This window comes from Diabrotica virgifera, chromosome 4 (genome assembly GCF_917563875.1).
Source record: "Diabrotica virgifera virgifera chromosome 4, PGI_DIABVI_V3a".
NCBI lineage: Eukaryota > Metazoa > Arthropoda > Insecta > Coleoptera > Chrysomelidae > Diabrotica > Diabrotica virgifera.
This window is the reverse complement of record NC_065446.1, coordinates 62411974-62484062: the sequence shown is the minus strand read 5'-3', so window position 1 is coordinate 62484062 and position 72089 is coordinate 62411974. Positions and strand designations below refer to the sequence as shown.

General features: G+C 32.2%; 1 protein-coding gene across 1 annotated transcript; it reads left to right on the top strand.

Moving 5' to 3' along the window:
- Positions 1-11803: 11803 nt before the first annotated feature.
- LOC114338070 (cathepsin L-like proteinase) lies at positions 11804-63765 on the top strand. The gene is made up of 5 exons (XM_028288658.2): positions 11804-11973; positions 33986-34273; positions 49879-50016; positions 54641-54887; positions 63300-63765. Exons 1-5 carry the CDS (start codon positions 11896-11898, stop codon positions 63617-63619), a joined length of 1071 nt encoding a protein of 356 aa, XP_028144459.1. The 5' UTR covers positions 11804-11895; the 3' UTR covers positions 63620-63765.
- The last annotated feature ends 8324 nt before the right edge of the window (positions 63766-72089 follow it).

The following is a 72089-nucleotide window of genomic DNA, read 5'->3' as shown; positions in this document are numbered from 1 at the left end:
TGTGTTTAACAGCGTCAGTCCTCTGTAGTTATTACACATCTGTTGATCTCCTTTTTTATGAAACGTGATAATTTGTCCTTTGTACCATTCTTCCGGCATTTTTTCTTCGTTCCATATGTCTTTTATTAAATTGTATAATTTATCTTTTAATTCTTCACCACCATATTTTATAAGCTCCATATTGATACAGTCCGATCCTGAGGCTTTACCATTACGGCTGCTATTAATAATTTCCTCAACTTCCTCTTTTGTTGGTATTTCTAGCTGGTTTCCTAACACCTTTGTCTCTTCTTCTATGTTTTCATTTAGGTCTTGATCTTCTTGTTCTGTTAATAATTCTTTAAAATAATTAGTCCAAATTTCTTTATACTCTTCATCGTTTTCTAATACTTTTCCATTTTTATCTTTTATGCCTTTTATCTTTCCTTTAAAGGTTTTGTTCTGCTCACCAATTTTCTTATATAATTGATTAAAACTGACGACAATGGACACCAAGAATTTACGAATGGTGAGATTGTAGACTTGAAGATGAAGAAAGCGAAGAGGAAGTTTCCCTGCCAGGTAGATTGTCACACGCAGATGTCACTTAAGCTCTGGATGTGGCTCTACATTACGTGGAGCAGAGCTGTGCTACGTTCCCGGTCAACGTAATGCGTAAATGGTTCAACATCGCTGCGTCAAGTCGCTACACCTCCATGCATCAGAAGAAAGTCACCGACTTTTGTAAGAATACGCTTTAGGGCTGCAAACGTTCTCGCAAGCTTATGGTCGATATTTTTGAACTCAAGTTGACTACAAGAGAGCCGACGTAAGTTTCTGTTTAACCGTTATAAGCACTACATATAAAGGACGTATTAAATTTTAAGAAATTTTAAATGTTAAAGTCCTATTATTCCCATATTATTCAATATTCTGAATTTACTCTGTATAGTAAACAGGTTTTTAAGTTTTTGTCTTGAATTTTTAAATTTTTTTCACTTTCCGTTGGTTCGGATTTGCCGAAAATTCGGATTATCAGGGTTCTACTGTATTTTCCAAAACCCTGTTACCACATAATCGTGTAGGGTGAGAATAGATTATAATACAAAAACAATTTAATATCATTGTCAAACCAAATCTTACTTGTAAACTTAACTATGTATTTGTAAACTAAACTTAAACATTTTCAAATATGGCGGAAAGAAAACATTATAAGCGCGCCAAAATTGTTTTGTTAGCATTCCGTAACCGTGTTTGTTTAATTTTGACCAGTAATTTAGCTCATAGTAATATGATAAGCGAAACAATTTCCAATTTCAAATGCGATATGTCGCGGTTTGAATATTTTTGGTTTAGCAGTTTAGCCGTTTATTGTAAAACACAAACATTATGTCACGCGTGAACGTGTGCAAAACATTTTCTTGTGGTTTGTATGAGTTTAAAATGAATTACAAAATTCTTTCATGACATAGAAATTGAAACAACAAATTAGTTTATAATTTTATATTGTGCCCTATAGATAATAAAATCGTGGTATTATAAAAAGTAAAAAGTTCATTTAATAAAAGTGTAATAATTTATTAATATTATCTAATCAAAAAGCTACTTGTTTGATTCGTTACAATATTGTGGATTTATTATCAACAACATATTATATCATTTAAGAAGGTAGGCGCAAACTCTTGGTTCAATGCTATTTAAATGCATTCATTTTTTCGAATCGTGAGAAAACTAATAAATATTGTTGAAAAATGTAAAGGCAGAATGAATGATTACATTATTCCATTAGTCCGAGGACCGAAAGTCCATTAAAATAAACAAAAAGATTCTTTAAAAAAAAATTATGAAATATTTGAAATTAAAAATCACACTAAATTTTCTCTTTTTCCCCTGTAACTTATTAATATTAATATTATAGAATTTTTCAGGGACTCTCGGCCCTCGGTAATAATGTAATCTTTCATTCTGCGTTTAAATTTTTCAAAAATACTTATTAGTTTTCTCAGTTTTTGAAAAAAATTATTGAATTTAAATATCATTGGATCAAGATTTTGCGCCTACCCCCTTAACAATATAATATGTGGTGTATCAACATTACGCATTATTCATATATTAACATTACGCACAGACGTAAAAATGCTTGCTCATTAAAATCAGATTTTCTAATTTAAAAATGTTTATGAACAAAATAGCTATTTGTATAACAAAGGAGGAAAGTGCTACTTTTCCTCCCGAGAATGAAGTTTATTGCCCGACGCGTAGCGGAGGGCAGTAGTCATTCAAGGGAGGAAAAGGCACTTTACTCCCATGTTATACAAATGGTTTTTCCACCTTCCTCAAATAACAAGTAAATTTTTCATTTTCACTTAATTTATTTAGGTATATGTAACTAACCAACAAAATTTATTAAAACTAAAACTAACAAGTAGGTACAATATAACTGTCAACTGTCAAATATAAGTCAAATTATTAATGTAAACATTGTTAAATTAAAATAACAATTTACTGTTTTTTACCATTCTGCAAAATACAGGGTATTTTATAGATAAACGTTAAAATGTATAGATACTTACGTAATAGAAAATAGATATTTTACAGGGCGTGAATAAGTTATATTTCATGAATGAAATACCATGACGTCACTTTTACTTTTCCTCCCTAGGGAGGAAAAGTACAATTTTGCTCCTTACAATCAGGTCCGGGAAAGTATACTTTCGGTAGAGGTAGGAGGAAAAAGTTATTACTATACCAATTAAACCCGAAAGTAAGCCTTTTTCAATTGTTTATAATTAATAAAATAAACAACAAAAATATACCGAACTTACGAACGCTCCAAATACATTGATTATTTCCTACCCATGAATTAAATCTTGTTTTAATCGAAAGAATATGATGGCACAACCAATAGAGCAAAATGTTTATCCACAGTTTACCACGGGGATGTGGTTATTTGTAACAAATAATCAACAAAGAACATATTTCTTTTATATAAATATGTTAAATAAATAATAATTTTCGTTGTAAAACGAAACAAGAGCCGTCTTATATTTCAGTTTGTTCAGAGAGCTCCAAAAGCACCCTAACCGGATTTAAGCTTTACTCTATCATCATAGAGTGCATATTTAATTATCTCTGAACAAACTAACTGCTTTCGAACTGCTGAACAAACTAACTTCGGGCTGCCAGTGTCGATTTATAACCAAATAAAATGATGGGATTGGTATCGTGGCGACATCTGCTAAAAGACAAGCGAAAGTTTTGCCTTAATAAAATTATTAAATAATCTTAAAAACAAAACTTTATGTGGACCAATTTTTTGGTAATACCTTCGTGGTCTCTAAAATTTGCAAACCAACGAATTGCAGGAGCAAATCAGGCTAATGGAGATCTAAGAGTTGCATCTCACTTCTCTCCTGTACATCGCGGTAAAATTCCAACGAAAAATGGTCCCGCATACTCAGATATGAATAAAACTAATATAAATAAATACCGCGCTGGATATTCAAGAAGTGAGATGCAACTCTTAGATCACCCTCGGCCTTCTTTGATCAACTTTTCAGCAGATGTCGCCACGACATCTATACCATCATGATATTTCGTTGTGAATCGATACTGTCAGCCCGAATTTTAGTTTGTTCAGAGATAATGAAATATGAACTATCTGATGATAACCTAATAAGGTTTGAAACCGGTTAGGGTGCTTTTGGTGCTATCTGATCAGGAAGGATCTGTTTTTAGGTGGATGTGAGAGGTGGCATTCGGATTTTTGCGAATAAAGTTAGGTGATAACTTCTTTAATAATAATTGACTTATGATCCTTCTCAAATATGCCCGAAACATTAATAAAAAAAAATAAAATATTTAAAAATTTCAAAAAATTTCGTTTTTTTTCTATTTTCTTTGCTTATAACTTTAAAATGATTCATTTTGGAAAAAAGTCGTATATAAATAGAACAAATATAATTAAATTTTCTATCAGATACGATTGATTGAAATGTCTTAATTTAACAAATATAAAATAAGGGAGCAAAACAAGTCTGTCATTATTCAATGTTTTTCCATCACTTAGGTTACAATTGGAACCTTCCTAATTCGCTTAGAAAATTTTTGTAATGTGCTAAAACCGTCCATTAAATTTCATTAAAATTGACTTACTAGATTTTGCATAATAATTTTGCAATCTAAACTTTTTTTAAAAAAATTAAAATTTTTTAAAATCTTGCACAACAAAAACTAGAACATACAAAGATTTGTCAATTTTTTTACATATAAAGAAGCACTTCACCTATCAATGCACTTTACAGAATTGAAATTGGATTATTTAAGCAGCCTCAGCAATGTTTTAAAATTATAAACAATTTTTTGGCTTATAAACAAATTAGTGCTCTGTCCAGGAGGGGGTGCTACGGGCTCCTTTATTTAGATGGGCTTACCCAAGTTTTTTTTATGTATTTTGACCCGTAGAACACGAATGTTTTGGGTAACAGTTGATCCGGATGTCGATAAGATTGTTATAACAAAGAACTTGAGGAATTACATAACATCGATTTTTCGCAAAATAAAACATTTTTTTTGTATTTCTTGGGTAATTCTAAGCAAAAAATGTTCTTACAAGTTTTTTCGTAGGATGCATAGTTTTCGAGATAAACGCGGTGGAACATTCAAAAAATCGAAAAATTGCAATTTTTGAACGAGAATAACTTTTGATTAAAAAATAAAATAGCAATTCTGTAGAGAGCGTTTGAAAGTTTAAGTCAAATTATACCGGCTTTAATTATTTGCATTGCTAAAAATTAATTTTTTTATTAATAAACGAAGCTATTTTTTTATATGCCAAAAAATTGTTTATAATTTTAAAACATTGCTGAGGCCACTTCAGTAATCCGATTTTAATTCTGTAAAGTGTATTAAATAGGTAGAGCACCTTTTTATATGTAAAAAATTAGCCAACTCCTGAATGGTCTACTTTTTGTTCAGAAAGATTAAAAAAAAATGTGTGTGTAATTTGTACGCACGTAAGAAGTTATACTTCTATTATATAATTTCAACGAAATAAATAATATATTTAACAGGTTAGTTGTATATTATTTAAATATTAAAATAACTTCTTGCCTACCACTTTCCAAAAATTTGTATTAAAACAACCAAAAATTAAAAAAAAAAATGAATCATCCGGGATTGGAGCCCGGGACCGCTCGATCTCTGGTCCAATGCTCTACTAACCAAGCTATCGAGCTCCCTGTAAGTGAAGTATGAAAATGTTACCTAGACTTTTTATTATCTTACTACCGAGGAAGACAAATCCAAAGACACAACAATTATAATAAATAATACATTTACTAAAAACACTAATATATTCTTTTAATGACTTATTTGCGCTGATATATACATACCTATCTTGAAAGATCAGCAACGAACTACATACTGTCTGTGTGTGCATGCGCCAGGGAATTATAAAATTTCACTCTCGATCGTAAAGAAGAATAACTTCAAAAATTTGAAATTTTTTAAAAACATTTATATTGCAAATTTATTATGTAAAATCTATTAGGTCGATTTTAATGAAATTTGGTAGACCATTTAAGTAAGTTATAAGAATTCTCTAAGCCAATTACTAAGGTTCTAAGTGCCACGCGGTTAAGAAACATTGAATATCAACAGGAGTATTTTGCCCCCTTATTTTGTATTTATTTCTATATTGCAGATAGTGTTAGGTAATACCTTAAGACATTTTTGACCAGTCGTATATCCTACAAAATTCAATTATCTTTATTTTATTTTTGTACGACTTTGTTTCAAAACGAACCGTTTTAAAGTTATAAGTCAAAAAAGCAGCAGAACAAATCGATATTTTTCGAAATTTTTAAATATTTTAATTTTTTTATTAATGTTCAGGGCATATTTGAGAAGGAGCATAAGTCATTTATTATTACTGAAGGTGTCACCTAACTTTATCTGCAAAAATCCGAATGCCACCTCTCACATCCAAAAATACACGTTTTTTTACAGATTAGTCCTGGTCTAAAACTGAAATATAAGACGGCTCTTGTTCCGTTCTACAACGAAATGATTATTTGTTTATATTAGTTTTACTCCTATATGAGTATGCGGGACCATTTTTTGTTGGAATTTTACTGCACTGGACAGGCGAGAAGTGAGATGCCACTTTTAGATCTCCCTCAACATTTTTTGTTCCAGCAATTCGTTGGTTGGCAAATTTTAGAAACCATGAAGGTGTTTTTAATATTATTTAATAATTTTATTAAAGCAAAACTTTCGCTTATTTATAATTATTTGAAACCAAATTATTTTTCGTTTAAGCAGGTTCCCGTGGTAAACTTTGGGTAACCTAAAATTATTTAATTATCTAATTAATACGTTAATTCTCTAAATTATTCCCAAATGAAAAGTCCCAATTAAGACAAACAAAAAGAGCATTAAAGGTCACAGCCCAAAGAAATCTAGAAACGAAAAATGTCACTAAAGTAGAAACGATCTCACCTCTACGTATACAGAAATAACAAGACAAACTCAGAAATATCGTAAACAAGTATTAGGGCGGGAATGAAGTCGCTTTCTTTGCTGTGCCTTGGGAATTTTCACTTAGGTAATTTTCATTAGAGGGATTTTAGTTTAGGTAATTTGATTGCGTGAGTGAAGTTGAAATTGCGATGGAGGATGGAAAACTCGAGATAAGTAGCAGAGAGTTTGTCCATTTCAGGAAAAAATAAAAAGGGACATTTCCAAACAGGAATTTCTTCATCGGATTGCCTCTGAGAAGATGTTGAATAAAATTTAAACAAACTCGATTAGAAATTTTATATTTAACCTTAGTTGTATCTCAAACAACACTTTTCTGAAAAAAAAACAAATAAGAAAAATATAAGATCTAAAACTACACTCACCGGCACAAAATTCCGTCACCCAAAATTTTTGACCAAGTTTGACAATCTATAACTTTATTATTTGTATTCCGATTTTCAATATTCTTGCATCAGTTTGTAGGTACATGTATTGATGTCGTTGTTATTATTTCGGTAACAAAAATTTTTTACTTAGATATTATTATTCGGGGGTGAATGAAAGCGTTGTTTGTTCTCCTAACTTTAAAAAAACTTAAAAAACAAAAAACAAAAGATGTAAAATATTTGAACACAATCAGTGATCAAAAGATCCAAAGTTGGTTTACCGACCAATCGTAACAAAATCAAACAAATGAAATAGAGAATGTGGAAAAATCCCCTTACGAATAACTCACACACCCACTATTTCGGGCTGCGAAATTTTTTTTGAATAGAATCAAAGATCCAAACACCAGTTCTTAGAAATGTGTTTCGCCCTCTTCAACCTCTCTGGGCTCATCAGTAAAGATGAGAGGTTGAATATCTTCAGACTCATTCTATTCCATCAAAAAACAACATTCGATTTTTTTGAAGTTATACTCCTTTAGGCGCGATTAAGATTGAAGGTGAATTTATATTGATCTGCGCGCATGCGCACACCGACAGTATGGTATTAGTCGTTATACATACGGGCTCTGATTGGGTGTTGAAATGATCTGTCAATAATAAATAATTGTTCAATATGAAGGTAAACAAATGTATAATATATTAGTTTTATTGTTGTGAGGACAGAAACAAAAAGTTTATCATTGTAGTGACATTTAAATAGTTTTTAAAAGCAACAGGTACGTAATAATAATTGTAAATGTATCATAGGTACCTACCTATTTAAACCTACCAAAATACATAGTATGTAATAATTTTATTTATATAATTTGATTACCATCAAAAGTTCTATCAATGTTCACCTAATATATTGTTTTCTTACTCTATGTTTTGTTGTATTTTTCAATTCTAAATCATTTCAATTCAAAATCAAAATAATTTAATTTAATTCAAAAATGTCAAAAGCTTAATCCGTTTAGTTAGTCGATCTTCGCACATAATGACACATTGCTTCCGTGGCGAAGCGTTTAAGGCGAATGAACCCCAATATACCAACCGCGCTGATAGATGGTTCGAATCCCAATAAAAACTTTTATTTTTTTATACATTTTATGATGGTAAGTATATTTATTATATAATTTTATTTTTAGAAAATACGTATTTAGTTGAAAAATTCTCCGACAATTAATGTTCAGAAATCATTTGTGGCATTTTTAATGTGTTTGTGTGTGTTTTATTCTTTTATTATTTTAATTTTTGGCACTGTTTTAATAAAAATGTTTGAGAAGTAGTAAGTATAAATTAGTTTAATATATAAATAAAATATAAATAAAAAGTATATTAATTTCATTTAAATCATATAATAGAAGTATAACTTCTTAAATGCGTACAAAATACACACATTCTTTTTTTTTGTTTTTTAAACATATATTTTACTTTAAGTAATTAGGGAACTAAAACTTGAGATTGTCATTGTCAGATTAGGCGTAGATTTACGCTCCTGCTATGTCTATGTCTCGAATGTTGTTTTTTGATGGAATGTGTCTGAAGATATTCAACCTCTCATCTTTACTGATGAGCCCAGAGAGGTTGAAGAGGGCGAAACACATTTCTAAGAACTGGTGTTTGGATCTTTGATTCTATTCAAAAAATTTTTCCCAGCCCGAAATAGTGGATGTGTGAGTTATTCGTAATAGTATAGTATAGTTGATCCAAAAGATGGCATAACCCAGACATCCAAAGTGAAAGTTATCCTTCAACACCAAATTATTCTATATGGTCCACACAATGTCCAGAAAAAAGTCACACCATTTTGAGCGTCTGGTTTGGGGGGGGGGAGAGGGGGGAGAAATAGGTAAATTCGTAGTTTTTTAAGTTTTTTGGCAATATTTCTAAAACTATGCTGTTTAGCATGAACAACCTTCTATACAAAATTGTTCTACATTAAATTTGAAATAAAAAAGGTCCTATGCAGAATCTTTCTAAAATGAATGGTTCCAAAGTTACGGAGGTAGTATAGTATAACTGGTCCAAAAAAAGGCCTAACCCAAACATCCAAAGTAAAAGTTTTCCTCCAACACCAAAATGTTCTATATGGTCCACATATTATTCAGTAAAAAGTTACACCATTTTGAGCGTCCGGTTTGGGAGGGAGATGGGAGAGAAGCCGGTAAATTAGTAGTTTTTTAGGTTTTTCGTCAATATTTCAAAAACTATGCTTTAGCGTAAACAATGTTATACAAAAAAATGTTCTGCATGAAAATTAAAACAAAAAATGTTCTACACATAATTGTTATAAAATCAATAGTTCCAGAGTTACGGAGGGTGAAAAGTCGAGGTTTTCGTTACTTTTTATATTTTTTGGCAATATTTATGATATAACTATACCAAAAACCCAGACATCCAAAGTGAAAGTTATCCTCCCACACCAAATTGTTCTATATGGTCCACATAATGTTCAGAAAAAAGTCACACCATTTTGAGCGTCGGGTTTGGGGGGGAGAGGGGGGAGAAATCGGTAAATATAAAAAGTATCGAAAATCTCCACTTTTCACCCTCCGTAACTCTGGAACTGTTGATTTTATAACAATTATGTATAGAACCTTTTTTGTTTTAAATTTTATGTAGAATATTTCTATATATAACATTACTTACGCTAAAGCATAGTTTTAGAAATATTGACGAAAAACGTAAAAAAACTAATAATTTACCGATTTCTCCCCCATCTCCCCCCCAAACCAGACGCTCAAAATGGTGTAACTTTTTACTGAACAATATGTGGACCATATAGAACAATTTGGTGTTAAAGAAAAACTTTTACTTTGGATGTCTGGGTTAGGCCTTTTTTTGGACCAATTATACTATACTACCTCCGTAACTTTGGAACCGTTCATTTTAGAAGGGTTATGCATAGGGCCTTTTTTATTTCAAATTTAATGTGGAACAATTTTGTGTGGAAGGTTGTTCATGCTAAGCCGCTTAGTTTTAGAAATATTGACGCAAAACCTAAAAAACTACGAATTTGCAGATTTCTCCCCCCTCTCCCACCCCAAACCCGACGCTCAAAATGGTGTGACTTTTTTCTGAACATTATGTGGACCATATAGAACAATTTGGTGTTGGAGGATAACTTTCACTTTGGATGTCGGGGTTTGGGTCTAACTATACCATACTATAAGGGGATTTTTCCACATTATCTATTTCATTTGTTTGATTTTTAAAAAAAAAAATTGTGGAAAAATTGGAGAGCTGATTTTGTTTCATACTTCCTTTGTATTTTCCTGGAGGTATCACTAAGCTTTTTTTTGAATTATCCGAATATCTTGTTTCTTGTAAGAGCTGTAAAAAAACACTGATTTGAAGGTTTATTTAATCAAAAATGTCAAACGCACTAAAATTAACAAAACGAAACAAAATTAACAGCAAAATAAAATAATTAAATAGCGGGTATGTCCACCTCTTGCAGCAATCTATTTACCATCGAATAAAGATGCGTTATCATTGCCTGGAGAAGAGCCTGATATTCCTCTACCAGGGTCATAACTGTATCAAATTTGCTGGAGGCCTAGGATGATGGCGAATAGTTTTTTCAATTCATCCCATAAATGCTCAATAGGATTGAGATCTGGGCTGCATGCGGGCCTTTCTAATCTAATCAATCCAACCTCTAATTTATGAGTCAATCAGTGTTTTTATTTACAAAAAATTGTACAGCTCTTACAAGAAAAAAGATATTCGGATAATTCAGAAAACAAAATTTTAGTGATGGCTGAGGGATAATATGACAGGACTATGAAACAAAATCAGCTATTCTATTTTTTCCACAGAAGTTTATAAAGTTTGGAGAAAATACAACGCTGCTATTCACCCCTGTATAATGCCATGCAAGCAAAATTTTGTGTTACCGGAATAACACCAAAACGATATCAATATATGTACCTACAAACTGGTGCAAGAATCTTGAAAATCGGAGCACCAATAATAAAGCTATAAATTGTCAAACTTAATCAAAAATTTTGGGTGGCGAAATATAGTGCCGGTGAGTGTATATACATTTTCAAAACCTAGTTTATCCATCCAAAACCTTTTCCAGTTTATCCATCCTGCTCTAACTCTATTACATATATCTCTATCTATTCCAATTTGAAGACGGCTTCTTCTGGAGGCCACTGTATTAGATATAAAAAATACTACTTTTACTCTTTCACATTATGCCGACATAATCTGTAAACTGCGTAACTCCATTTATCGAACTTTACAGGAGATGCAAAAAACTATCTGTCCAAAAACTAATGCGAATACTACGTATTTTCCATTTTAAAAGATAGGGTGGTAAAACGGAAATATTTTATAGATACACATATTACTAACATTTTGTATATTGTTTAATAAGTATTTAATATTACTTAACACCAATTTTTATTGTCGTGTGGGATGACAAACTAGGGAGTTAAGATTTTTTTGAACTAAATTTGGCGATAAAAGAGATACGGTGTATACGAAGAGGTCGCTATTTACTCATTCATCTGGTAAAAATATTCATGTGCTACCTTTTTTAGACGATAAGTAGGGACATTTTGAAATAGATGGCAGTGATAACCAATTTTCAGAAAATTATGGAGTTACGCAGTTTACAGATTAGGACGACGATTAGTAGAATAATTTTATTATAAGTTATAATTTTCTATATACATATTTGTATTTATATAACATATTTTCATTATGTACTTAATTTTACCTGTATTGTCTCTTCGTTCAAAATAATTAAAAAGTGGAATTAATCATTTTATTTTTTGTAATGATATTGATAAAATAAATTTATTTATAATATCAATCAGATACGATAATTTAGAGAGTACTCGTAATATCTGAATAGATACCACGAGTAATCTAAAGTGGATAATAAAAAAAAATAAAAATTTTCTAATTTAGTAGACTTAGAAAGAGGTTAAAAAGACATTGTTTAAATATGAAAAGAATAGTTGTAATCTTGATTTTATTCTTTGTTGCAGCAAATTGTGAGTATCAAGAATGGGAAAAATTTAAGGTTAGTTTTTTATTTACACCTCGTATAACTCGACATTATGAAACATTTATTTCGCTATTTTTGGATATTAAGACAGAATGTGTTTGAAAGACTGGGCAACGGGAATATTATTTTAGTATCATCTTTACAACGGGCAACGGTCGATTTGAATATTATTTATTTTAACAAAACCATATTGGTTTATTAATGCAATTAGCTTGTTATATTGGTAAATGTTTAGTAATTTATTAAATGTTTAGTAATTTATAATAAAACTAGTGATGTGACCCATAGATGTTGTCATCTAGAGTCACCCCACTAATTTTTTTTCAAAATTTCATATAAACAAACTTTAAAAATAATTAAAAATTAAATTTTTAAAATAATAAACGTCTAACATGTAAACTAATAGGCCTGGATCCTGCGTTTGAAAAAAAGTTGATTAATAGCAAGCTCAAAATTTGTTAATAGCTTTAGTGTGTCTAGTCGGATAAACTTTGGGAACATTGCAACAGGGGCAGTTTTAATTGTGGAACAGGTTAAAAATTTGAATCGGTCAGACCACGAAAACGGCACATTTATTTTGTCCGACAGAACAGACTTAAACTCTCCGAACAGAGAATAAACTCTCATGCAAAAATCAGACTGCCATTTATCACCTGTCATAAGTCCTGTCACTTGACATATTCTACATGTTCCACTCATTAAAACGCCCATTTAGTGATACATAGCAGTCTGATTTTTGCATGAGAGTTTAATCTCTGTTCGGAGAGTTTAAGTCTGTTCTGTCGGACAAAATACATGTGCCGCTTTCGTGGTCTGACCGTTACAAATTTTTAACCTGTTCCACAATTTTAAAACTGTCCCTGTTCCAGTGTTCCCATAAATCAAAGTTTTTCCGACTAGACACCCTTAAGCTATTAACAAATTGTCAACTTGCTATTAATCAACTTTTTTTCATACGCGGGATCCAGACCTATAAGTAAATAACAAGTTACAAAACGTTTTCAATTATTTTTCTTAATAAAGTAACGAATATTTTTTTTTAATTTGGCTAAAAAATTAATGATGAATTATAGTAAATATTTCGGGTAAGGATATTTGAATCATCAGCAATGTGTTATTACACGTGTAAAACAATGTAAGTATTATTATGTAGTGCATGAAAAAGTTTATTTATTATTACTCCCGTTAAAGGGGAGGCCGTTATACAAAAATGTAAACATAACCTTTTTAAAGTTGTTAATAAATCTGTTTCGAACTATACTCAAATTGTATTTTTAAACATCTTATTTATTTTATATAACAATTAAATTTACTATGAAATGGCATTTATATTTTATTAATAGGTACCTAATTTAAAATTTACCTTGACTTTAAAGGATCTGTCAAACTCAAACGTAAACAACGTATGCTTTGTTCATGCAAATATAAACATTATTATTATTTGAATATAACTTAACTAATTGGTTTAAACAATTTAATTCCATTATTCAATTTTAAAAATATTATTTTAATATAACGTATCTACCTGTATAATTTATTTAAGTACCTATATAGGTTTAAGTATTGTACCGATATCATAAGTGTATAGATATGTATATTACGGTATACCGCAAGGTTACCACTCGCATCACGATTTTCGAATGACGCCAAATACAATTTTAGTCCCATCAAAGTTACATACTGAGCGATAGGAAGTAGGGATGGCCGTTGTTGAACAAAAAACCGGTTTTCGGTTAAACCGGTTTTTTTACCCACGGTTTAACCTGGCGGTTATAACCGGCCAAGAAAAACCGGTTGTTCCAAAAACCGGTTTTAGGTTTTTTAATCAAAAGCAAATACTCAATAGATTACAATGTTACATTTATATTGCACTTTAGTTTGCTCAATTTTCCTCCCGAAAAATTCCGCAACCAATAATTCAACCTATAAAAATTTTCCCAGGCGCTTTCAAATTACTCTAAAAATGGGCGAAAGTACCCCAATCTCTGATTCGTCGCTTGTTGTAGACGGCGTCGGCGTTTATTGCGTTGTCAATAATTGGGATATTCCCAAAAGTGATAATCCTACCGATCTACCGAAATGTCTCTTGGATCTATCGACTTTAAAAAAATATCCAAAAATGACTTATATTTTACTTAAAAATAAATTCGATAAACCAATTCATTATTTAGTTCTCTATTGCCATCAAAAAATTTCAGTAGGTAATATTTTTTAATACGTTTGTATAATACCTAGCTTTTATTTCCTAAGAATTATTTATTGCTTAAAAAATACATAATGGAGATTCCTAATCGTATTTCGGTATTCACATTTCATACAAGAGTCTCAAGTCTCAAGTACTCAAGTATAAACAATTTTTTAGATGATGGTTGGAATATCGATTTCAAGCAGATCACTTACTTTTTTATGTAAATATTATCATATAAATCTAGTAAATAACTATTCCCAAAATTGTTTCTTAAAAGCTGATGTGACACTTTCGTCCAGTTATCTATTAGTAAATAAAAGTTGAATTATGCTTGTTTGGGTTAATTACTTCGCATATTATTTATAATACATATGATTGAGATCGAAAATAGATAGAAATTTCTTCATTTTTCTCAAATTATTTTTTTTCTACAGGTAACTTATTCGGTTTTTCACCGGTTATTACTTTAAAAAGAAAAAACTGGTTATAACCGGGACAAAAAAACAACCGGTAAAACCGGTTGTGTCGAATTAAAAAAACCGGTTTTAGGTTATAACCGGTAGGTTCTTCCCATCCCTAATAGGAAGCATTCCCCTCAAAAATTGTTTATTACGTCATTGCGCCAACACTGATGACGTAATCTCCAACACATACAGTCTGTTCCAACGAAAATTTGACCCTCCGAGAAACTCAGAAACAAAGAGCTTCTTTAAAATTAAAAATAAAACACGTAAATTTTTATTGGTAAAGGGACGAATTTAATTGCTAAATTGTTTTATTAATTTTTATTGGTAAAGGGACGAATTTTCATGCAAAATTCATGCTCTCAAATATAATCCCTACTGCCCCGTATCAACCCGCAGTTTTTTTTTAAGGAGCAAGTGTGGTCAAGTGGCACATCATTTGAGAGGTATTTTTTTTTATTACACGACACTCTATTTTTTTTAATTCACGTAATACGTTTGAAGATAATTTTGAACTTAACAAATTTATTATAAATTAGTTAAATCCCAAATTATCTTTAAAGTTATTCCGCAAATAAAAAAAATAGAGGGTCATGTAAAGCAAAAAAAAAAAAATTTTTGATGCGGCACTAGACTACACTTGCGATTTAAAAAACTCGTGGTTGATGCGGGGCAGTAGGGGTTATTTTTGAGGGCATGCATTTTGCATGAAAATATTAATTGATCCCCCTTTCAATACAAATGGATGTGTGTCTTTTTAAGTTGTGAGGGTTTGTGGGGGGCATTTTCGTTGGAACACACTGTATATAGTAATTGATGGTAATTTAAAGACTAGGATTGACGGGTTTTTAAATATTTTTAAATTCATCTGCAAAAATGTTTAAATATATTAATTAGCAAAGCTTATTCAGTTTTTCTGTTCTCAATTTAATTGTGTGTTGAAATATGCACTGATAAATGAAATAATATTAATTCATATGCGGCGTACTAATAATTATCATATATGTAATGAACAAAACCGATAATCGAAATTACCAAAATTAATTCTTCAAATAAAGAACAATGGCAAATTATTGGAAATAATATAGGCACATACATTTTATTGAATATTGAAACTGAATGTTTACCAAAAAAAATTTTAGTAGTAAAATTACTACATATACTGGGTATTTCACCACGAGCTGACATTATCTATATATCGGAAAGTACTTACACGCTATTTATGAAAATTGGGGTTTGAAAATTATGAGTTATGTCGAAATTAAGGAAAATCTTTTGGCAAACATGTTGTAATTTCCGGGTATTTCGGAAGTGAAAAACTTTGGTATTTTAAATTAAATACCCCTATATTTTAGCATTTTTTTAACGCTTTTCTTTACTTCAATAGTTTGCATAAAATCTTCAGACGTTAATTTGACTGACTTTTCTTCAATACAAATTAATGAAAATTTGCAGACATATGCATTCGCGAGAACAATACACGAATAGTAAATAAAACATTTTTTATGTTTGTTAATTGTTTAAATAAAATTGCAATTTAATAATTGTTAATTGTTAGTTGTTTAAATAAATTTTACTAAAATTGCAAAATCTTAAATTATCTTGTTTTTTACAATGTAGAAACTTGAAACTTTTACGGATTGTAGATAATGATATGAACTATACATAATTTTATTTTCTACGTTAATTTTTTACGTTATGCTTCATAAATAAACAGTAATGTTTTAAATTTTGAACGCTCATATATTTGTTTACCTATATATAAATCGGCGTTTATTCCTGTCAAATTTCAATACCAAACTTCAACAAAAACTCGAATTTAAAAAATTCGTGTTTTTTAGTGTTTTTATCGTGATGTTTAGTGCTACAATTAACATTAGAATTCGTTTTGTAGTATTAATTAATTAAACGCTTTTTTTAGTTCAATCGTTAGGATCAAAAATTTTTGGACGTCAATTTGACTGCCTTTTCTTCAATGCAAATGACTAAAAATTTGCAGACATATGCATTCGCGGGAACAATACACGAATAGTCAATAAAAAAATTTTTTGTTTATTAATTGTTTAAATAAAAACAATTTTAACGGAAAATTCTTAAATTCTCTTGTTTTTTTACAAGGAAGAAACTTGAAACTTTTAAAAGATTGTAGCTAATTATATGAACTATACATAATTTCACTTTATACGTTATTTATTTACGTTATGCTTCATAAATAAACAATAAAGTTTCAATTTTTTTGCCGATTCCGACTACTTTTCATGTTTGCACATCATAATAATATGTTTTATATATATATATATATATATATATATATATATATATATATATATATATATATATGTTACAGTTCAAGTTGATTCTCAGTTAGAGTTGACTCCAACTAGTTGGAGTCAACTCCAACTGAAACGAGCAGTAAAAGTTGATTTTAAAAATTTAAATCAACTTTTACTAGTTGGAGTTGACTCTTCCTGGATCGATTCAGTAAATGTTGATTATACGAGAATCTCAAGTGCATTTTTGATGAGTGTGCGTTTCTTTGTTTTGACCGTTTCAACTACTTATTAGTATAGCCTGTAACGTCGCCCCCGTTAGGTAAATTATTCTGATTCGATATTTTTCACAAACTTACTCAAAGAAATACATCCGTATAACAATCCTTATAACAAATACACAGGGTGTCACGCGGTACCGCGGTCGAAAAATTGTTTAACCAATTTTTGTTAACCAAATTTACAAAAATAATTTTTATCTACTCTATCTCATATTATGTAAAGTAGCGGTTCTCAATCTGTGGTACATGTACCACTGGTGGTACATATCATTATTTGCGGTCCTGCCAAAGACAAACCATTTTCATTTCCAATAATGACACGAGCCGTCTCACCGTGCCTCGGAGAGCACGTTCAGCCGTCGGTCCCCCTGGGCTAGTGCACATCGACACTAGTTGCTTGAAACAGGGTTGAAGATGTAATTGGCGCCGGAACTGTCCGAAAGGCAAAAATGCCATACGATATTATAATATATTATGAAAGTCAGAAACTAAAAAAAAATCAAAAATTAAAGCTACTTCTATAAGACCCTGAAGAAATTTTTGTCATTATTTCATTAATAAGATATTATTTTTAATTATCAACAATGAGCGCTAAGCGTGTATTGAGGCGGCCGTCAATGTGAGTGCGAGTGAGATTCACCATTGGACGACCGGAATGGTGCATCTCTTTAGCACTCACCATTGACGGCCGCCTGATACGCACTTAGCGCTCATTGTTCATAATTAAAGATAAAGCTTAGTAATAAAATATGTAGTGACAAAAATTTCTGCTGAATCTTGTAGAGGGGGCTATAAACTTTGATTTGGTCACTTTCTGACTTTCATAATAATGGGTTTTAACCGAGTTATTAAGCCTTGAAAATGGCTATTTTCGCATTTTTCAAATTTTAAATCGCGTATAACTCGACAACAATCAATTTTAGAGAAAAATCACAAAATACCTTTTTTTGCTAAAACTAACCCAAATGATCTAAAAAAAATTGTTCGAAGTGAAAAAATTATTTTTGTGAATTTGTCTAAAAAAATTGTTTAAACAATTTATCGATCAAGGTACTGCCTGGCACCCAGTAGATTTGTTATAAGGACCTCTTTTTGAGTCAGTTTGTGCAAAAAATTCGAATCGGAGTAATTTACCTAACGGGGGCGACGATACAGCCTAGACTAATTTGAACATATTCAGTAACATTTAATTCCTAGAATCGGCTGTTTGTGTGAATCAGAATCAACTTTTACTAAATGGCAATGGGAGGAGTATACTTTCCTAGTTGGAGTCTACTTTTACTAGTAAATGTTGAATATAAATCTTCATTTTATATTTATAATCAACTTTTACTGAAACCAGCCGTTAGAGTCGACTCCAACTAGTTGGAGTCAACTCCAACTGGATAATCAACTTGAACTGTAACATATACACTCGGAAAAATGAAAGAATACCCATGAACGATCACATCAATCACTTATTTTGTATTTGCTGTCTTTTTCTATAAATAACAAACGTTTGTGCTTTCATTTTTCCGACTGTATTTTAATAAACATGACGATATATTTTAATGTTTAAAAAGTGTAAGACTAAAAAGAAAAAATAAAAAAATATGAAAAAAATGTTTGAAAGAAACGCTTTTCTTTAGTTAAGAATGACTAAAATTAAACATGTTATAAAAAATCAACTAAAAAGCAAAAAATAAAAAATCTAACACATTTGTTAAAGAAAAGCGTGGTGCGAAAACCGTTTATTCGATGAATGTGTTAGATTTTTTAAATTTTTTTGCTTTTTAGTTGATTTTTTTTATAATATGTTTAATTTTAGTCCCTCGTAACTAAAGAAAAGCATTTCTTAAAAATATTTTTTTTCATATTTTTTTTCATATTTTTTTTTATTAGGTCTAGGTATGTAAAATCTTAGACAAAATTTGTATAAGATACCATACACTCTTTATTAATTTCTCAACAACCAGACATTAATAGTAGCCTAATAAAATAAAAAAAAATCAATATGTAATTTCGTACAGGTTAAAACAAATATTATATCAAAATTTAGGTGGGTACAAATAATATTTTCAAGAAAGTATCCAAATCATACAAGGGGATCATTGTTTAAATAATTAAAAAGGGGTCATTTTTGCAAAAAAATTACTTTTTTAACTGCTGAGGTCATTCAATTACCAACGAAGGTCTATAGGATTTTTTTCTGCAAAGTTGAAGAGTAAATATTTCTCATAAGACTTACTAAATTAAATTTCACCCCCTATTTATTTAAATAATTATATATAAAACTTTAAAAACAAATTTGCAAAAAATTATTTTAAGCGTTTTAAATAAGCACTATAAAATATCTTATTTTACAGACTAAGTTGCGCTATGTTACCAGTATTAAGTAAAAAAGAAATGGTCAAAAAATATTTGACATTTTTTGAGATATCGAATTTGTTTATTAAATTTTACTATATTTTTAATTGCAAAAACGCGGTTGTTGCCAAAGAAATATTCACCTGCTTAAGATCTCAATATTTTTACTTTTATGTATATTTTCGATAAATGTATTGATAAATTCAAATTTCAGTTAAACTCCCACCTAAAATGGCATTTGAAAATTATTCAAATTTGTTTATAATTTTTTTTTAATAACGTCGCGGGGATTAAGTATTTTGAAATGCCGTTTCGACCATTGGGTTCGTGGGATTTTTTTACTAATTAAAAAATTTTTTTTGTCGTTTTTTCTTCTTCTTTTTCTTCTTGGAGTTATATTACTACTACTACTTTTAGGGTTAATTTTATTAAGAATGTCGAATCTCTGAGTTGTAGATTCTAGACCTAAAAATATTAAGATTTAACTAAAATCTTTTAAATAAAATGTGGCTACTTACTGAGTTACAGGGTGTTTTATTTAAAAATTTAAAACTTATTGTTACCAAGTACTTTAAAATTATTTGACGTATCCTTATCATACTTGGCAGAAAGTGTGGCTATTATACACCCTATTAAATTGTGATTAATAAACGTTTCTAGCTAGTGCCAGAGACGTACGACAGGGGATAGTGAATGATTGACCCTTCCCAAATTCTACGCCACTGAGTGAATTACTATTGTAGCGAAATTTTTCGATTTTCCAATACTTTGTATGTAAATAACTTTATTGGTATTCATAAAGTCATCAGTTTGAGAGATATTGGAAGTTTACAATGAATGAATGGATCAAAATAAATATGCCGTTTCATTTTTAACGTCCAATATCTCGAAAACTAATGACTGAATCATTACCAGTAGAGAGTATATTATTTACATAGAAAGTATTGGAGAATCGAAAAATTTCGCTAAAATAGTAATTCCCTCAGTGGCGTAGAATTTGGGAAGGGTCAACCATTAACTGGCCCCTGTCGTACGCCTCTGGTGGTAGCTAGAAACTTCTATTTATCACAATTTAGTAGACTGTATAGTACCCACACTTTCTGTAAAGTATGATAAGGATACGTCAAATAGTTTGAAAGTATTTGGTGAAAATAATTTTTAAATTTTTAAATAAAACACCCTGTAACTGATTTTAGACCAATCTTGATATTTTTAGGTCTAGAATCTACAACTTAGAGATTCGATATTCTTAATGAAACTTAACCCAAAAAGGGCCCGTAGTAATACAATGCCAAGAAAAAAAAAGAAGAGGAAAAAAAGATAAAAAATTTGTTAATTAGTGAAAAATTCCCAGGAACCCAATTATCGGAACGGCATTTTAAAATATTTAATCACCGCGACGTTATTAAAACAACAAATTATAAACAAATTTGAATTATTTTCAAATGCAATTTTAGGGGGCAGTTTAATTGACATTTAAATTTATCAATACATTTATCGAAAATATACATAAAAATAAAAATAATAAGATTTAACACAGGTGAATATTTCTTTGGCAACAACCGCGTTTTTGCAATTGAAAATATAGTAACATTTAATAAACAAATTCAATATCTCAAAAAATATTAAATATTTTTCGACCAATTTTTTTTGCTTAATACTGATAACATAGCACAACTTATCCTGTAAAATAAGATATCTTATATTGCTTATTTAAAACGCTAAAAATAATTTTTTGCAAATTTGTTTTTAAAGTTTTATGTATAATTATTTAAATAAATAGGGGGTCAAATTTATTTAGTAAGACTTATGTGAAATATTTACCCTTCAGCTTTACAGAAAACAGTCCCATAGACCTTCATTAGTAATTGAATGACCTCAGTAGTTAAAAAAGTAATTTTATTGCAAAAATGACCACTTTTTAATTATTTAAACAATGATCCCCTTGTATGATTTGGATACTTTCTTGAAAATATCTTTTGTACCCACCTAAACTTTGATATAAAATTTGTTTCAACCTGTACGAATTTACATTTTGATTTACATGTAGTGTAATTTTATTTTACTACACTATAGTAGTATGCCACTGAAATTCTCCTTCGGTCTATCGTCTTTTTCTAGTCATTTCGACCCTAGACTAAATATTATCTTTAGGCTCCTGATACCTCGTTTAACTGTGTAGATAAGACTATTATTATCTTCTTCCTCTTTTGGTGTCATAATAATGGATAGTTCTTTGCGTGTCTGGCTATGTCCCTCCATTCAGATCTCTTTTGTGCCCTTCTCCTCCATTCTCTTATATTCATCCTTTTCAAGTCATCTTCCATCTCGTTCTGGGTCTTTCTTTTTGGAATTTCTACCAGTTTTGATTATAATATTTTCTTTGTTGTTTTCGCCCATTTTTGCCCCAGCCAAGACAATCTTTTTCATCTCGTCGTTTGCCCTGATCCTCCATGTACCGTATTTCTCTTGCACCGGGCCATATACTTTTCTCATTAGCATTCTCTCAAATCTCCTTCATCTTTTTTGTCATTACTCTGATTTCACAATTGAAGGGTCCGGTTGTAAAACTTGTTAAGTGACAAAATAAAAAAACTGATTTATCACATTTTGAATCTAAAAACTAACAAAATAATTTTGTTTGAAATCAGCCGTCAAATAAAAAATTAAAAAATATAATGCTCTCATATTAAAATAAAAAGACATTTTTTTTATCAAATTTATTTTTTTTTCAAATTTTAACAAGAAGAAATTTAGAAAAAAATGCTACTTAACAAGTTTTTTATGCGTCTTAGTTAAGGAAATAAAAATCTGTTAAGAAACTATAAAGACACTTAACAGGTTATTAATCACTGGGTCAAGTTAGCATAAAATTGTTTAGTTGATAACTTTATTTGAGCAAACTTTATAAGAAAACAAGAGATGAACAGAACTTAAACAACAAATAAACATAAAAAATAATTTTAAACTGTTAAATCTTGGGTAGAATAGTAGAAAGAATGATGTACTGGTGGAATCCATTGGAGGCATGACATCACATGGCCTAGTTTAGACTCTTCTATGGGCAACGTTTCTGGATACTTTTGAGTCAAGTTTGTATTAAAATCTCCTTCCAGTGAGAGACTAGGTCTACCCCTTTTTTTTTAAGACTAATGGATTGTGGAATTCCATTGTATGTGTCATAAGAAATCATGACATAAGGATTATTAATATTAAACTCCAGCTTCACGGAGTTGCTTATTCCAAAATTCGATTTGCTGAAATTTTCTCTTAATTCAGAAAAATTTAAAAAATCTTCTCGCTTTAGAGGCGTTACAATAAATGGCCTTTTCTTTTTGGCTCCTTTCAGAACTGCTTTCCATTCACTAGAAGAGTACACGGCATTCTTAGTTTTTGCGAATTTTTCTACTAACACAAAATCCCTATCACTAGGTAGCATAGTGTGCCCTACTTGTGGAAAAACGTGAATTATTTTTTTAAACCTTTTAGATGCCAGGAGTTGTAGCCAAAATCCTACGATAGTCTAATTCTTGTTTTGACCAGAGCAGTTATCAGATACAGCACAAAGTGTGTCACCACGAACATCAAACTTATTAAAATCTTTCTTTAAGCAACTAGCAATTTCATCGGATCCTCGTTTAGCAATGGATTCGTCCCAAAGGAAAAAGTAGCCATCTTCTGGCTTGTTGCAGCAATGGACACTAAAATTATAACACCAAAGTTTTTTTTTTATAAAAACATGGACCGGTGGTTAATTTACGTGTAGGAAGAGCTTGTTGCAGATCAAAAGTTATCACATGTACGTCATTTTCCTTAGACTCTTCCACTGCTTTTTCAAGAACGTCTCTTGCAGCTTTTGTTTTTCTTAAGTGTAACTCTTTAGAAGTTTCTAGTTCCTTAAGTTGTTCATTATCACTAATTTCTTTAGAATGGTTTATATTAATTTGGAACTCATCGCACTTTGCACAAGTGTCAGATTTAGGAGTTTTAAAAGAAATATTATAGTCCTGTGTAAAAATTCTTCTGAACTTGTCTGAAGAAACAAATTCAAGTTTTTGTGCTTGACGACTTTCTATGTACTTTTCATATAATTAGTCCTGTCGCCAGGGGGGGTACAACGGCCTTCTTAATTCAGATGGGCTTACCCAAGTTTTTTTTATGTATTTTGGCCCGTAGAATACGAATTTTTTGGGTAACAGTTGATCCGGATGTCGATAAGATTGTTATAAACAAAGAAGTTGAGGAATTACATAACAGCGATTTCTCGCAAAACAAAACATTTTTTTGTATTTTTTGGGTCATTCTAACCAAAAAATGTTCCTACAAGTTTTTTCGTAGGATGCATAGTTTTCGAGATAAACGCGGCTGAACTTTCAAAAAATCGAAAAATTGCAATTTTTGAACCCGAATAACCTTTGAATAAAAAATAAAATAGCAATTCTGCTTACCGGCTTTAAAAGTTTGAGTCAAATTATATCTGTTTTGAATATTTGCATTGCTAAAAATTTATTTTTGATTGTTAAAAAAAGCTGTAAACACATAGTGTTTTCCGTGCCTAATACATGCGTTTTAATGCATGCTACGTAGAAATAGCCCCGCTTGCACTCTTATCTCCTCTACCTACTCGTTTGATTTTAAATGAGAAATCATTGAAAACATCACTCAAGCACTAGGTGTTTATAGCTTTGTTTTAACAATAAAATAATAAATTTTTAGCAATACAAATAACTAAAACCGATATAATTTGACTTGAACTTTCAAATGCGGTAAGCAGAATTGCTATTTTATTTTTTAATCAAAAGTTATTCGGGTTCAAAAATTGCAATTTTTCGATTTTTTGAAAGTTCAACAGCGTTTATCTCGAAAACTATGCATCCTACGAAAAAAATTGTAGGAACATTTTTTGGTTAGAATGGCCCAAAATATACAAAAAAATGTTTTGTTTTGCGAGAAATCGCTGTTATGTGATTCCTCAACTTCTTGGTTTATAACAATCTTATCGACATCCAGATCAACTGTTACCCAAAAAATTCGTGTTCTACAAGTCAAAATACATAAAAAAAACTTGGGTAAGTCCATCTGAATTAAGGAGGCCGTTGTACCCCCCCTGGCGACAGGACTAAATATTTCAATATTGTAATCAAGGCTAATATACTCTTTATCCGTGTTATCAGGTCGGCTGTAATGGCTTTCATATCGAGGTAAAGAGTCTATGAAACGATGAACTACGTCAATGTCGTTTTGCAAATACTTTCTTTTTTGGTTTCCGTGTCTACCTCTGCGGTCTTTTTCAGGAACAATAACACCCTTCTTAAACTTACTCACAATATATTCCACTCGACCTCTACCGATTCCGTGCAAAGAAATAAATGCATTTTTGCAAATTTTTAAACTTTTGTTGTTTGATTGAATAGAGTAGTCAAAAGTAGAAATCCTCCTCGTATCCCTTTTTCTGGTCTTTCGTTTTATATTGTTTCTACGCATACATCCGAATAGATAAGTATTTTGTATATCATAGCTTGAGAGCTGCCAGAAGTTAGAAAATATTTTGGAGCGCTCATCTGCTGATATTATCTCAAAACATTTTCTTTTACATGTACATGGAGGCCCAACAGCTTTCTTGCTTACTTTACCACCACTTCCTCTGTATTTTTTATATTTCTCTCCAGAATCTTTTAATAGTTTTGTTTTATTTTGTCTGTTTATCTGTCTCTTTCGTTTTCTTCCCTTCTTTACATTAATATTCTAAAAAAATGTAAATTTAGTATGTTAAATAATGTCAAGTACTAAGTAATATGACTAGCTATTTCTGCAAGTAAAACATGTTATATGCATCATATCACTTAACAGATTTTACTAATATAATAAATAAATATCACTAATAGCAAGTAAAACGTGGTATCTGCCATCACTTAACATATCTTACATGCAGTGTTGGAATCTTAACCTAAAAACTTACTTGTTCTAAATGGGAACTTTCGATTGAACTTTCTTCGTCACTATAGTTTGGATCCGAATCTGAGCCCTCAAAGGGCTCTTCTGCTGAAGAAACATCACTACTTTTCGACATTTTTAAGCATAAAATAAAATAAAACAGGCAACTTGTTAAGTACACTTATAGCGTGCTCACTGCAGTTCACAGGTTTTTTATGCAAAAAACATAATATTAGACAATTAACAGATTTTGACGATGTGAAGTAGTGACATCTGAGTCAAATTTTGAAATTTTGAAAATTGAAATCTGTAATATGGTTACTTAACAAATTGTTCATGCAAAAACATTTAAATCTTAGGCAATGTTACTTAACATGTTTTACGACCGGACCCTTCAATTATAGTTTACTACGGGTCTAATCAATGTTCTGTAGATAGTCATTTTAGTTATTTTGTCTAACAATTTCGATGTCATCAATCTTTTTTTAGCGCAGTATGTACGATTCCCACTGGAAATACGTGCATTAATTTTGCTATTTACGGAATTCTTCTGATTGATTTCTTGCCCAGATATGTGAAGGCATCCACACGTTCAATATAGTTGTCCATTGGGATATTATTTTCATTGTCAGGTTTCCTTTTGACGGTTATGTACAGGGTGTCCCAAATTGGTATGTTTTGCAGTGTATACCGAAAACTAGGGAAGATAGAAAAAAGTAGTTAAGATTTCATGACTTGTTTTCTCGTTAAAGTTACGATTGCCCAATCAAATCATCAATAGCTCCTCACATTATCGAGATACTGGGCGATTATTGAAAAATGTCGAAAACGACAGGGTTACAGATCTTCTTTATTAAGAAAAATTTTAAAAAAACTTTATAGGATTCAGTGGCGTACAAAAAACTTTTTTAGGGGGTCTCGCTAAGAAAATATAAACCATAAGTATGTTTTTTTAAATAGGACACCCTGTATATTTTGACATTTTTCGTATACCTTTTTAATTCTCTTTCATCTGATATGACATATCATATATCTATTTTCAGTTGTTGGAGCTACCGTGCAAATAAATTGTTTATAGTTGACGTCAGGTTAAACGCACTTAAAAATAAAACACTCGGTAACGTATTTTAACATTCTAATATTAGGGAAATTTATTTATTAAAATAAAATCAGTACCTACCTAACTTGAAAATAAGGTAAATACTTATTATTAACTTTTTTTTTAATTGTTAATTCCATGTTTTATAAATAAAATTATCACGAAATAGAATACACTGTATTTTATTCCCTTTTTCGTTTCCATTTATAATTTTTTTACCCAATATATTATTATTGTCTTTTATACTTTCTATCTAAAATGACATAATATTGTTATATCTTGTAAGAATGTTCATTTTATCGAGTTGGCTTTGGTAATGTTGGCATGGAAAATAAAACAAAACATGTGTCATCTGTGTTATCTGTCAGAACTAATATTGCCACCTAAAGCATTGTTCACAAAAACATGAATTTTGAAAATTATGAAAAATACGATATGCATTTGGCATAATATATTGAATGTCAAAAGAATGTGATTGCTGCATCTGAATTATATTTTCAACGATATCCCGAAAAAAGGCAACCAGACAAGAGAATTTTTAAAAAGCTTGATTCTAGTTTACTACAGTATGGATGTTTCGTAAAACCACGGCGTCGGTATGAAAAAAATAATGAAGAGAGGGCTTTAAATACGTTGGGTTATATACACGCATACCATAAAACTTCTTTACGTCAAATTGAGAAGAAAATAGGTATTCCAAAGAAAAGTGCTGGGAGAATTTTAAAGAAACATAAATTTAAGCCTTATAATACATCTGTCCGACAAAAATTATATCCTAACGATTATTTGAGAAGGATACAATTTGCAGAATGGTATATAGATAAATGTAATGAAAATCCAAATTTTTATTCAAAGTTAATATTTAGCTATGAAGCTCGCATATCCATTGCAGGAATATTTAACCGACACAATGAACTATATTTGAATGACTCAAATTCCCACTTAGTTCAAGGGATCAGGAGGCAAGGCAGATTCGGTTTTAACGTTAGTTGTTTTGTCAAGCATAATAAATTAGTTTATCACGTATTTGACGATAAACTAACTGCTGCCGGATATGTAGATATCTTAGAAACGAATTTAAATGACATTTTTGATGAGATATATTTGGCTGATCGGAATACATTTTAGTTTCAACAAGATGGAGCATCTGCCCATAATTCAGAATTCGTTGGAAATTATTTAAATGAAAAATTTCATAATCGGTGGATTGGAACTTATCTTCCTGTTAGGTGGCCCCCTCGTTCACCAGAACTAAATACCTCTGATTTTTTTATTTGGGGATTTTTAAAAAACAATATATATATATAAAACTGAATTTAACACCAAGGAAGAAGTATTACAAAGCATTCATCAAGCATTTTTAGAAAAATAAAACCAGTGCATATACTCAATTTTGTAAGATTTGTAAGAAAAAGGTGTCAATTATTATTACAACAAAACGGGGAGTAATCTGAACATTTATTATAATTTTCATATTTTTGTAAAATTAATTATAGTTGTTACGTTGTTTATTATTGTTGTTTGTTGGTTTATATTAATGTTATTATTTTTGTAAAATTAATTCTTGTAGTTAAATAGTTTTTTGTTGTTGGCAAATTCGTTATTCCTATTTTTTAAGTTGATTGATTTAATTTTTGCTAAATAAAAATATCAAGGATTGGTACCCTAGTATTAAAATGTTAAGATACGTTACCGAGTAATTTATTTTTAAGTGCCTTTAACCTGACGTAAACTATAAACAATTTATTTGCACGGTAGCTCCAACAACTGAAAATAGATATATGATATGTCATATTAGATTAAAAAGAATTTAAAAGGTAAACGAGAAATGTCAAAATATACAGGGTGTCCCATTTAAAAAACATAAGTATGGTTTAAATTTCCTTAGCGAGACCCCATAAAAAAGTTTTTGTACGCCACTGAATCTGTCCATAATATATCTATCAAAAGTTCCCATAAAGTTTTTTAAAATTTTTCTTAATAAAGAAGATCTGTAACACTGTCGTTTTCGACATTTTTCAATAATCGCCCAGTATCTCGATAATGTGAGGTGCTATTGATGATTTGATTGAGCAATCGTTACTTTAACGAAAAAAGAAGTCATGACATCTTAACTCCTTTTTCCTTTCTCCTCTAGTTTTCGGTATACACTGCAAAATATACCAATCTGGGACACACTATGGGACACAATTTGGGACACACTGTACATACATTATGTAGTTTGCTCTTGTTTCGTTTATTTAAAGCCCTCTTTTTCGTGCTCCAGGAACAGGATCTATTCCACGGTATTAATCAAAGTGTTTTTTTGAGAATGCAAAAAGAAAAAGTGCTGTTGACCACAATAAAAACAGCCAAAATCGAATACTTCGGTTACATCATGAGGAACAGCGAGAAATATGGACTGCTGCCACTAAACTTGCAGGGGAAATTAGAAGGAAAACGGGGACCAGGAAGGCGAAGGATTTCCTGGCTGACAAATCTACATATTTGGTTCAGCATGATCGTTAACATCCAAAAGGGATAGGCACTACCAGAAAAAGAGGGTTTCAGTTTTCAGTTTTCTTATGCGCTTCCACTAGCCGTTCCCTGCTACTACTAATGATAGTTAGATCGTCTGCATATGCAGTAATTTGTACTGGTTTGGTATTTATATGACCGGTTTCATTGATTTATTCGTATGACTGCCTCAAACATTAGCTGAAGAGCATGATTGATAGTGCGTCTCACTGTCTCACTCCCACGTCGATGTCAAATAGAGGAGTCAGTTCTCCATCTACTCTAATTGCATTTTTTCAACCCTGCAATGTCGTTTTTATGAGCCTGATATGTGTTTTATGTTTACCTAGATTAGGAAGGTCTTCCAGAATTTTGTCTCTTTTCGCACTATCAAATGCTTGTTTACAACATACAAAATTATATCCATAATACTGTTTAGAAGACTAACTCCATACACAGAGAAAATAATTCAGATTCACGGATTCAGACCGGGAAGGTCGACCATAGACCAGATCTTAACATCCGAAAATAGTTTTAGAATATCCAACTATTTAACGTACAATGCTGCTCATCCAGACGCAGCAAGAAGAGCCAGTACTGGAGCAGCTATAATCATAATCATGGAACAACCAGATCTACAAGCAGTCTCCATTGAAATAGAAGATTGGATCGGACCAATCTCGATAGCTGCTGTATACTGCCCACCAAATTATAGAGCTAACAAAAATTCTTTAAGTAATCTCTTTAACCAACTTGGTAACCGTTTCCTGGCAGGTGGAGACTATAACGCCAAACATACTAGTTGGGGTTCAAGACTGTGCGCTCCTGGAAGAGGCAGGGTACTACATCAAATCATATCAGAACAACACTTGGACCATTTGTCTATGTATCAGCCCACATACTGGCCATCCTACCCGCAGAAAAATCCCGACTGTTTAGATTTCTTTGTTACAAAAGGGTTCTAAAGGCGATATCTAAGTATCGAATCAAATCTTGATATAGAGTCTGATCATACAGTTGCTCCTATAGTAGCAACTGTACATTCAGGAATTAAAGAAAAAGAGCCTCTGCCCAAGTTGCACAATTACAAAACCAACTGGCAAGCTTTCAGAGAAAGGGTTGAAGTAAATATTGAACTAAACGTATCCCTAAAGTCACCAGAAGAACTAGAAAAAGAAATCCAAAATTACACAACAATGATTCAGGAAGCTGCATGGAAATCAACACCTCCACCAACAAAAGCAAAAAAAAAATTAGTTGTCCAATAAATATCCGAGAAAAAATAATTGAAAAAAGGTATCTGAGTAGAACTTGGAAGCAAACTAGATATCCAGATGACAAGTTAAGGCTCAATAGTGCAGCACGACAATTGAAGGAACTACTAAAACAACCAAAAAATAACAGCGTTCAAGAATATCTAGAAAATTTAACGCCGTCAGATGCCAGCGATTATGCGCTATGGAATGCTACAAAAAAATTAAAACAGCAACATCGTCATATCCCACCAATTAGAAAATCCAACGGAACATGGGCCAGAAAAAACAATGAAAAGGCAGAAACTTTCGGCGAATACCTAGAAGAAGTTTTCAAATCTATACCAGCTGCTGCAACAAATAACGATCAAGAAATTTACAATTTCCTACAGAACCAAACCCCGACAGGAGAAAATACACTACACGTTTCACCGAAAGAAGTTAAAAACATAATCAATAATAATCTAATAAAAAAGAAAGCACCTGGCTACGACTTACTCACAGGTGAGATAATGAAAAATCTACCTACCCAAGCAATTAAAATGCTAACTCAATTGTGTAATGCGGTACTAAGGCTAAAACACTTCCCAATCCAATGGAAAATTGCGGAAATTATCCTTATACAAAAATTAGGAAAACCTCCAAATGAGCCCACTTCATATCGACCAATTAGTTTAATGCCAGTAATGTCTAAGATCATGGAAAAAATAATAGAAAAAAGACTTATACAAATACTAACAGACAGAAATATGATACCCGACCACCAATTTGGTTTTAGGAAAGAGCATGGTACCGTCGAACAAGTTCACAGAGTGGTCAACGTTATAAATAAAACATTTGAAGAAAAAAGTTACTGTTCAGCGGAATTCCTCGATGTTAGTTAGCCAGGCTTTTGATAAAGTTTGGCATCAAGGACTGTTGTATAAACTGAAAAAGAACTTACCAGAGGAACTATATACATTCCTTAAGTCGTATTTATCAGAAAGATACTTTCGAGTGAAGTTTTAGTCAGCCTTTACAAAACTATATCCCATCAGATCAGGGGTACCGCAAAGAAGCGTTCTGGGACCACAACTGTATCTGATTTATACAGCAGACTTACTAACAAATCGTGATACAACGACCACCACCTTTGCAGACGATACTGCAATCCTAACAGTACACAGAAATCCCGTCGAAGCTGCTGCAAAACTCCAGAGAGTATTAACTCAAATAGATACATGGGCACAAAATTGGAGAATTAAACTGAATGAACAAAAATCAAACCATATTGTTTTTACAAAATGTCACGGTGAATCACCTAAAGTAACAATAAATAATAAGGTAATTCCCTCAGTTACCTCTTTAAAATATCTGGGCATGCACTTGGACAGGGGATTAATCTGGAAAACCCATATATGGAACAAACGGAAACAACTGGGCATAAAATTTAGTAAGCATAATTGGCTTCTAGGGCGTAAGTCTAAGCTCACGACAAGAAATAAACTGCTAGTCTACAACACAATATTCAAATCAGTCTGGGCATATGGTCTGCAGCTCTGGGGAACCGCATCCAAGTCGAATGTATCCATAATTGAGAGATTCCAGTCCAAGGTGTTACGTTCAATAATCGATGCTCCGTGGTTTGTTACTAACAGGGATATTTACAATGATCTGGAAACGAAAACCGTCAGTGGAGTGATAGTGGAGTTAAGTGCAAAATACATCGTACGTCTTGAAAGCCACGCGAATGTGCTTGCAATTAATTTGTTAGACAACAGTCAGGAAACAAAACGGTTAAAGAGACAGACACCATTAGATTTACCGCACAGACATTAATATTGTTACAGTAGCTAAGTTAATATATGTAATACAGTAATTTAATATTATCTCTATAGAGATGTGTGGCGCTGGTCACAATCTCTTCATGTCATTATTTTTCAGATAAAATGTGCCTATTTTTATATGTTATAACAGATTGCCTAATAAAAAAAAAGTAATTTGTACTGGTTTGGTATTTATATGACCGGTTTCATTGATTTATTCTTATGACTGCCTCAAACATTAGCTGAAGAGCATGATTGATAGTGCGTCTCACTGTCTCACTCCCACGTTGATGTCAAATAGAGGAGTCAGTTCTCCATCTACTCTAATTGCATTTTTTCAACCCTGCAACGTCGTTTTTATGAGCCTGATATGTGTTTTATAAATACTTAGATTAGGAAGGTCTTCCAGAATTTTGTCTCTTTTCGCACTATCAAATGCTTGTTTACAACATACAAAATTATATCCATAATACTGTTTAGAAGAATAACTCCATACACAGAGAAAATAATATGCGACTACCAAAGCGGATTCAGACCGGGAAGGTCGACCATAGACCAGATCTTCGTCCTACGCCAGGGGTTGAAAAAAAAACTGGGAATTCAACCGCGATGTACACCAAATCTTCGTGGACTTTGAACAAGCTTACGATTCTGTTAGCAGAGAAGCATTGTGGGAGACTATGGTAGAAATGGGAACACCTGTAAAGCTGGTACGATTAGCACAGATGAGCACGGAGAACGCTTACGCACGAATCAGAATTGGCAGCACCACGTCGGAGGAATTCCTCATTGACACCTGGCTTAGACAAGGAGATCCTCGCCCCCTGCTGTTTAACTTCGCACTAGAACATGCAATAAGAAAAGCTCAGTCACAACTAACAAACTGATTTGCCGCCCAAGGATCAAAAATTCTCTTGGCCTTTGCGGATGACGTGGACACAATTGCACAATCCACCAGAGATGCAAAAGAAGTTTTCACCCTATTCGAGAATGGAGCCAAGGAAGTTGGTTTTACGGTCAACTAGGACAAGACCAAGTACATGGTGGTTACGAAGAACCTAAGATCAAGGGTTAGATAAAACGTAACAATTAATGGATACAACTTTGAATTCGTCAAAAATTTAAGTATCTGGAAGCAATCATAACATCTGAAAATAAATACGAAAAGGACGTTGCAGCCAGGATCATTGAAGGAATCAGGGCATATTACTCATTAATGACCCCACTTTAATCAAAAATACTCAAGACCAGCAAAAATAAGAGTATATAGACAATAAATCGTCCCACAATAACGTATGGAAGCGAAACATGGACTCTGAACCAGCGGGAAACGACAAAATTACTAGTACTTGAAAGAAAGATACTGCGGACTATCTATGGGCCTTGCAGAGAAGAGACAACAGGAGAATGGAGAAGAAGACTCAATGATTAACTCCAGATAATATATGGAGGTGAAAACATAGTAGGCTACATTAAAGCAAACCGAATACGATGGGCGGGTCACGTAAAACGGGAGTACAGAAATGGGAATTAGCTGCTCAGAACCGACAACAATGGAGGGAAATAGTAAAACGCGGCCAAGACTCACATAGAGTTGTAGAGCCAAATAATGATGATGATGATGATGAAATGCCTGTTTAAAGTATAATATAACACATGTTATATAATTTATGTCATAAGCTTTTTCTCGTATGGTTCTTAGTATGAATATATTGTCTGTAGTATTTCTATTTGGTCTGAATCCATATTGGAACCCTTATTACTACTGCGGTCCTTATTCCATTTATTATTAACGTTTTAGTTGTCCCTATTATTGTCATTGTCATTTGTCATATCACAAAATACAAAAAAATATTAAACAAATATACACTAAACTGTATATTATTTTTAGACGAAATACTCCAAAGTTTACGCGACACTAGAAGAAGAAAGCCAAAGGTTTGCAATATTTCAGGAAAATTTAAAGTTAATCCAGGAACATAATGTTAAATACGAAAAACATGAAACATCGTTTACCATGGAAATTACTAGATTTTCAGACAAATCATATAAGGAGCTTACAAGAAGGTTCGAAGAATTTAACATTGACAATTTTGATGACGCTGAAACCACAACTTCTAACGATGTACTTGAATCAACAACTTCTAGATCTCCTATTCCTCATTACTGCAATAACGAAGTAAGTTTTTTATATTATACATAATTGTGTTGAATCTGTGTCATATCACCCTCCCGTATATCTATTTTTTATTTAGCTTAAATACCAAGACAAATAAGGCCATTTGGGCATGGTACAGTTGATTTTGCAATGAGATTACCTATAGTGTCTGTGTTGAGTAAATGTCTTGTTACTTAGTAAAGTCGACTTAATTGTCTTTACAAAGAGACGTTAATTGTATCCGAACGTCTGCGTTTTCGGATTTATTAATGTCGATTTACTAATTTGTTTCTCCGAAACCTGTATAAACAACCTAAGAATAGGCAACTTGCACATTTTTTTATTACATAATAATGTTAGTTTTGTTTAAAAATGAGATTTCCAAAATTTCACGCTTCAAAAACTCGTAATAATTTAGAAATACAAATTAAGTCTTCTGCGGTATAAAATAGTTCAAACGACTCGTGACGTTACATAGTTCTTCTTCTTCTTCTTCTTCTTCCTTTATTGGGTTATATCCCTCGGGATAATTCGCCCAGCTTACACCAGGGAAATACTCTTGTCTTGCTCTGGGCAATCGAATATTTCCAAATATATAATATGTTAAAGCCTCAATTTTTTTAAATATATATTAGCAGGAACATCTTCTTATAGGGCCAGACAGTCCCTAGAGGAAAGGCAATATTATAACATAAGGATTAAGACTTTTATCATTTGGAGGTCTAATACCTTTTTATATCTTTATCTTCTTAATTTTTTTAATTCAAATTTGGGAATTGATTAATTTATAAATTAAGTTTGGCTAAGTTAAGGAATTTAAGGATCAGGTTAATCCTACGTGGATTAAGGTGAAACAGTAGCGATCAACAGGTAGCCAAAACGCGTTCCAAGATTGCGGCCGTAATTTTGAATATTTTTTCGAGATATTTGGCACACGTATTCGTAATATAATAAAGAATGGCGGTACAGAGCCCAATTTGAAAAATATATTAATATGTGGAAATTACTCTGTAATTAAATACAATATTAAAAAAACGAGCCTGTACCGCCATTAAGAAGAACAAAAAAATACACTTTCTTTAAATAAACTTTTTTATCCGATGCCTTGATTTTGTGTCATTTTGGAACTACTAATGAAATAAAAAATTTTAGTAGTTCCAAAATGACACAAAATCTATGCATCGGATAAAAAAGTTTATTTGAAGAAAGTGTATTTTTTTGTTCTTCTTAATGGCGGTACAGGCTTGTTTTTTTAATATTTTATTTAATTACAGAGTAATTTCCACATATTAATATATTTTTCAAATTCGGCTCTGTACCGCCATTCTTTATTATATTACGAATACGTGTGCCAAATATCTCGAAAAAATATTCAAAATTACAGCCGCAATCTTGGAACGCGTTTTCTCCACCTGTTGATCGCTACTGTTTCCTCTTAAGGTTGGACATAAGTAGGCAAATTTCAATGGGAGTAGGGATATTTGTTTTGGCTAATTCTTTGTATAGGTCAAAATTGGGTGACATATTTATAGGGCACTCAAAAATCAGATGATTTAAGGACCCAACTCGGCCACAGTCACAATATGGGTCGTCTTTTACTCCTATCCTGAATAGGTGAACTGGAGTAGCACAATGACCTGTCCTCATTCTAATAATGGTGGTTATATGTCTTCTGTCTTGGTATGCAAAATTGTGGTACCAGGGGAGTTTATCTATCTGACCTACAATTTTAGAGTAAAATGAATTATTTCGATTTTTCCCCTGCCATTCTTGCTTCCACCGATTCCAGATGGAATGCTTGATGTCTGGTAGAAAGTTAGAATAGTGAAGAGTGATACCAGCAGCTACATTTAAGGTTCTACCTATATTAGCTAGTTTATCAGCCACCATGTTCCCTTTAATATTCGAGTGTCCTGGAATCCATGTCAGACTAATATTAACGTTATTTTCTTTCGCTTGAATGATGCCTCTCTTGGTCATGAACGATGAATGTTCTGTTTCCATAGAATAGGTTGATCTGCCTATTTTCTGTAAGGCACTTTTAGAGTCCGAGCAGATGATTGCTTGTTTAATCCCATTTTTCAAAATAATTTGGAGGGCATGATTAATTGCGACAATCTCAGCCGTACATATTTGGGTATACTTAGGTAGTTTACTGGTATAAGAATAGTTGATCTCTCGGCTAAAGACACCAAAGCCTGCTGATCCTTCATCATCAACCGAGCCGTCCGTGAAGAATTTGGTGTGACTAGGTTTATTTAGAATTATTTTTTGGAGTTGAACTGAGGCAAGTTCATCTGAACGATTAGATTGGATATTTATGATTGGAATTGTTGATAATTGATGGTCTAGTTCAAAGTTATGGCATGGGTATAAGTCACTTAAATATAAGTTGGGATAAGTACTTTTAAATTTGTTTTTTAAAAGCACTAGAAATGGAATATTTCTGTTTTTCCAATTATTTTGGTTCCTTTGAATTGCCAAGTCTAACATGTCGAGAGCGGAAATAATTGGGTTGCCAATTAACATTAAATTTTTTAATATAAATTTAGAGCTAAGCCATTCCCATCTAGATTTAAGCGAGATCTGACCACTTTCACTTAAGAGAGCATGAATTGGGGTAGATTTTATGCATCCAGTTATAATTCGGATACTTTTGTATTTTATTTTCTCCAATCTTTTAATTAAGGAAGTTGGACAATCGAAAATTACCTGGCAGCCATAGTCCAGATGGCTCTGAATCAGACCATTGTGTACAATTTGTAAGGTTTTTGGATCACTTCCCCAATAAGTCCCACAAAGAGCTCTCATCACATTCAGGCCACGATTTACTTTTAGTTCTATTGAGTTTACATATGAATTCCACTTTATAGTGTAGGAAACAGAGGTTGAACCTTGCAAAATGGACACAAGTCCGGTTTTATTTTTTTTCTGGCATATCAAGGGGTGCTTATTATCAGACTAACTTTTTCTGAAAAAATTTCGCCCCGGAACCCCCCTTTTCACCCCTTTAAAGGGGGTAATTTATGGTTTTTGCAGAACGTAGCCCTTCCTGTACCTTTTACAAAAAATTTCTTTTATAGAAATATGAAGAGGACTATATTTTCTACGATTTATTTCCGACAGCATCTCTCTATCATCCACAGTTTAGCAAGGGTGGCGCCCCAAATTTGACAAGTTTTTAAAAAAGATGTTTTTAGAAAAAATATATTTTTCGCTAACTGTAACGGAAATTAAAAAGAAATGCTACGGAGATTATTCACAAATATATGATTGATTTTTTCGTATAGGTTTGACTTAAGGGTAATTGCCCTTTTTTTAATTACAGGGTGTTACATTTTAAAAAACCCCTTTTTATACCATCTGAACCGTTTATGCTAGAGTAAAAAGACTTTCAGCGATTACCCATGTACTGGAGTTATTTACAAATTTGTATAATGCACCCCCATTTTTCCCAGGAACCACCCAAAAAAGAAGAAGAATTAATAAATAAAGTGATTTTCTTGGAATCCTTCACACACAATGCCCTTCATTAATATGCTTCATATATCATTTTGTGCAAGTTATTATTACCCATGCATGGACACTAAACGCGATTTCCTAGTGCAACCCTTGTAGCCAAAAACAATAAATAAAATGGGGGGTTAAATTTTTTTTTTTGTTTTTTGCTTTTTGATCCATATGGGCATATGCTTGATCAATAGTGCTTTTCAAAAATATATATGGTTATTGCAACATCCCTGCGCAAACCACCCCTATCCTTGAAAATATACTGCAGAAACTACCCCTATACCTTATCCAGCATGTTTTTACGATTTTTTCATTACCTGTTCATTTTTTTTAAACAAAACTTATACAAGGTTAAAGACCACTATTTACTCTAAAAATTAGGTCCTATTCATTTTTTTCGTTTAAGCAACCGTTACGGCACAGTGGCGCCGTAAACCTCATATATGCTTTGACGGGCTCCAGTTTTTGTTTATTTTTTCGTCATCTGTTTGTTTTATTGATAAAGTACTTATGTAAAATAAAACAACACAGTGTAACCTACAAATCATGACCTATGCACATTTTACATTTTTTGCTCCCCAAAGCTACAGTGGTGGCCCAAAATAAATTTTTTCATATTTTCGCCACCTACACGCATTTTATTGCGTTAATGCTACCTTAATAGCACAATATTCACCCCTAAGTGGTCGCTAAGCAGTGGCGGATCCAGGGAGGGGTGATGGGGGCGATCACCCCCACCCCTCTCAAACAAGTGATATTATATTTGAAGATTATAAAAATATTCATTTTTTTTTATAGAAATACTTATATAATATTAATATTATTTTTATAAGAACGACTTTTTATGCTTTAGCGACAGTAGCGGATCCAGCATCGTTAAGAGGGGGGTGCCAATTGGTTAAATTTCTATAAAAATAAATGAATATTTTTATAATCTTTGAATATAATATGACTTGGTTTGAGAGGGGGGGAGGTGTTCACCCCCATCACCCCTCCCTGGATCCGCCACTGCGTAGCGACCACCTAAGGGTAAATATTGTGCTGTTAAGGTAGCATTAATGCAATAAAATGCATGTAGGTGGCGAAAATATGCAAAAATTTATTTTGGGCCACCACTGTGGCTTTGGGGAGCAAAGAATGTAAAATGTGCATAAGTCATAATTTGTAGGTTACACTGTGTTGTTTTATTTTGCATAAGTACTTTATCAATAAAATGAACAGATGACGAAAAAAAAAACAAAAACTGGAGCCCGCCAAAGCATATATGAGGTTTACGGCGCCACTGTGCGGTAACCGTTGCTTATACGAAAAAATGAATAGGGCATAATTTTTAGAGTAAATAGTGGTCTTTAACCTTGTATAAGTTTTGTTTAAAAATAATACATAGGTAATGAGAAAATCGTAAAAACATGCTCGCCAAGGGATAGGGGTAGTTTCTGCAGTACATTTTCAAGGATAGGGGTGGTTTTCGCAGAGATGTTGCAATAACCGTATATATTTTTGAAAAGCACTATTGATGAAGCATATGCCCACATAAATCAAAAAGCAAAAAACAAAAAAAAATTTTCAACCCCCCATTTTATTTATTTTTTTTTGCTTAAGGTGTTGCACTAGGATATTGCTTTTGGTGTCCATGTATGGGTAATAATAACGTCCACAAAATGATGTATGAAGCATATTAATAAAAGGCATTGTGTGTGAAGGATTCCAAGAAAATCAATTTATTTATTAATTCTTCTTTTTTTGGGGTGGTTCCGGGGAAAAAATGGGGGTGCATTATACAAATTTGTAAATAGCACCAGTACATGGGTAATCGCTGAAAGTCTTTTTACTCTAGCATAAACGGTTCAGATGGTATAAAAAGAGGTTTTTTAAAATGTAACACCCTGTAATTAAAAAAAGAGCAATTATCCTTAAGTAAGACCTATACCAAAAAATCAGTCAATTATTTGTGAATAATTGCCGCAGGATCTCTTCTTAATTTCCGTTACAGTTAGAGAAAAATATATTTTTTTTTAAAACATCTTTTTTAAAAACTTGTCAAATTTAGGGCGCCACCCCCGCTAAACGGTGGGTGATAGAGAGATGCTGTTGGAAAGAAATCGTAGAAAATATAGTCCCCTTCATATTTCTAAAAAAGAAATTTTTTGTAAAAGTTACAGGAAGAGCTACGTTCCGCAAAAACCACAAATTACCCCCTTTAAAGGGGTGAAAAGGGAGGTTCCGGGGCGAAATTTTTTCAGAAAAAGTTAGTCTTATAATAAGCACCCCTTTATATACCAGAAAAAAAATAAAACCGGACTTGTGTCCACTTTGCAAGGTTCAACCTTTGTTTCCTACACTATTAAGTTTTTTTGAATATTCACCCCCAGGTATTTGACTGAATCCACCCAACCAATATTCTGGTTACAAAATATTACGTTAGGGGGAGAGATTTTCGTGTTTCCTTTTGTAAATAATATTGCGGAAGATTTGTTCTTAGATAGATTTAAATTGTGGTCTAGCAACCATGATTTCATCTGAATCAAGAATTTATTTACCTTAATTACCAATTCATTAATATCACTCCCTCTAATCAGAAGAACCAAATCGTCTGCATACTGAATTAGTTTGCATGAAGAGGGGATTAAATCATACAGGGAAAGACAATATAGGTTGAAGAGGATAGGGCTTAATGGGGAACCTTGGGGTAGTCCCAGACTTGATTTTCTTGGGCCATGGGTTTGTCCCAGTTTGTCTTTGACAAATTAGCCAGTTGGGTTGGAATGTTATACTTTAATAATTTGGAATACAGGAGTGATATATTGACATTATCATGAGCAGAAGAGATATCTAGAAAGATGCCAATAGTGTATTGGTTTTGAGCAAAGCCTATTTGAGTTGTTGAGGTGAGGTATGTAAGGCATTCCGTACAACCTCTACCCCTTCTAAATCCTAGTTGTAGTGGATTAAAAATCTTATTATGTTCCACAGTCCACTCTATTCTATTCTTTATAAGAGTTTCGAGCATTTTGCCTACACATGAAGAAAGAGCTCTTGGTCTAAAGTTTAACGGATTATTACAATCTTTATCTTTTTTGATTATAGGTAAAATTACTGATTGTTTCCACTGAACAAGAACTATACCGTTCTAAGACTTTCATTGAAAAGTTGAATTAATAACAAAGATCCAACAACGGGAAGATTTTTTAACATTGAGTAGGAAATCTGATCCAAACCAGGAGCCGAGTCAGATTTAATTGAGAGGGAGTTCTGATACTCGTCGAGAGCAAATGGCGGTTCTAGGGCTTGAGGAGATCTAACCAATACTTTATTGACAGCGGAAAGGGGGGTTAAGCAACATAGAATTTCGTGGGATATAGGAGTAGAGGGCAATTGTGTATATATTGAAGGTTTCGAAGCCGATACCTTATTAATTTTCTCCCACACAACTTTTAGAGGAGTGTTTCTATTTAATTTACTGCAAAATAGCCTGAAACTAGTTTTACGTTTTGATTTTAGGAATTTTCTTGATTTGGCTATATTCTTTTTAGCCTTGATATAGTTTTCCATTGAGGGGATATTTTTAAATTTTTTTAAGGCAGACACTCTCGCAGAGACGACTTCAGCACATGAGTCATCCCACCATGGAATGTGGTATTTGGAATTATTAGGAGGGTGAAGCCAAGGTATTGTTTCATCAGCTACCGATGATATGGAGTTATTAAAAAATTCGTAATCTTCCCTGGGAGAAGCTGAGAAAATGCTGTTTATATTGTTATGATAACTAGACCAATCAGCTTTTTTTAGATTTCTTCTTTTACATGAACGCGGGGGAGATAGAGGACATACACCTATCTGACATATTATGGGGAAGTGGTCACTAGTTCCAGTATCTGAAATAGTGGACCACTTGCCCACACTGGCTGCCACTTCGACTGATGCCATTGTTAGATCTACTACCGACTTACTGCCTCCTGGGGCCACCAGTCTAGTTGGGGACCCATCATTGAGAAATACTAGCTCAAGTTCCTCCAAAGGATCAAAAATAATCCTACCATTGTGACTGTCTCTAGAACTACCCCATGCCTTATGATTACAATTTAGATCACCCATGATTAAAAATGGCTTATTAAGTGATTTAACAAGGGAAAACCAGTTGGATTTGGAGATAGAGTTTTCTTGTGGACAGTATATATTAAGAATATTCAAATTAAAGTTAGGGAGAAATGTGAGTTGGAATTGGACACCATGATTGAAGCCTGGATGGGCAATTTGAATTTCCCTATAATCAATATTGTTTTTGATAAGAGTAATTAATCCGCCATAGCCATCCTCTCGATCTTTTCTGATTATTTGATACCCTCTACATCTTATAACATGTTGGTTTGAGAGCCAAAATTCGCTAATAAGGATTATATCTGGGTTAAGGTTTTTTATAAGGATTTTTAGATTGTCAGAATTAGTGTTATATGAACGTATATTCCACTGAATAATAGTTATCGGAGTGTTAGGATTCATTATATAGAGTATGTTTGCTAGACCAAGAAGTCAAAAGATCTCGAATCCTCAGGCTCGAGATCCTCTATTCCCCTCTGACCCTGGTTTACATTTGTATTGAAAGGTGATACACTTTTGTTTATGCTAGTCTTTAGATCTGCCATGTTGTAAGGAATGGAGTATAATTTTGAGTTTATTAAGTCCCCAATGAAGGTCATGACGAGCTCCCTGTGAGATTGATTCAGCATAGACATGGCCTGATTGAAATCCATATGAAGTTGGGATAAAGATTGTGAGTTAGTGATTTGAGAATCAGAGTGAGCAGGATTGAATTTTGAAGTCGAGGGCTCATTTATTCTTCTACCTGATGGATTAATAAGTAGTCTTTGGTGGGATATTTTATCATAACCTGTATTTTCTTGTATTGAAGGTCTTCTTCTTTTTGATGGAGATTGAGTGATTTGACTAAAAGGTTTGGAATATTGAGCTGAGGCTGCAGACCTCCTCTCCTGCGGTAAGATGCCATTAGAATTATTCTGATCGCTATGTAAGGGGGGGAAATCGTTTATGTTTAAAGATGAAATATTATGTATCCTAGGAACCTGCTGAATTGCCTCATAGAAAGATAGATTAGAAAAGGACATTAGATTCTTAATATCTTTTTGTCTGACTCTCTCTCTACAATTACGACTACTTGATTCATGGTCAGAAGATTTGCAGAAAATGCAATATTTTGTACACGTATTAGATGAAGAATCCTCATGAGAAGTTCCGCATCTAGCACATTTATTTTTTCTCTACATTGGTTCGTAGAATGGCCATAAAGTAAGCAATTCCCACATTGAAGAACAGGGCTGATGAATGGTGTGACCCTCATTGGTAGTTGATATATGGAAATTTCTTTAGGAATAGTTTTTCCTGAAAAAGTTATGCTAATAGTTCCCGTGGAGACAAATGCAACCTTTGAATCCACTTGTACTCTTCGGTTCATTCGCTTAACACTTAATATCTTACATAAAGCCAAGTTGGTTTCTGATGCCTCCTTTATTTCTTTCTCTGTGAATCTTTTATTAACTCCCCTTACTATACCCCTACAAGAAATCTGATGAAATGGAATGAACACGTCATACCCTAGGGCTTCCCAATCTTTCCTCACAACGAAATCGTTGGCTGCTTTTCTAGTGGCAAATAATACACCTATCCTGTTTTTACTTTTTCTACTGATTTTCGTGATGTCTTTAATTTTTAAAACGGAAATAGATTTAGCTATACTTAACACGTGGTAATCTCCAATATTTTTATCCTGACCCTGGACAAATACTTCATAAGGACCTATGTCGGTCTCCGAATATAGTATTTGTTTTTTTCCTTTAAGACTTTTCTGAATAATTGGAGGTTGAGATTGACATTCATGTTGGTTGATTTTATTAGGAGGGTCAGGTGGTGGAGGAGGATCGGAAGGAACTTCTTCCTCCATCTTATGCGGCAAATTGACGAATTTAAAATCTATGCCAGTCGATGCAAATTAGAAATTAACAGGAAAATATAGATAGTTTTGGCCCTTACCCTTTGGATGAGTTTCAAAAGTGGTCCGTTCACCTCGAACGATAATCACAGATTTGTCTATTTTATGTTTTCTTCCAAAAAATTAAATATCAAACACAACAAAATTCACAACAGATATTCACTGCGAAAAGAAGCCGAGGCTGTTCATCCCAGCGGACCTCGACTTCTTATCAACGACAAATAAAAAATTAACAAGAGCTAACAACTGTTTTCAAATTAAATTAGGTTTGATGAGGTTTTTTTAGCAAAAATTAAAAACTGTCAACTCTGACGTTTTTTTCGTTCGCAATTTTCGACGTTACATAGTTTTATTATATAGTTATGATTATGGTTATATTTAGGTATATTCTTCTTCTCCTTCTTTAGTTTATTGGCCTTCACCTACTTGGGTATTTGACCAGCTCATCGTCGCGGAACAATGGAAAATATTTATATTCTAATGACATTTATCGTATGTCATTGTAATAATATATACCAGTTTGTTGAGATTGGAGTTTGATACAGTTTTTGAAGGAAAGGAAAGAAGGTTTACTATGAAAAATAAAACCATTTTGTAAAACTACAAGTTTTCTGTGAATAGTTCAAACGATCAAAAACACTTGTGACGTCACGTAACTGAATTTTCTACTGACGTTTATAATGTCTAATTTAAAATTATATAAAATTTTGTTTACTTTGTTGGTGTAGAATGTAAACGTATAACCGGATGACGTCACGACGCGTTTTGGGCTGGCTGGTATAATTTGAATTTTTAATCGTCTTTAGGGGCCAAACGAAAGACAAAAAAACTTTTTTATCTTTTATACACGTTTTAAATTATGTTCTGTTTTGATTTATAACATTTTTTTCGAATCTAAAATTTTATGCAAGTTCCCTATTATGGATTTTTAATAAATGTTTATAACTATTGTAAAAATGAATCAACAACCTTGATATCTCGTGGAAAGTTGGGTCTTATATTACTAAACGTGTGGATAAAATTTGTGAAATGGAAAAGTCATTCACCAATTAGTTGAAAAGGTATTCAATTTGTTTATTCCAAGCAACTTCTTTTTGCAATAACATAAGTCAGAAAAAAATTACCTTACAATGAAATAAAGAGAGAGAGAAAGAAAGTTATTTTGTCAAAAGACTATAAAATGATTTACTGTAAAGAGGCCGAAATCATTAGACCGAAAGCAGTAGACCGAACTCATTAGACCGAAAAGCACTTTACCGAAACCTCACTAGACCGAACAGTAGGCGACCGAAAAGTAGGAGACCGAAAAGCATTAGGTACATGATACAGGGTGCTCAAACAGGATTGTAATCTGAGCAAGGGTAATAACATCAACCTCCCTTCACCCTTTATCCAGGCTTAGGACTGGCAGCACAAAGTAAGAGGTTGTTTTTTTGTTTTGTTTTTTGTTTATTTTTTTGTTTTTATTTGTTTTTGGTTTATTATTTTATTTACTATGTAGAATACTAAAAACTAAATAAGTGAAAATTAAAGGTATATGCAATCACCCTTAAGTAATTAAGTATATTACCATGAATATCAAAGTTACCGAGGCGTTTTAATTTGTCAGCAGACTCTGTTTACTTTTTCTGGCTTGTGGATGGTTTGTTCGCCAGCTAAATATTGTTATATTCTTAGTTCGTTCAAACTCTCTTCTTTCTGCACAGCTTCAAAAAATTTCCAAATACTTGGATGATTTGCAAAAATTTGGTTCTGAAAACCTCTATGCCATCTTTCCAAGAAGTTATTTGTTTTCGGTAAACCTTCATTCACACCTTCAAAACAATTCCACATACCTTTGCTGCAATCTTTTTTAATTTATGTACCATTTCGGTCTAATGCTATTCGGTCTAGGGAGATTTGAGTAAAGTGCTTTTCGGTCCAATGAGTTCGGTCTAATTGTCGTGTACCGTTTAAAATAGTTAGAACAAACCATTTTCAGTTTAGTATAACTTTCGCTATTGCCCGGGAGGAATTATTTTTTTATATTCGAAAAACTCAAATTTCTCACTAATGAAAAAGTTTTAATACACAATTAGTAGACCAGTAACGATCTGCGAAAAAACGTCTATTTTTGGATGTGAGGGGTGGCATTCGGATTTTTGCAGATAAAGTTAGGTGACACCTTCAGTAATAATAATTGACTTATGCTCCTTCTCAAATATGCCCGGAACAATAATAAAAAAATTATAATATTAAAAAATTTCGAAAAACATCGATTTTTTTCTGCTTTTTTGCTTATAACTTTAAAACGATTCGTTTTGGGATAAAGTGGTACAAAAATAAAATAAAGATAATTGAATTTTGTATGGTATACGACTGGTAAAAAATATCTGAAGGTATTATCTTTTCTGCAATATAGCAATAAATACAAAATAAGGGGGCGAAATAAGTCTGTTGTTATTCAATATTTTTTAACAACTTTGGTGGCACTTAGAACCTTCGTAATTCGCTTAGGAAATTCTTTGTAATATACTGAAATCGTGTACCAAATTTCATTAAAATCGACCAAATAAATTTCGCATAATAAATTTGCAATCTAAATGTTTTTAAAAAAGTTCAAATTTTTTAAAATCTTTCTGAACAAAAAGTAGACCATTTAGAAGTTGGCTAATTTTTTTACATATAAAGAGGTGCTCTACCTATCTAATACACTTTACAGAATTAAAATCGGATTATTTAAGGGACGTCAGCAATGTTTTAAATTTATAAACAATTTTTTGGCTTATAAAAAAATAGCTTTGTTTTATAATAAAAAAATTATTTTTCAGCAATGCAAATAATTAAAACCGGTATAATTTGCCTTAAACTTTCAAATGCTGTCAGCAGAATATTTTTTAATCAAACGTTATTCGCGTTCAAAAATTGCAATTTCTCGATTTTTTGAAGGTTCCACCGCGTTTATCTCAAAAACTATGCATCCTACGAAAAAACTTGTAAGAACATTTTTTGCTTAGAATTACCCAGCAAATACAAAAAAAAATTATTTTGCGAAAAATCGATGTTATGTAATTCCTCAAGTTCTTTGTTTATAATTATAACAATCTTATCGACAGCCAGATCAACTGTCACCCAAAAAATTCGTGTTCTACGGGTCAAAATACATAAAAAACTTGGGTAAGTCCGTCCAAATAAAGGAGCCCGTAGCACCCCTCCTGGCCACAGCACTAATTTGTTTATAAGCCAAAAAATTGTTTATAACTTTAAAACATTGCTGAGGCTGCTTAAATAATCCGATTTCAATTCTGTAAAGTGCATTAGATAGGTGTAGTACTTTTTTATATGTAAAAAAATTGACAAATCTTTGTATGTTCCAGTTTTTGGTGTGCAAGATTTTAAAAAATTTTAATTTTTTAAAAAAAGTTTAGATTGCAAAATTATTATGCAAAATCTAGTAAGTCAATTTTAAGAGGAAACAGTAGCGATCAACAGGTAGCGAAAACACGTTCCAAGATTGCCGTTGTAATTTTGAATATTTTTTCGAGATATTTGGCACACGTATTCGTAATATAATAAAGCATGGCGGTACAGAGCCCAATTTGAAAAATATAATAATATATAGAAATTACTCCGTAATTAAATACAATATTAAAAAAACGAGCCTGTACCGCCATTAAGAAGAACAAAAAAATACACTTTCTTCAAATAAACTTTTTTAACCGATGCCTAGATTTTGTGTCATTTTGGAACTACTAAAATTTTTTATTTCATTAGTAGTTCCAAAATGACACAAAATCTAGGCATCGGATAAAAAAGCTTATTTGAAGAAAGTGTATTTTTTTATTCTTCTTACTGGCGGTTCAGGCTCGTTTTTTTAATATTGTATTTAATTGCAGAGTAATTTCCACATATTAATATATTTTTCAAATTGGGCTCTGTAACGCAATTGTTTATTATATTACGAATACGTGTGCCAAATATCTCGAAAAAATATTCAAAATTATAGCTGCAATCTTGGAACGCGTTTTGGCTACCTGTTGATCGCTACTGTATCACCTTAATGAAATTTGGTGTACGGTTTTATCACATTACAAAAATTTTCTAAGCGAATTAGGAAGGTTCCAAGTGTAACCTAAGTGATGGAAAATCATTGAATAAAGACAGGCTTGTTTTGCCCCTTATTTTATATTGATTGCTATTTTGAAGCAAGGGTGATAAATTAAGACATTTTTAATTAATCGCATCTGATGGTATATTTAATTATCTTTGTTTTATTCCTATACGACTTTGTTCTAAAATGAATAGTTTTTAAGTTATAAGCATAAAAATATAGAAAAAAAAAACGAAATTTTTTTGAAATTTTTAAATATTTTATTTTTTTTTATTAATGTTCCGGGCATATTTGAGAAGGAGCATAAATCAATTATTATTAACGAAGTTATCACCTAACTTTATCCGCAAAAATCTGAATGCCACCTCTCACATCCACCTAAAAACAGATCCTTACTTGTCTATAGGGAAAGTACTCAAATGTGTATGCCTCAAATTTGTATGTGTCATGCGCCAAAACGTGCTGAGTGCTTTCCGAACGTCGCGTCGTTATAACCTATGTGAACGTCGTGTTAACGTTAGGTGCTTCAGGATGGCCCTCAGTTTAGCAGAAAAATTTTTATCGTGGCGTGCTATTTTAGGCCATACAAAAAAGGTCTCGAAAACGATCGAAGCTTAAAATCAACAATGGTTTAAGCAGGATGGAGCAACCTGTTACACGGCCAGGGAGTCTCTTAGAATACTGCGTGATCATTTTGGGACATCGCTACTCACCAGACCTAACGCCATTTGATACGTACATGTGGGAAATACTGAAAGAGGCAGACCGATACACCATTTGACATTCCGGAGTTGTGAATTAGAATTGAAGTTTTTTCTCGTGCCAGAGGGTATCTCTAATAACTATTTTACCGGGAACGTCATCGTGAATAATGCTTGCCAGGCTATATCATGTATACTAAATATTTAAATAATCATAAATAATATTTCAATACGCCACATAATGAGAGGAGACAAGTACTCTCTGCTAAGACTCATAATCTAAGGAAAAATCTCGGGAAAGAGAAATGTGGGACGAAAAAGGATTTCCTGGTTGCGATATTTAAAGGAGTGGTATGGGCACAGTTTAATACAGTTGTTCAGAGCTGCAGCCAACAAAGTTAAGATTGCTGTGATGGTAGCCAACCTCCGATAGGAGACGGTATTGCCAGAAGAAGAACAAACATTTCAATATTCATTTCAGTATTGTTTATTTTGGCGCACACTGTACATTTTTTTAATTCCCAGTTTGTTTATTTGTAACAATCAATAAGACACCAAATAAGCGGCATTTGAGAGATGTACAACTGAAGCTTTAATGTAAAACTACAAAGTTTTGAAAAATATTGTCTTTGAGAAGACAAAAAGACCTGGGACAAAGTCCCCAGCCTCAACAGAATAATTTTTATCTTATTCTTCTGTTCTAGTATATACGATATTTATGAATGAATGTGACAAATTGTACAAAAGGAAAAGTTGTACTACTTTAAGGGCCGGTTGTCCGAACGCTAATCAAGAAGTTGATTATAATCAAGTCCCCTTAACAGCCATCAAATAACAAAATCCGTTGTTCGTACGCCAATCAGTGGATTGTAATCAGTTATGTTAATTATCATTATGATAATTAACATCATTGATTAATTAATTAATTATTAATTATTAATTAACATAACTAATCAATTAATCTCATAATTGTAATCAAATATGTTTCCAGCAACTCAATCAAAGTTGACATTGACAGTTGGTGACAGTAATTAAATATTTGATATTGATCAGTTGATTCCATTTTTGATTAACATTCGAACAACCGACCCTAAATCTCAAATCAATAGCTGTCATAATCATAATATAATAGGTTTGTTCTAGCAAACAGTCAAACTAGTCAGAAACCGTCAGCAAACAGTTGGTCAGTGAGAGAACATAATACAGTCACCAGTGCTATCCCCTCTACTCGCGCTGGTCCGCTATTCGCAGATGGTTTCAAACCGTTTGAAACTGATGCTAGAACAAACCTATTATAGCTAATATATGGCACCATTTTCAGAGCATATATCCTTATCGGCACTTTAAAAATTTTGAGGACGATGATGATGTTCCAGAATCAGTCGATCTTAGATTAAAAGGATATGTTTTGCCACCGAGGGATATGGGTGATCTTGAAGAGCATTGGGCATTTTCAATTGTAAGTATTACTTTATTAGTAAAATTTGATAAAAATTTTTTATCCTGGGAAAAGCTATATTAGTTTAAAAAGCCCCTGTAGGGCTACACCATAATTTTTAGATTCTTACCTTATTGTCAATTATATCTATTATTATATTATGGTATTCTTATTGTAATATATTATAATTATATTATATTAATTCTTATGGTATGCTCGACTTAAGCTTAAGATCTGTTGGTGCAACCGGGCATAAAAGTCTTGAATGTGTAAAAACATAGTAAAATCCAAAGGGTGGATATAAAATCCTATGGATATGGCCTTAGGACAACATATGACTCCCACACGTGGTAAGTGGGTTACTAGGTAACAATTAATCAGGTCAATATGTTAAGAGAGGTGAAAGACGACTCAAGTCAACAATAGTTTAAAATAAAATAATCCCAAAATACCCATCGGGAGCGGATACAAGAAGGTTTGAACCTTAATTTAAGCATTTGGTAACCTCAAAAATAATAGTTTTTACTGGTGCTTTTCGACCTTGAAAATAGCCATTTTTCGTTTTTTTTTTCAATTTTAAATTGCTAATAACTCGAAAACGATCAATACTAGAGAAAAATTGCGAGAAACATTTTTTGTTCAGAATGATCCAGAAAACCTAACAAAAATTTGTCCAAGTCAAAAATATTGTTTTTTTGCAATTTGTTTAAAAAAAATTGCTTAAAAAATTGGGACCACTTTTCGCGTGGGCGACTTTTTGAACCTTATAGCCCAATTAATGCCCGTTTTGGAGTGTAATTTTCAGGGGCAACTCCGAATTGCATGAACATTTGGATTTAGGTTCTACTTACCCTCCACTTCAAAGTGGAATTTGTCTCATTGGTTGCTTTTACTTGGGGGGTGACAGTCACCCCTTCTCAGGGGGTGAAAAACGCGTGTTTAAAATAAGCCCGGAAATGGATAAATTGACCGATTATAAGCAACTTTAGTTCTATAAAATTTTTTACCTAAGTCAATACTTTTCGCGTTATTCGCAATTGGAAATGTTGATATTTCGACAAAAAAACTACGTTTTCAGACTGTTTTTCGCAAATAACTCAAAAAGTAAATATTTCATCGAAAAAAATATTCTAAGCAAAAGTGTAGTTTATAAAAAAAACAAAAAAAATGATGTATCAGTAAAGTATATAAATTGAGAAAAAGCATGTTGTAGCTCATGAAATATACGTTGTTATTCGTCTAATTCCAAATCGAATAAGTCAACGCGAAATCACCGAAAAATTAAGCACTTTTCGAAAAAAGCTTATTAAAAAAAGATTTATATTTGTTTTTTACAAAAGTTTCTAGCAGCAAAATAAACGAGTTACACTGAAAAAAATTTGGCCCCTTTTTTGGTAAAAAACATTGTAAAACCCCCCTCTATTTAAAACCCTAAATAAAATTAATCGTTACCCCTTTACCGTTTATTTTAACTCCAGGTATATTATTTATATGATCTGTAAGTTTGATTGGCTTGAAGTGCTTATTTTTGAAAAAAATTGGTTTTATAGTAAAACAAAATTTTCTAAAGATTTTTGAAAAATTTCCTTTTTTCAAAATAACTTAAAAAGTATTAGTGATAAGAAAAATCTTAAAGAGTAAAAAATATAGGCTTTGTTATTATAAATATGCTAGTTTCAATTTGTTTTTTCCACAGGACAAAAATTGGTTAAGATATGACTTCAAAATTTGCATACACTCGTGATTAGTGACCCGTTCAAGCTTTTTTAACTATAACCCTTTCAAATATAAGCACTTAAACCGGTGAGATTGACAGATCATATAAAAAATAGATAAGTAAGTAAATTGTTTGTAAAGTGGTAGCGATTAATTTTATTTGAGGAGCTAAACACGGGGAGATTTGCATGATTTTTTTACAAAAAAAAGGCCCAACTTTATTTTGAGCGTAACTCGCTTATTTTTAATGTTAGAATCTTTTATGAACAATTCTAATAAAGCTTTTTATAAACACTTTAAAAAAGTTTAAATAGGTTTTTCCCGAAAAGTGCTTAATTTTTCGGTGATTTCAGCTTGAAATATTCGATTTGGAATTAGACGCACAAGAACGTATTTTTCATGAACTACAACTTTGTTTTTACTCGATTGATAGACTTTACTGATACAATTTTTTTTCAGTTTTTTTATAAGCTACACTTTTACTAAGGATATTTTTTTCGATCAAGTATTTATTTTTTGAGTTATTTGCGAAAAACTGTCCGAAAACGTAGTTTTTTTGTTGAAAAATAAACATTTTCAATCGAAAATAACTCGAAAAGTATTGACTTACATAAAAAACTATATCGAACAAAAGTTGCTTAAAATCAGTCAATTAATCCATTTCCGGTCTTATCTTGAATACATGTTTTTTCACCCCCGAGAAGGGGTGACGAAAGCAACCAACAGCACAATTTTAACTTTGGAGTGGAGGGTAAGTAGATCCTATATCCAAATGTTCATGCAATTCGGAGTTGCCCCTGAAAATTACACGGTATCGCCGTATTTCCTGTTCATTTACTGGGGTATTATTCTGGGGTGTCTCGCGAATGTCATTATGCAAAAAATCTCTTGGGAATATTTTTTCCAACGAGCCCGCCGTTTTCGCCTTGTCTAGTAGTATAAAGGTAAAATCGAAATTTTGCCAAAAATCAAACAGGGAGAAGTGGAAACAATAATTAAATGTGAAGGATCAATCTTCTCTCTTTTATATCCTTGATTGACTAATAGTGCAGTCACTGAAGGTTTTCACCTCCGATTTAGTTGAACCTCCATCGATTTTCATGAAAATTGGTGAGTAATTATAGGATACCTCAAGGAACAAAGGTGATATGATGCCAACTTGCGCTTTTACCCTGGGGGTGGATGCCACCCCTTCTCGGGGGTGAAAACTATTTTATAAAAAATAATACGATAAGTCGATAGAGGGACAAATTATAAGCAAAATTTGTTATATAAAGTTATTAAAATAAATCAACACTTTTTGAGTTATTAAAGACCAAATATTTTATTTTTTCGTAAAAAAATGCATGTTTTAAATCGGTTTTTCAAGTATAAATCAAAAACTATAAGTTTTTACAAAAAAGTTATTACTACTGACATTGAAGAAATTAAAAAACTGAATACATTCCTCATATAAAGAACTAAATTAATGTTAGTTCAAAGTGAGTTATTGGCAATTGAATGTATATTTTTTTCGACGAGTACACAAATCTAAGTATTCAAGCTTAAATAACGGGAAAACGATGCAATGTATAAAATATTCCTGCTAAACATTTGCCAAAGTACTTCGGAACACCCATCAAGTGAGCTTCAGAACAAGGTAATAGCGTCAAAGTTAAGCAAGTTATAATAAAATAAAAGAACCGTTCGAACTTTTTAGGAAAAAGTGAAAAATAAAACATACGACATTTCCAAAAAAATTAAAATTTATAGTAATCCTTACAAAAATTTCTTTATATTAGCATAAGTAATGTGTTCGATAATTTTGACCGGTTTAGAATGCATATTTTTGAAAAGATATAATTTAAAAAGATCACAATTTTTAAAATTATTGTAATTCTCATATTCTTTTGATAATAACTCCAAAAATACTCTATATACGTAAAAAATAATGTATAACCAAATTTAAGTTTTTTCTGTGCCAAATATTTAACCTGTTTTACTATTTCTATGGGGTAAAAAATAACCGAGATAGAAACGTTTAAATCTTAAATTTTGCTGTGGGAACCATGCAACCGAGGTCATTTAACCTTTTATTTTTAAAAAAGCAAGGGGTTTAAAAGATTAGGTTCAACGTACTTAAATAGCACTTGGAATTAACTTCCAAACAGTTTTTAGACAAACCTGGTATCGTAAACACCAACGGAGTTATTAAAAAAAAACAATAAAATATTTTGGAAAAATTTTTAAAAGATAAATTTTGAAAAAATTTTAGAGCATAAATTTTAACGCTATCTACATGTTTGGGGGCTCATTTAATAGATATTTTTAGGTACTTTGACAAATGTTAAAAAAGTTTATGTTATAAAATGCATCAATTTCCCGTTATTTCAGCTTGAATATTTAGAGTTTTTTACTCGCCGAAAAAAATATACATTCAATGACCTATAACTCACTTTTAGTTAACACTAAAAGGTTTTTGTAGTAAGGGGTTTTATTTTATTTTTTATTAGCTTCAATTTTGATAATAATAACTTTTTTGTAAAAACTTACACTTTTTGAGTTATTGATGAAAAATTGGTTAAAAACATGCATTTTTCTCAAGAAAAATTAAAATCTTTGATCTTTAATAACTCAAAAAGTTTTGATTTATTTTAATAACTTTATATAACAAATTTTGCTTTAAATTTGTCCCTCTATCGAATTATGGGGTTCTTTTTAATAAAATAATTTTCACCCGCGAGAAGGGGTGGCATCCACCCCCAGGGTAAAAGCGCAAGTTGGCACCATATCACCTTTGTTCCTTGAGATATCCTCTAACAACTCACCAATTTTCATACAAATCGATGGAGGTTCAACGAAATCGGAGGTAATAGCTCATATCCACCTTCAGTGACTCCACTATAATAAAATGTAATAGTTTTAATTTTAATTCTATTTTTTTATTTAGTCTTCAGCTATGGAAATAGAAACCGCATGGCACAATCTTACCTATGAATATTTAAGTACCCAATTTCTAATTGACTGTACTGAAAGTTATCAAGAGGCGTACAATCAAATGTACTATGATGGAATACCCAATGAAATAGATTATCCCTTTAAAAATGGAAAAGGTGAATGTAAACCAATCTGCAAAGGCCGATGTCTTAATCATCACTATTTATCTAGTGAAGATTTAATTAAAAAAACAATAGCACGTAAGTAATATCTATACATAAAAAAGGTTAATTCATCAAACAATTCGAGTTTTTGTTTAATTAGATGGTTATTATAAAGTAATATATCATCATCATTACAGCCGTTCAATCTTTGTGAATTATGGCAATGCCGAGGAATATAGTATGTAATCTTTTTTCCAGGTGGATTATTCCTGTTTAGTTTATTTCTTATAGATCTATAAAATGTCTCTGTAGCGTTGGTTATGTATTTTCAATCTTTTCTATTTCTGCATCTTTTCTTCCAGTCTTTTATTTTCCTCATTTTTATGTCTTCCTCTATCTGGTTCCACCAAATTATCCTGGTTATTTCTCTTTTCTTGGTCCCAGAGGTTTCTAGTTAGTGATTCTTTTTACCATTTATGTGGGTCCTCTTCTCATTATATGGCCTGCCCATTCTAGTCGTCTTGCTTTTATATATATTATCTTTTACTATGTTCTTTGTTCTTACCAATCTGTCCATATCTTGTTGAATTTCATTATTGGTCTTCATTTTTGTTTCTCCGTCGCTATTTCTTTTTGGTCCCAATATTTATGTCATTATTTTTCTTTTTACTATTCTTAGATCTTTTTATCTTTTTTTGTCAGCGTCGTGGTTTCCATTGCATATGTGATAACTGGTAAGATCAGCGTCTTATACTTTCTGATTTTATTTTGTTTGCTAATGTTTTTGGATCTGAGTAATTGCTTGTTCCTTACAAAAGCTTGATAACTCTTCTGAATTCTCTTGTGTGTTCTATCTTTGCTTCTTTTTCTTATTGTAACACCTAGGCAGTTGAACTTAAGTTACGTCTTGAAGCTACTTCTTCAAATTCATATTTTCGATAATATTCTATATATTTTGATATAAACCAGGGCTTCCCAAACTGTGCGTCGCGACGCCCTGGGGCGTCGCCGAGTTGTCCCAGGGGCGTCGCGTGTCAGAGCGGACTTTTAATACAGAAAATATATTTACTACAATACTCATATCCTGCAATTGGCAGATAAAATTACTGGGTTTCAGAATAAGTTGCTCTTATGGAAGAGAAAATTAGAAGATCAAGAAATTGACTGCTTTACAAGGTATTCTACAAGAAAACTCGATAGAAATCATCGATCCCTCTTTAAAAAATACACAACACTTGCTATCGTTGAGCGAACACTTTGAGAAATATTTTCCCGAAGATCTGGAGTAATATGACTGGGTCAGAAACCCTTTCCAGTTATCCACGTTATCGACACTTTCAACAGAGGAAAAAGAACAACTGACAGAATTGTCCTGTGATTCCAGCCTAAAGCTTCAATACGACAAGGACGCACTGTTTGAATTTTGGAGCTCAGTTTATCATGAATATCATGCCATCAAAACTGCAAAATTAAAGGTTTTATTACCATTTGCGACTTCGTATTTGTGCGAAACGGAATTTTCTGCAGTGACAGTAATTAAAAACAAGTACAGGTCAAACATAAACTTATGTTCAAATAGTTTTTCTTGTTATAACTATAACCTGTTACTAGGCTAGTACTTACTAAAATTGGTAAATTTTATTGGGGTTGGGTTGAGGGCGTCGCAAAAATATTCCAAAGTCTCAAGGGCGTCACAGTACGAATAAGTTTGGGAAGCCCTGATATAAACCAAACTTATATGGAATCACCATGTATTTCGAAGTAATATTTATTTCTTTTGAAACAACTTGTTATTATTGCGAAGAATAAAGGTTTTCGTTGAAAATTTTCAAATCGATAAGACAATCAGATAGTACAACTTGGTACGGTATAAGTTATTTGCTTGAGTTGCAAATTGATCGAAAATAAATAAACTAACTTTTGCGTCCAAAAACGAAAATATGCCTCATGTGGGGTTATAGAACCTACAATGGGGAAAGATTATTGGTCTTGTGGAGCAAGTAATGTTCTCAGAGGGACATAGCTGTAGAGCTAGGAGTTCTGTCCAAAACCAATACAGTAACAGGAACTAGGAACCTCAAAAATAAAGCAAGGGAAACTCGCAAAAAAGTAATAACGGCTCTCCACGATCGTTTAATTGTACAATCAGCTGGAAGGCACCCACCCATTTCTCACCTTCAGTTCCAAAGGCAGCTTTTGGAAGCTACAGATGTAACTGTTTCAGTTGAAACGATATGAAGAAGAGTTCGTGCCAAGAAGTATACAGCAGGAGACAGTTATGGGCGCTCGAGTTATCCAGACAGCACAAGATTGATCGCCTAAATTGGTGTCTTCACCACCAAAACTCGAACATTGGGAATTGGCAAAATATGATATTTTCAGAAAAAGTCAGGATTTGTGTAAAATCAGATGACCCACGAAATCGTGTACTTAGAGGTCGAGGAAGACAAGCAAAAACGAAAACTGTCAGATCTGTTCACAAATATACAAGGGGAAGTGTAATGTTCTGGAGAGGAATTGTGATTCGTAAAAAAACTCCTGTAACTTTCATCCAAAAAACTTAAACTGCTCACAGGAATGTTGATAACCTGTAGTTGGACTCTGAAGAGATGCAAGAGGAGAAAATTTAATTTAAATACATGATAATGAACCTCCATATACCATTAGAGTAGTGACTAGAGACATCATTAAAGTAGAAGGCATCACCCTTGTTTGGAGTGGCCTGCTTGCTGACCCGAGCTTAACTCTATTAAAAATTAGAGCTCGCCGAGATCATCCACAAAACACCGCACGGCTAGTATACAACAAGCTTGAATAAAGACTAGAGGTGATAACACTGACTACCAAAAAAAAAAAAAACAAAAAATATAAATAAAAATAATTTAAACATTATTCGTTTAACATTGAAATTTTTACCCATGTTGAGCTGCCCCCCCACTTGCAAAAATGAAAAAACAAATAGCCCTGATTTATGAGCTCTTTATGAGCTTTCATATTTCGCAAACTAAAAATTTTGAGCTCGTTCCACTGAGCAGGAATTTAATACTTTAGTGGTGGGGGGTGGCTTAAAAATAGGAACATTGAATCGGTTTTTGCGGTAGAATTACGAGCTATTTATGAGCTCTTGAAAGTATATAGTTTCGATTTTTGAGCTCATCCCCTTCACCCCCAAACAACCCTTTAATTGATTTAACTTAAGAGAAAAATGCTGAGAAAACTTAAAATATATCGTATTGCGGATATAATTCCTATAGCTTATATACTCTAAGAATAAACTCTTAAATCACGTGCATTTCGATTATTGAGCTACAACCCCTTTGCAAGAAAACCACCCTATCTTCTTGGCTTAAGAGAAAGTTGTACTTAAAATTCATTAAATTAATTATTTGGCGACTACATATCATTTAATAATTTATAAGCTTCCAAATTACGCGCATTTAGATCAGTAAATTGCAATTTATTTTGTATAGTGCAGTCACTGAAGGTAAAAATCAACGATTTACTTCAATTTCGGTGAACCTTCATCGATTTTCACTAAAATTGGTCAGTGGTTAGAGGATAAGTCAAGAAACAAAGGTGACATGGTACCACCTTGCGCTTTTACCCTGAGGGTGGATACCGCCCCTTCTCGGGGGTAAAAATTATTTTATAAGAAATAACTGCACAAATCAATAAAGAAACAAATTAAAAGCAAAATTTATTATATAAAGTTATTAAAATAAGTCAATACTTTTTAAGTTATTTAGGGGAGTGCAATTAGAACGAAAAGATACAATGTTTCGGAAAAAATCAAACAAGGTTATATTTTTCTAAAACTTTTTTTGTTAGTTTATAAATATGTTAAAGTAAAAAGTTCTACTCACAAATTTCGCCGCTAATTGTTTATTAATTGTTTAAACAATAACAATTGTTTTGTATAAATAATCTTAAGAATATGAGTGAATTCAACATTTTATTTTGATAAAAAATGTTTTTATTTTAGTTTTGATTATGCTGAACCTGAATCTGACATTACAATTTGCAAATTCAAAATGGGGGATTCAAAATGGCGGATTTTTTCCTAAAAATCCTTAAAAAGTAGTTGTAAAATTCGAATATTCTTTATAAAACGTGTTTGTTTACATATATGTGGATATTTTTGAGAGGTTGCTGAACCTGAATCAAATTTTGATAATTTAAATTATAAAATGGCAGATTCAAAATGGCGGATAACTTAAAAAATAGTTGTAAAATCATAATTTCTTTACAAAATGTATTTATTTCTACATATATTTATTTTTGAGACCTTTGATAAACCTAACTTAAATGTTAACATTATAAACTATAAAATGGCGGATCCAAAATGCGGATTTTCTAAAAAGAACATAAAAAGAACATTTTTCTAAAACATTTATTGTCTTTATTTTTAACAGGTTGTTGAATCTGAATTAAAGATTAAAAATTTAAATTTCAAAATGGCGGATCCAAAATGGCGGATATTTAAATGAAAAACAAGTAGAATCCAATCAAACAAATATGAAATTTCATTCTTAAAAAAAAGATAAACAAATAATTTTCACAATAATATTAAAAATTAAAATGTATTAGAAAGAATATTAAAAAAAAACAAATTTTCGATTAGAAGGATATAATTACATATTGGAACATAGTTTTTAATTCCAAACAACTTTTCTTTATAAAAAATTTCGATATTGTGAAATATAAAGGTACTTTACTCCTGAGTGAAATTCATATTTTTTGACATACCTCGTACAAAATTCACAAAATTTGATATTTGATGATTGCATATTATGTTATATACGATGCTGAGTATTTTATAAAGAATAACTTTTTTTTGTAAAACTGATATTAAAAAAGTTATCAATAGGTTGCAAGTTACGCAGACATACTGTATAAGAGCTAAAAAAAAATTTTTTGTTAAACATTTATTATTGTTGAAGCTTATTATTAAATGTATTTTAGGTAAATTTTACACAAAAAAATTTTGATCACTCTGAATATACATTTTTTCAGCTGGTAATTTTCGGTTTTTGTATTACATTTTTGTTATCTTTCTTAGTTTTCTCAAAAAGAAATTGTTTATTTCATTTTTAAACCAAAATAATTCAGTGTTTTTAAAGATTACATCCCAAGCTTTAAAAGAATAGCAACAAAATTGTATTAGGTTTATTCAAACTTGAGTAATACCGTCTAAAAATGGTGGGAATTCTGTAAAACTACGAAGTTTTCAAAAATTACATTTTTTGAGACATCGTATTATTTGAATTAAATTTTTGAGATTTTTTTTGAATGAAACATCGTTTACTAAGATGATTTAGAGGTAAGTTGTGCAAATTTGAGAGTTTTATAAGGTAAATTGTATTAGTTACACATTTTTAAATCATTTTTAAACAAAATTCATGTAAGGCTCATTTTCCGCCCACACCGTACTTATGTCCATAAATTTTATTTCTTTTTATTACAACCATAATATAGCTTATTTCATCTTCTTTCATGTCCAATTTGTAAAATTTCTTTTGATCCACTAGTTAAAGAATTACATTAAAAAAACTCAACCGTGCACTTCTTCCAACGCTTGTTTACAGTGCGCCAATGTATGTGAGAAGGGTGACTTTAGCGTTATAAATAAAAAATTACAGGAGCTAGAGATTTAATTATAGAAAAATCTTTATATAAGTTTTTTTTTGTAAAATTTTCTGAATTTTTCAATGGTCAAGTCAGTTTTCTCCTAAAAATTATATTTTCGGAGTTATTTAAAAAAACATCTAACTTCGCTGTTCATTTGTTTAATAAAAAATGAAGCACCCACTTCTCGAGTAGAACTTTTTGATATGTTGTTTATTAAACATTTCTTAATGAAATTACAAAAAATTTTATCTTGTTTGATTTTTTCCGAAGTGAAAATCTAAATGCACTCCCCTAATTACAGATCAAAGATTTTAATTATTATTCGTGAAAAAAATGCATGTTTTGAAGCGGTTTTTCGTAAATCACTGAAAAACTGTAAGTTTTTACAAAAAAGTTAATAGTAGTTTAATTCCAATAGCTCATATTCTAAGAATAAACTCTTAAATCACGCACTTTTCGACTATAGAGCTACAACCCCTTCGCAAGAAAACCATCCAATATTCCCGGCTTAAGAGAGAGTTGTACTTAAAATCATTTAAGTTAATTATTTGGCTACTACATATCGTTTAATAATTTATGAGCTCGCAAAATATACGCATCTCAATTATTGAATTGCCATTTTCTTTCTATAGTGCAATCACTGAAGGTAAAAATCAACTATGACCTTCGATTTGGGTAAATCTCCATTCATTTTTTATTTAAATGTATTTAGTAAGTGTTATAAAATGCATCTCTTTCCCGTTATTTAAGCTTGAATCATTAGATTTGAATAGTCGCAGAAAAAACTATACATTTAATTACCTATAACTTACTTTAAATTTACATTAAAGGGTTTTTCAAGTCAGCAATTTATTATATTTTTTATTAGCTTCAATTTTAGTGATGAAAACTTTTTTGTAAAAACTTACAGTTTTTAATGCCTGGTTGCACCAACAGATCTTAAGCTCCAGCTTAGCTAAGCTCTACTTATAGATAGGGCCTTCTTGATTACGTTGCACCATAATTTTAGATTCTTACCTTATTATCATTTATATCTATTATTATATTATGGTATTCTTATTGTAATATATTATAATTGTCTTATATTAATTCTTATGATATTCTCGACTTAAGCTTAAGACTGTTGGTGCAACCGGGCATAAGTTATTTATGAAAAATCGCTTTAAAGCATTTCTTTCACAAAAATTAAAATATTTGATCTTTAATAACTCACAAAGTATTGATTTATTTTAATAACATTATATAACAAATTTTGCTTAGAATTTGTCACTCCCTTGATTTGTGGGGTTATTTTTAATAAAGTAATTTTCACCCCCGAGAAGGGGTGACATACCCCCGGCTAAGTTGTTATTGTTAATTTTCTTTCTTGACGTATCCTCTATCCGCTCACCAATTTTCGTGAAAATGAATGGAGATTTACCGAAATCGAAGGTTATGGTTGATTTTTACCTTCAGTGACTGCACTATAGACAGAAAATGGCAATTCAATAATTGAGATGCGTATATTTTGCGAGCTCATAAATTATTAAACGATATCTAGTCGCCAAACAATTAATTTAAATTATTTTAAGTACAACTTTCTCTTAAGCCGGGAATATGGGATGGTTTTCTTACGAAGGGGTTGTAGCTCAATAATCGTAAGGCGCGTGATTTAAGAGTTTATCCTTAGAATATAAGCTATACGAATTAAACTACTATTAACTTTTTTGTAAAAACTTACAGTTTTTCAGTGATTTACGACAAACCGCTTCAAAACATGCATTTTTTTCACGAATAATTAAAATTTTTGATGTTTAATAACTTAAAAAGTATTGATTTATTTTAATAACTTTATATAACAAATTTTGCTTATAATTTGTTCTTTTATAGATTTGTGCAGTTATTTTTTATAAAATAATTTTCACCGCCGAGAAGGGGTGGTATCCACCCTCAGGGTAAAGCCGCAAGGTGGTACCATGTTACCTTTGTTTCTTGAGGTATCATCTAACCATTGACCAATTTTCGTGAAAATCGATGAAGGTTCACCGAAATTGAAGGTAATCGTTGATTTTTACCTTCAGTGACTGCACTATACAAAATAAATTGCAAGTTACTGATCTAAACGCGCGTAATTTGGGAGCTTATAAATTATTAAATAATATGTAGTCGCCAAATAATTAATTTAATGTATTTTAAATACAACTTTCTCTTAAGCCAGGAAGATAGGGTGGTTTTCTTGCGAAGGGGTTGTAGCTCAATAATCGAAATGCACGTGATTTAATAGTTTATTCTTAGAGTATATAAGCTATAGGAATTATATCCGCAATACGATATATTTTAAGTTTTCTCAGCATTTTTCTCTTAAGTTAAATCAATTAAAGGGTTGTTTGGGGGTGAAGTGGATGAGCTCAAAAATCGAAACTATATAATTTCAAGAGCTCATAAATAGCTCGTAATTCTGCCGCACAAACCGATTCAATATTATTATTTTTAAGTAGTGGGGGGGGGCTGACTAACCCCCCGCCCACTACAGTATTAAATTCCTGCTCAGTGGAACGAGCTCAAAATTTTTAATTTGCGGAATATGAAAGCTCATAAATAGCTCATAAATCAGGACTATTTGTTTTTTAATTTTTGCAAATGGGGGGGGGGGCAGCTCAACACTGGTGAAGTTTTTTATGCCATTTGCTTTGAAAAAAGGAGTTTCAATTTGTTTGTTAAATACTTTATTCGTTTATTTAATTGTTATGTATTTGTTATTAAATTGCTTTAAAATAAATATTGTTTGACTTCCTGTGTTTGTTTTTTTTTAATTCGCGCGAAATAATAAAAAATAACAGAATATTTCATATAAGTTTGGTTGTGTGTATTTCTTACAATATTAAGTAATTTTGTTTTCAGTACTTGCTCCCGTAACCGTCTATTTCGATGGAGGCGATCTGCCATTTTATAAACAAGGAATAATTGATGGTTCAAACTGTCCGCGCAGCTTTATTCCACATCCTTCAACTTGGAGAAAACCTTGGAGTGCTGTTATCATAGGTTACGGCAATGATGGTAGTGACGGCAGTGGAACTGATTACTGGATTTTAAAAAACTCTTGGGGTGATTCTTGGGGAGAAGAGGGATACTTTAAATTAATCAGAGGAAAAGAGGCTTGTGGCATGATGCGGTTGCCTATATGGCCTTCCCTTCAAGAACCAAACGGAAGCTGCGATTAAAATTTATAAGAATATAGCTGGTTCCTAAAAAACTGATACGACTCTTAGTACGATTTGATCATTTTGAGCAGTGTATTTGATTGGTTTGACATTATATTATATTTGTTATGACAGACAAATAATAAAATAAACAAACAAACAACAAACAGATGATTACATAAATATGGTACGGGAGTAAAATATGCTAAATGTGTAGTCACTCGAGCGCTTTGAGGACCTATTGGGTTGAGAAGAGTAGGTCCTAAAACCAAAAAAAAGTTAAGTGAAGTTTTCCATTTTAGTGGGCGCTTGCCATTTTTTAATACAATTTTCCATTTGCAACAATCGTTTTTTTCGATTATTGCGCCATCTATTTATAATTCGAAAAAATGTCTCGAATAAAAATTACTTATTTTACGTAAGGAATCCAAATCTGCAATAAAAAATGGGGAGTCCTATTTAAGATTTTAAAGTTACCCCCACCCCACCTCCATGGGGGTCGTGTTTGGTGTCATTCAATAGATTTTTCAAAAATATTGAATACGCGTATATTGCAGTTTTTTGATCTAATGTTCATTTCGCGAAATATCGCGGGGTTCCTAGTTAAAATTTTAAATTTACTCCCCTCCTCTCCGTGGGGGTGGTGTTTGGTATTATTCGATAGATTTTTGAAAAATTTTGAACAAGTATTTTTTAGTTTTTCGATCTGACGTTTATTCCTCGAAATATTCGCTTTTTTCTTGTTAAACTTTTTGACTCGCCCATTTCCTTACGCCCCGCCAAACCGTCAGATTTTTTAAATAAACACTGTTTTGCATGTACTTAACTTACCTTATCTTAAGGTGAAACAGTAGCGATCAACAGGTAGCGAAAACGCGTTCCAAGATTGCGGCTGAAATTTTGAATTTTTTTTTGAGATATTTGGCACACGTATTCGTAATATAATAAAGAATGGCGGTACAGAGCCCAATTTGAAAAATATATTAATATGTGGAAATTACTCTGTAATTAAATACAATATTAAAAACACGAGTCTGTACCGCCATTAAGAAGAACAAAAAAATACACTTTCTTCAAATAAATTTTTTATCCGATGCCTAGATTTTGTGTCATTTTGGAGCTACTAATGAAATAAAAAATTTTAGTAGTTTCAAAATGACACAAAATCTAGGCATCGGATAAAAAAGTTTATTTGAAGAAAGTGTATTTTTTGTTCTTTTTAATGGCGGTACAGGCTCGTTTTTTATATTGTATTTAATTACAGGGTAATTTCCACATATTTATATATTTTTCAAATTGGGCTCTGTACCGCCATTCTTTATTACATTACGAATACGTGTGCCAAATATCTCGAAAAAATATTCAAAATTACAGCCGCAATCTTGGAACGCGTTTTTGCTACCTGTTGATCGCTACTGTTCCCTCTTAATCTGACGATTTTGAGTATTTCTAAGGATAAACTTTTTTTTCGGGCCCCCCTTAACGAACTCCCCTGTATTCGGATCCAATATAAAATATGGTAGGGGTAAATAAACAGGGTACAAGGTTTCTCCCCATACCATAATCTGATGCGCTCGAGTAACTGCAAAATCCCCGTTTGGGCTCCCCTACCATGTTAATTCATAAATTGTCATAATTATTAAGGTCTTAATATTGATATTATTTTGAATTCTTGCAGTCTTTCTAAAAGCGTACTATATTCATGAGCGGTAGATATTTTTGGTCTTCCAGAACCTTGCTTTCTTTCAAGACTTTCTTGTTCTCTCCATCTTTTATTAATATTAAAAACTGTTGTTCTGCTTACGTTAAAATGGTTCTTTACGGCAGATAGTGACCAACCATCTTCTAATTTCGTTACAATTCTTGCTTTTAGTTCTTTGCTAACATGTGGAGCCATTTTTTGAGGTTGAACCAACGAAGTGTCAACACTGATGGAATGGCCCCGTCCCATTCAAACAGTAAAGCGAGATTTCCTGAAACATACACGAGAGAGTTCCTAGAGAAACAGAGAATTTTTCAGGTAAAATTTGCTACAACTACCACCAGAGTTGCCAGATGTGATTTTATAAATCCCCCACTTAGGAACTGAAATTCCCTCAAATTGAAGCTCAAATCACCCAATTTAATTTAAATCAGATTTAAAATTGGAATTGATGGTATCAGTATGGAACAAGTAATGGAAGTAAAATACCTTGGAATTACATTGTCAAGTTACGGAGACCTGGACAAATAAGTGAGAAATCAAGTACAAAAACACATAGACTGGCAGGATGCCTTAATAACACTATATGGCGAAACCGACATATTAATACTGAGATGCAGTCAAGAATTTATAAAACCAGTGTAAGACCAATAATGACATATGCATCAGAAACAAGACCCTATACAGCTACAACACAAAGACTAGTGGAAACGGCTGAGATGAGAGTAGCATTACAAGAAATACACTGAGAGAGGAATGAAGATACCAGAAGACAATGTAACGTACAGCGTATAAACGAATGGACACTAAATAGAAAAAAAAAAAAGAATGGAACAACCGCATAATCAGCATGTGGGAGACACGTGTGGTCAAAACAGCAAGAGATAAATCACCAATGGGTAGAAGAAGTATCGGCCGACCGCGCAAAATATGGAGTGAGAACCTTCCATAGAGGTATCAGTCCGCCAATTAACAAGCAGAATTGCTTATAAAGAGGAAGAAGAAGAAGAAGAAGGAACAACAATTACCAGTGACAACACAGGAGAACCGGAAGTTGAAGTATGAATACTGGGGCGGGGAATAAACCTTTCTTTGCCGCTAAACATCTAATGGGGTCAAAGCTTCTCTCAGCAGGTGCCAAAATCCAAATGTACAAAACCATAATACGACCAGCAGTGACATATGGAAGTGAAACATGGACGATGAGAAAGAAGGAAATCAATAAACTTTTAATATGGGAACGCAAAATCCTGCGAGATATATATTTGGTCATTGCAGAAACAGTGTGACAAATAAATGGAGGAGCCGATACAACAATGAATTAGAGACTCTCTTCGGGCAGAGAAACATCGAGAGATACATAAAAGCCAATAGACTAAGATGGGCAGGCCACGCGTTACATGATGACGACAGACTGATTTAGTGTTGCCCAAATGCAAGACCAAGACGAGACTTGGACAGTCTTGGTCTTGGTCTTGCACCAGTACACCTGGTCTTGGTCTTGGTCTTGGTATTGCACTCCCAGTCTTGGTCTGGGTCTTGGTCTTGCAGCAAGAGTCTTGCAAGTCTCGCAGTTACCCACTAGCATATTGCTATTTTATTAATAAACAACTCACATTAGGTGGGTTTGTACCCACGATCTAAACTATCCCTGCCTATACGCTAACTAACTGGGCTATCTACCATGTCCCACGAGAGTCAGTCTGTACATCTTCTTTTTTGGTTGACCATATTTTATTTCAATTTTTTATAAGATATTTTTTGCTTAGAATATTTTTTTCAATAGAATACTTACTTTTTGAGTCATTTGCGCTAAAACCGTCGAAAAACGTGTTTTTTCTTTGTTGAAAAATGAACATACTTACTTTTGAATACTTACTTTTGTCTTTGTTGAAAAATGAACATATTCAGTCGCAAATAGCTCGAAAAGTATTGACTTGGTTTATTTGTAGATGAATAAAATGGAACAAAAGTTGCTTAGAATTAGTCAGTTTATTCAACCTTGACTTATTTTGAACCTTTGTTTTTTAACCCCCCAAGAAGGGGTGAAACCCATCCCCAGGGCAAAATCACACATCGGCCAATATCCCTTTTTATATAATTATATCTCTTTGTTTGAAATTTGAAGGTTTTGTAACATTTTACCGTGCGTGAATGGACTATACAGGGTAGCCAAGCATTATCTTATCTAGTGCTTTTTCAGCAAAAAATTTTGTTTGGCCGATTGATCTAATATCTAATTGCACACCCGGCAAACAGTTTATAAGTAGGACGTTTAGTCTTTACGATATTTATGGATAAGGAAAAACAATTGAGTGGTTGTCCGTAACACTGGATATGCTATTCGTATTATATTTTTATCACCTGTACTTTAAAAGTTTCAATGAGATATTATTATACTGTCGTGTCGGCGTCACATAACACAAGAAGATTATTTTATGGAAGGTTAGCTATTCTCAAAATTTAGACAATTACTTAATTGTAATTAATTTCGGAGCGAAGGCGTCGTCTGATATTAGGAAAGAATGAAATATTTTCTTTTTACATTGTATAATAATTTATTATGACCTCTGAGTACTATCCAATAATTAAGAGTGTTCTTATATGAATATTTTAATTCGGTATGTATGTTTATCGTATTGTTCATAATGCGGATAAATCCAATTTTTCAAATTTTTGGTACATATTTTTTTGTATCTCAGTCTCTAAGTATATACCCGAACTAATATACAGGGTGTAACAAAAATACAGGTCATAAATTTAATCACCTATTCTGGGACCAAAAATAGTTCGAATGAACCTAACTTACCTTAGTACAAATATGCACATAAAAAAAGTTACAGCCCTTTGAAGTTACAAAATGAAAATCGATTTTTTCCAATATATCGAAAACTATTAGAGATTTTTTATTTAAAATGGACACGTGGCATTTTTATGGGAAGAATATCTTAAAGAAAAATTATAGTGAAATTTGTGCACCCCATAAAAATGTTATGGGGGTTTTATGTTCCCACCCAAACTTTTGTGTACGTTCCAATTAAATTATTATGGTGATACTATTAGTTAAATTCAATATTATTAAAACTTTTTTGGTTCTTAGTATTTTTTCGACAAGGCAGTTTTTATCGAGTTGCGGCTTCTTTTCTAATATGTTTACATAGAGATTTTATGGGGGTTTTGTTCCTTTAAACCTCGCAAATGGTTGTGTACGTTCCAATTAAACTATTACTGCGATACCATTAGTTACACACGGTGTTTTTAAAACTTTTTGCTTGTTTGTATTTTTTCGATAAGGCACCTTTTATCAAGATGTGGCTTCTTTTTTAATACGGTTCAAAATATACCTAAAAATGTAAATCATAAATAAATTTTCCTATTATTATCAAGTCTCCATAATCGTACTTAGCCATATACAAATATATGGTGGATTTGAAAAATATGCAAAATATCTCGATAAATACTGACTTTTCGAAAGAGTACTAAGAGGCAAAGAAGTTTTTAAAGCATTGTGTTTAATGAATGGTACTACAATAATAATTAAATTAGAATGTACACAAAAGTTTGGGGGGTTTAAAGGAACAAAACCACCATAAAATTTTTATGGGGTGTTTAAATTTCACTACAATTTTTTTTAAGATACTACTGCCATAAGAATGCCACATGTTCATTTTCAATAAAAAATCTCCAATAGTTTTCGATATATTGGAAAAAATCGATTTTCATTTTGTAACTTCAAAGGACTGTAACTTTTTTTATGTGCACATTTGTACTAAGGTAAGTTAGGTTCAATGGAACTATTTTTGATCCCAGAATATGTGATTAAATATGTGATTAAATTTATGACCTGTATTTTTGTTACACCCTGTATTATTCCATAAAACAACACTCAATCCTAACTGCAAGACGCAAGAGTTTCGCAGGTTTAGTCTTGTTCTTGCTCAAGTCTTGCACGGTCAGTATTGGTCTTGGTCTTGGTCTTGCTAAAATAAGGCAGTCTCGGTCTTGGCCTTGGTCTTGCTAAAACGCAAGAACAAGACCAAGACTGCATGACCAAGACCGATTTTGGGCAACACTAGACTGATTAGCAATGTGTTTTGGAAAAGATCAGGCAGTAGAAGACTGGAAAGATGCAGTCAGAGAAGACCTGGAGAAGATAAAAGTGAGACCATGGGAAATAGTAGCACAAGGCCGGAACTAATGGAAGACAATAGTAAACGCAGCAAAGACTCACGAATAGATGTAAAAGCCAACGATGACGATGATGATGTTTCTTTAAAATTGGTCTCTTGAAGACATATAATCGCTGTTTCTGTATTATTGATTAATTTGTTGTATGCATTCTAAGCGACGGTAGAACACATTGCAGTTACACTGTGCTAACCTGAAAGTAAACTATTTATAACATTATGATCGTTGGCAGGTTAGTGAAGACTTGCTAAGATAATGGTCACGTCATCATTATTTGTAAACTGAGATGTTGTACATACTTCTATTTTCTTAATTGACTATATTTAGTTGCTAATATTTAGTTGCTACAAAACTGCAATATATAGGGCAACGACATGAGGGGCGAGCGTTCTAACTTGTTGCAATTAATAATGCAAGAAAGTATACAGAGTAGAAAAGGTCATGGAGAAAGACGCATTTCCTGGTTAAATAATTTGAGAGCTTGGTTTAACTGCAATTCTGCTGGTCTCTTTGGAGCCGCGTTATCAAAAAAGCAAATTGTCATGATGGTTGGCACCTTCTTAGAGGAAGAAGAAGAAGTTGCTTTTAGATATTCCTAGAAACTTTTCATTGCTGTATCTTCTATCTACTACGGGGTATATTTTAAAAAGTCGAGCAATAACTGAAAATTTCGGGTGCATTGCTGTTCCTCTTGTAGAGGGTTATTACTGCTAAATGAATTTTCCAGAAAGACAAGAACATTTTCAACCGAAAGGAAAATAGGTTTAGACTTTCTTGATAAAGATTTTTGATTGTGAAAACAGAGGAGGCAGTTAATTTAAATTGATCTGGTTTGACTTTCTTGGATTTTTTAGTTTTACACTTTTTAGTAGGGATGGCGGTTGTTGACAAAACACCAGTTTTCGGTTAAACCGTTTTTTTTACTTGCGGTTTAACCTGTCTGTGATAACCGGTCAACAAAATCGGTTTTTGGTTTTTTGGTTAGAAGAACGGTTTCGGTCAGCTTGAAATTTCTACTTTGAGCGCGATACAGCGAAAAATTTCCCCATTTTTTCTAGTGATGGGGTTCTTGAATACCAAGCATCGACTAGTATTTGATTCCTGAAACTTCTCGAGATGTCTTGAGAGCATAAATCGAAGAATTAAAATACTAGCTGGCGAAACCTCTAAGTTTGGCCAACAAAAACAAAATGCGTAACAAAATAAACGTGAGATATGTCTCAACCCAAGTAGCCAAGCTTAAATGGAAGTTCGCAGGACATACCCTAAGGCAGAAGGATGAAAGATGGAACCACAAACGAAAAAAGGGAAGGCCACAAATGCGATGGTCAGATGACCTGAAGAAACACGCCGGATAAAAATGGATGCAATGTCCAAGATAGAGAGGAACGAAGGAAGGTAGGGGAGTGTCGTTTGTATATAGCATCTATACAATTACAACTAACTATGACTGCATAGCTGATTGATACTATATTATTATATTTATTTTTAATAGAATTCTCCCATTCACCAAACACGTCGTGCTTATTCTCAATATTATCAAAATGGCCAATTCAACCTGTCAAATTTCTTAAACGTGATTACTTTAGTGAGTGTGGGAGTCATTAATAAATATAAACCAGAAAACATTCAAGAATATTAATGAATTTAAAACACACAATATTTTTTCTCTGAATTCATTATTTTTTTCAGAGGTATAATAACTTATCCGGTTTTTCACCGGTTATTACTTTAAAAAGAAAAAACCGGTTATAACCGGGACAAAAAACCAATCGGTAAAACCGGTTATTGCAAAGTAAAAAAACCGATTTTGGGTTATAACCGGTAGGTTTTTCCCATCCCTACTTTTTAGGTACGATTCTATCTGATGAAGGCATTTTAATGTCTTTGATGGGCACGCTAGTAGATGTGTGTGTTTCTTGAGAAGTTTAATTGCTGAGGTCAGAACGAGGTCAGAACAAAATCTTAAAGGTACCTTTCTTTAAGTTTGTCTGGAGTAACTAGTCTTCTTACGACTAACTCAACAGCGTATATTCTGTTATAATATGTTCAACAAATTTAGGATTTGCTAAAGGCGCATTCTCACGGTTCGACTTTAGTTGATCAACTTTAGTAGATCAACTAAAATCGGTCAAGTTTTTGTTCACACATTTCAAACAAAATTGGAGCAATTAGTTTTAATAAAATGGCGCTAAATATAGTTATACATAAAAGTATAAATATTGTTAGCAGTTTACTGATTCAGCAACTCACGAAAATTATGTTAAGACGGAATAAATAACATAAAAAACGTCGTTTCTAGATACGAAATTGGATTAAAAGAAGACATGAATGTCGTGTTTCAGAAACTCTGCCAAAAGAACTTGCTTTGGAGGATACAGAAGGATATAAACATCTGAACATAACACTCTCTGACTACTTTAAACTCATTTTGTTAATTTAGACGATAACAATTTACGCAGACAAGAGTGATTCAAGCATAGATATAATAACCTGTAGACTAGGATAGCTATGGGCCGCTCTGTGCATCGAGGTGTAACGCCGATATCAAGGACGCCATTGGTCAGTATTCATTTTGAGTGGTCTAGCCATCTTTGTCCG

What these genes read in the sequence shown, in the direction of transcription:
- LOC114338070 (XM_028288658.2), top strand. Translation starts at nt 11,896, where the DNA reads ATGAAAAGAATAGTTGTAATCTTGATTTTATTCTTTGTTGCAGCAAAT. An exon ending in CTCATTACTGCAATAACGAA is followed by an intron (nt 34,274 to 49,878) that starts GTAAGTTTTTTA and finishes CACCATTTTCAG; the next exon opens with AGCATATATCCTTATCGGCA. An exon ending in AGCATTGGGCATTTTCAATT is followed by an intron (nt 50,017 to 54,640) that starts GTAAGTATTACT and finishes TTTTTTATTTAG; the next exon opens with TCTTCAGCTATGGAAATAGA.